Source organism: Balaenoptera borealis, assembly GCF_965194805.1.
Source record: "Balaenoptera borealis genome assembly, chromosome: 10".
Lineage (NCBI taxonomy): Eukaryota > Metazoa > Chordata > Mammalia > Artiodactyla > Balaenopteridae > Balaenoptera > Balaenoptera borealis.
Genome location: NC_138874.1, coordinates 102,099,399 through 102,171,487, shown reverse-complemented (window position 1 = coordinate 102,171,487; position 72,089 = coordinate 102,099,399). Strand labels below are relative to the sequence as shown.

The following is a 72,089-nucleotide window of genomic DNA, read 5'->3' as shown; positions in this document are numbered from 1 at the left end:
TTGTGCCGCCTTCGGAGCCCCTTTCCCCGCCAGCGCCGCTCCGCAGGGCCCTTCCTGTGCAACGGGTCCTGTCCTGTGGCTGCTTCTGACAGCTAGGGCTGGCAGGCTCCTACCTGCGCACGTGGCAGTCCAGTCCTTACAGGTGGGACTGTGAACTCGTGTGACTGTTATTTTAAGTCAGCGACACCGCCAAGTGAGTGCTGTGCTCTTGGAAGCGCCCGGGTCTCTTGGCAGTCCCAGGGCATCGCTCCTGTTTGGGTCAAGTGGCATCAATCCTGTTGGGACTCACCTTCAGATCCTTCATCCCATTAGCCTCTCTGATGGCAATCTTCAGCCTTCAGGCAGGACTTGGATTTCTTTGCAGCTGAAAGCTGCCTCCCTAGAAAAGGCCAGGGTCTTGGAGTCAGAAACCAGGCTCATTGCCAGAAGGGGGTAGCTTCCTTGTGCCAACTTAAGGTCCTCTGCGAGTGCCCTCCTGCAGAGCTAGCCCACCCTTCCCCTCGGTCTCGGCAGAACCCAGTGCTTGTGCCTTGTATGGTGTGCGAACAGGCAGGTCGGTGGCCCCCGAGTTGAGAAGGAAAGACATCTTGGTGGCTCGACAGAACATTCGAGCATCATGCGTGTGGCCGCTGGTCCTTCTCCTCTTCCCGCCCGCACTGCCCCCGACTGTCCTCAGGAAGCCCCCATCCTCTATTCGTCCTCCGCGGGCTTGTCCTTCTGGCCTCTGGCTGCAGGGGAAGGACGCAGTCTGCATTTCCACAAACAGCTCAATGCTGGGGCTTTGTCGGGGGCCTTTCTCTTATCTCGGCTCTCCTTTCTCAGAACGATGTGCAGGGCCAGTTTCAATTTAGGGATTAATCTCACCAAAGTACAGAATCTCCTTCTCTGCATGGAGAATGCTCTCCACGCTGTTGTTTATCTGTCCTCCTCCCACCCCCCTCCCTGTTTCACCCTAATCTTTGGAGCTTAAAAAGGCTTAAAATGCTTCTCAGGCCTGGAATCGTTCTTAGGAGGCAACTATTGATGAGCTAAACAGAAATGACTTCAAAACTTAGGGTGTGAACTTTCCTTCGTGACTGCATGGCCGGACGTGGAGCGAAAGGGGAAGGAGAGGGCCATCCTGTTGTCTTGTGTTGTCGGATATTTTCTTCCTGGGGAAAGCCTGAACGTCAGGATGTCCAAATATGGAAGCCTGAACCTGCCGTGGAGGCGGCGATGCAGAGGGGCCCCTCCCTTCTCCCTTCACCCACTCAGCTGATGAGATGGGGACAATCGGTGTGGTGGCCTCACCCTGTCACAGACCAAGCCCCGGGGAAAAGGAGCTGTTTCCCTTCACATCATCCTACTGCTTCTTGTTTCATCAGTTCACAGCAGAATGACATATCAGAGTAGAAACCTAACATCCACGTTGCCCCTTGCAGTGTGAAAACTGCTTTCACATGCATCGTTTTATTTGCCGCTCACCACAATGCAAAGACATAAGTACAATGATTCCCATTTGCCAGATGAGAAGACTGAGGCTTGGAGAAAGGAAATGACTTGCCCAAAGCATCTCAGTTACTAAGGTGTAATGTTAGGTTCAAACCCAAGATTCTGACTCTGCAGCCCTCCTGCTGCCCATTCCTGGTCCAGCTATTTCCCATAGTGATGGGCAAAGCTGCAAACTGGATGATGATCGGTAACTTGGGCAAGGTGTGAGCCCCTTATGATATTAGAAAAAGAAAGGTCCGTGGATCATTCCCAACTCAAATCAATTGGAGGCTCCATGCAATAGGATGGGAAAGAAAGGACCCAGAAGAAGGTATCTCTGTGCTGAAATGAACACACGACGAGCAATTTACCTTCACGAGTTGAGGAATTAGAATCCAGTGACCTTAAAACCTACCACCTAGGGGCTTCCCTGGTGGTGCAGTACTTAAGAATCCATCTGCCAATGCAGGGGACACGGGTTCGAGCCCTGGTCCGGGAAGATTCCCACATGACGCTGAGCAACTAAGCCCGTGTGCCACAACTACTGAGCCCGAGTGCCACAACTACTGAAGCCCACACAGCTAGAGCCCGTGCTCCACAACAAGAGAAGCCACCGCAATGAGAAGCCCGCCCACCACAACGAAGAGTAGCCCCCGCTCGCCACAACTAAAGTCCGCACGCAGCAACAAAGACCCAACACAGCCAAAATTAAAAAACAAAACAAAACAAAACAAAAAACCTACTGCCTAGAGCATGTTAGAGCTGACCCCGCACATGGGAAGGGGGTGCAGAGAATTAAGGGCACGGTCAGGTGATTGAGAGAGTGCTGCCTGTTTCTCAGGGGAGCAGGGGCTCGAAGTCTCTTGATAATTCCACGCCTTTCCCCTCACTCTGCTTGTGTAGACCGGCTGAGTTGAGGGGCAAAGAGAATGTCTGAAATGCTACTTGCCTAAGCAGCTCCATCAACGCTGATTTCAGAGGCAGACTGCAAGCACCAGTTTTGAGGTAGAAACCTTTGCTGCTGACACTAGCTTTTGAATCTTCTATTCACATTGTTGAGAAAGCAGTAAATGTTTGCTGCTTCCTTTAAAATCTTTGTCTATCCTCCAGCTGCGGAAGGACAAAATTGGCAAGAGGTGAAAAGAAGGAATTTAGTCATAAGAAGAGATGCATGTATGGAAATCTGTGGGTATTTGTCCTGAGTTCTGGAGGCCCCCGGCTGTCTTGTCTAAATCACCCGAGGAGCATATGATATCTACTCAGGGACTCCTGGAAGACCCAGTGGTGTCCTAATGAAATAATAATGGGGCACATCCTCCTCTCCAGCATTTCTACAGGGAAGACTTATCGTTACTCCAGACGGGGATTAGGTCTAATAAATTACACTTCAGAATGCAGGATGCGCACAAAATATCAGGGCTGCGTACACACACGGAGCCCCGGCACAGAAAATTCATCATCCTCAGAGTAGACACACGGCAGGCGCCAAGCAGCAGGAAGTGGCCTGGAGTGTGTCCCCTGAAGTGGTTCTTGGAGCTGAGAAGGAAATGCCAACAGCAATAACTGTTACTATGTGTGTGTTGCAGGCGGGGGGGAGGACTCAGGGCCCGAGGGACACGGGTGCTGCCTTTGCAGCTCCCTGCCATCTTCCTAAGAGAATATTGCCCATTCCTGGGCCTACACCCGGCTTTCTCAGCCTTGGCACCAACCGTTGACTTCCTAGGTCAGATCATTCTTTGCTGGCGGCAGAGGGGGCTGCTCTGTGCATCTTAGGATGTTTAGCGTTCTCCCTTGTGCCTGCCCACTAGATGCCCGGAGCACAACACCAAAAATGTCTCTAGACAAAATGTCCCCAGGGTGGGGCAAATCGCCCCCAGTTGAGGACCATTGGTCTATACCGGGAGAGACAGAGTGACTGTGTTTTTCTGTTGGGCCACCAGAACCTCCAATGGCTTCTGGTCTCACTCAAAGTCCACCGGGGGCCCCAGGCTCCTTCCTCATCCACCAATCCGGCCTCACCTGACATTTCTTCCCCCGCTCACCCCACACTTGCTGTTCCTCATGTGCCCCCAGCTGTTCCCTTGTTAGGGATTGTGTGTTTGCCTTTCCTTCTGCCTGGAATGCCCTTCGCACCTCCCCCCTCCCCAGTATCCACCTAGCTCATTTCCTCACTTATTCGGGTATCTGCTCAAATGTCACTTACTTTGAGACATCTTCCCCTTGACTTTTCAACTCGAAGAGTGTCCCACTCCCATCACTCTCCAAGCCCTTATTCCTTATTCTGACTTCCCCTCCCCGTAGCTCCATTTTCTCCAGCCATTCCGTATCTGCTGCCCATCTTCCTCATCCAAACTCATGATCCTTGAGGACAGGACCTTGTCCGCTAGGTCAGTTGCTATAGTCCCAGAACCTCCAATAGGGCCTGGCCACCATAGGTGCTCAGAAACCTGTTGACTGAATTAGGACAGAAGTTGTGCCTGTATTGGTCACCAGTGTGAACTCAGTGCCCACGAAATGTTAAAGAGGGTTGTTGAGTTATGGTTAATGAATTCTTGTATGATGTCCTCTCTTATAGGTGTGAGGTGGGGATAAAGTGGAAATCAGAAATAACCAAGCAAAATGCATATGGGGCTAAGAGCTTAGCTTGAGCTCAGACTGACCTGTGTTCAACTATCTGCTATGCGTCCTGGTGAAAAAGTCACACGCTGGCTGTTGGACCTTTGGCAACTCTTCACTTCTCCAGGCATAGACACTGTAGACAGTGGGGATAAGAGCATCCCCTCCTAGCCAGGCTGTTGGGAGGAGAAAAAGAGCTGCTGCTGATAAATGACTGGCCCATCCTATTGAGGTAGATCTGGCTCCCAATCTGGCCATTAAACCTCTGTGAGATTCTGCCTGCCCCTCAAAGCAGAAGCACAGCAGTTCCCTGTGTCCCCTTGTTCCCTTGACCCAGTGTGGTTTGAATAGGTTGGGTAATGGTGGGAACGGGGGAGAGAAGAAGGAATGGCTCTACACCTTCAATGTGGGCAAGTCCCACCCAGCACATCTACCCACAGCTTCATGAGGATGAGCAGAGAAGGGGGGCTGGCTGAGCTCGGGGCCCAGGGTCATCAGGCAGTTCACTCAGGGGGACCCCGAGTGGTGCCTCTGTCACCTCCCTCCTCTCAAACCCTCAGTGGAGTCACCTGGCCAATGTCATCCTGGTGGGGTCAGCAGGCAGGAGCCCCGTGGATTTCTGAACTTCCAAACAGCAGTCTGGAGCTGTGTGGGCCTCCGTCTGGGGGCCTGAGGTCTGCTCTCTTCCCGACTGTAGGCTCCCTGGGGACTGTGTCCATTTGGGCTTTGTGTGCATAGCTCGTGGCAGGATGACCATGTGTGGAATGAATGAGTGAACCATGAATGATTGGACTCAGTATTTCATTCCTGGTCTGATGGGCTCAGTGTGGACCCAGGGATAGGACAGCACGAGGAGGTCTCTGTGGATTTATTCTGCAAAAGCCAATGTGACCCTAGATACCTTTCCATATTTCTGTCTCTGCCATTTCTACCTGCGGTTTGTCCTCAGACTCTAAGAGTCACCATCGTACCTTTACACCAGTGGCTTCAAAAGAATATCGTGACAGATGCTATTCTTTGGGTGTCCCCTAGCCAGGAAGGAACGCTTTCTCTCCTGCTCCTGAAGCTGGGAGCCTGAGTGCATCATTCCCTTCCCACCACTCCAACCCTGCCTCCCCTCCTCTGTGGCTTCCTGAGAGCAGATGCAAAGGTGGGAACAGAGGTCAAGCCCTTGGGTTACACTTTCAACAAGGAGTCATTTAGCCATGCCCCCTGGGCCGTCTCACCAGGTCCCCATGAGTTGGGAGGAAGATGGTATCACAGGAAACTTCTAACCTTTCCTGTTAAAAACTGTTGGGGGGGGGCAAGAAGATCATATGAGTAAATATAGGAATTGGAGACATTCTGTGTGTCCTATTTATCCCCAGGAAAGGAACAAAGAAAAGAAAGAACAGGGGCCTGAGAAGAGTCCAGCAGCTTCCTGAGGGTGACTCACCAATGGGAACATCTGACAGAAAGGCTCTTTATCCGGCTGCCTGGCACCGGGCAGAACATTCCACCGCGGTGGGCTTAGGCCTGGGCAAACCGCACTTACAGGCGATTTCTTTACCAGCGGAGCCTTTCCTCAGGAGGCCGGGCCTTGACTGCGGCCCTTCCCCTCCCTCAAGTGTGGAGCCCTGCCCTGGACACAGCAACAGCACAGTGGTTAAGAGTACAGGCTCTGAAGTCAGACTTCCTGGGTTCAAATCATTCTTCTGCCACTTAGTAACTGCGAGACCTCAGAGAAGTTTGTTCATGTCTCTGGGCCTCAGTGATCCATCTGTAAAATGGGGATGATAATTCCCTTTTAGGTTATGGTGAGGATGGAGCGAGTTAGTACGTAGTTCAAACAGTTCCTGGCACATAATAATTGCTCAGTAAATGTTAGGTATTGTTACTGTACTGCAAGTTTAACCCTCCTACAACAAATTGCCTTTCTACCCTAAACTCTAACCTATGAACTGGAACCTTCCAGAACCCGAAAGGTTTTTAGTCTGCCACTGGCCATCAGTGGTAGGAATTCTCCAAGGTCTCCACAAGGACAGACCCGGGGCCAAGTATGGACCCTGTCTTTGCTCACTGGCCTAAGTTCAAGGACATTCCTTTGGGTTGGTAGGGCATTCCCACCCATGAGTCAAGGGAGCCATCACACAAGTCCATGTGACCCCTCAGGAGCTCCTGTGTCATGTAGACCGTGGTGGAAATGAAAAAGCACACTGGGGAGCAGACAGCAGAGTCCTCCAGACCCTTGCTGGGGCACAAGCCCACGGAATGTGGTCACTGAGGTGTTAAGCTCCTACAGGATTCCTGAAGCCCCTCCCACTGTGTCACTTAGTGGACGATGCAATGGATGAAGAAATGTACCCTCCTGGTTCCTGTCAGTGGTGTCTCTGTCTCCCTCAGAGGACTTCCCAGGAATCACATCAGCCATGAAAAGAATCGCCTCTTGTTTAAAATCCGTTCCTAAAAAAGGTGATAGGATAAAAAGATAACTCTCTTTTGCATTCAATGCTTATTACATGTCAAGTATTGGACCAGAACTTTATATACATTATTTCATTTGATTACCACAACAGCCCTGTGAACTAGGTCCTCTATTATCTCCGTTTTATGAAGGAGGGAACCAAGGTTCAGTGAGGTTAAGTATCTTGTCCAAGGTCACACAGCTAGGAAGTGGTGGAGCTGAGGTTCAAATCCAGGTCTGTCTGACCTTCGAGCCCAAGTGACTTTATTTCGCATTAGGAAATGGAGTCTCCTAATAAAGAAATCGTTCCTCTGACCTCTCTTCTGATTGATGGAGTATTTCAGTTAAATATACACTTTCTTTCTTAGCAATGGGGACATTTGGGGTCCTGTGCATGAGACCTACTGTTCCCTATTACCAAAGAACACTTTTTTCCTACTCATTTTAGGTGATATTGTGAAAAGGACACTTGACCCAGATACGCAGAATCTTTTGGAATAACCGGATTGCCGCAAAAGCCTCTTAATTAAGCTGTGACCTTCACCCAGTTTATCTTTTTCCTGAATGCATGTTCTCTTTTTCTACCCAAACTGCTTTGAGTAAAAACGAGGCTGGACTTATAAAGCATTAACCTTTTTCTCTCTTCCTTTCTAATATCTGCCACTCCAGCTCTGGTTCCCATCTCCCATTTCCAGCTGCCCACAGGAAATTGCCACTGGTGGTCCCGAAGGCACCTCCAATTCCACTACCCCCCAAACAAAGCACATCCTCTCCTCTGTGCCCACCCCTTCTTCTTGTTGGAGGTGCCATTGTTCTCCCAGCCTGCAGAGTTCAAGGTCAGAGAAGCAGCTTTGATGGCACTATCTCCTTCATTTCTGAAGTGCCAGGAGTCACCAAGCCCACAAAAGCTGCCTTCCCAGCATCCCAGGCATTTGTCTCCATCAGCACCTTGTCCTGAGTTCCAACCCTCCTCACCTCTCCTCAGGACTCAGGCCGTTTTACAATCTGCCTGGCACAAGCTGCCAGAGATGTCTTGCCTCCAAAGGACCATGATCACATACCCCTGCCCAACAACCTTCAGAGATTCCCTTTGCCAGCAGCTGCAATCAGCCCAGAATCCCAGGGCTCCAGAAAGCAGCCTCTCTCTACTCCCTTTTCCTATCAGTTCTGTCTTCTCACTCGTAATTTAGCTTACTTTACTTCCTCTGGCTAAGATGCCCTCCCCCTCCCCCTATACATCTTTAACTACCCATGTGTCAAGACCTGGAAAGGTAAACTAGACTGTTCGCCATTTTCTCACTCTGCTTAATTGTTGTAACTGCCTGGAGCTCTGTAATGAGAACTCTGAGATCATATACTTGGTCTATGAGAGAGAGAGAGAAAGAGAGTGAGAGAGAGAGCTATGATTTATTAGTGATGTCTGCCATGGGTGTGGAAGGAGAAATGATTGATTAGTGATGTCTGCCATGGGAAAGGAGGGAGAAATTGAAACCAGTGGATTCTGGCTAGAGTCAACTGATAGCCTGACTCTTCCACGCAGCCTTGAGACAAGGCAGCCCTGTGGGTCATCTTGCCATTGATGTGCTATCGTATTAATAAACACCTTATTACAATGGGCTCTGAGAATTTAAAAAACTAAGGAGATCTGCCTTTGAGAAGGCCATGATTAGGAGTATATTTATCCCACTCTTTATTACATCCCACCCTGTTCTCTATCTGTACTTGACAATTAAAAATCTTACTTATAATCATAATGGCTAACCCTTATGGGAATGGCTCTGTGCCGAGAACCATGCTGAGGTCTTGACATACTTCATATCACTTAATCATCATGACTCTGAGAAGGAGGAACTCTTACTAGGCTCATTTTGCAGACGAGGAAACTTCCCAAGTGGTGAAGCAACTTGTTCAAGGTCACCTAGGCAGTAAGTGGTGGGACCAGGACATACACCCAGGGCTGTCTGATTCCGAAACTTGGCTGTTAGGTTGACAGGTATTTTTACGATTCTTTTTTAGTGTACAGTGTCCTATAGTGTCACCCTGAACTACTTACTTTTGGTGAATGTGTTACAAATAGACTGCCAGGTCTTTGAGGGCAGAAATATGCCACACACTTTGTCATTTCCTTCCCTTCCACAGCCAAGTACCCAACACAGCGCTAGGCCAGAGCTGATGGACCCTTGGAGTCTCTGATGCTCATTTTAAGGCTCATTAGTTATCTATCTAGCATCATTTTAACATATTTTCAAGGCACTGGAGGATCACAGATACATACAGGGTATGTGGGACTGGATCAAAATGACTCAGGGATCTGAAAAGCAGTGTTCCATGAAACAGAACTATCTCCCTCTCTGTGGCCACAATGAAATCTGCTTTTTCACGTGACAGCAACATTTTTGGCCACAAGAGGGCAGTAAAGACAAGGCTACCAGGACCGAATTACACCAGACTCCCTCCAGGCCTCAGAAGCAAGTGGAGACCTCGGTGGCAATCACTGTTTCTTTTATTACGGCCACTGTCATAAATCTTCAGATGAAATGTACCACAACAGGCTGATGCGAAGGTCTAACTTATGACGTCCCCGCAATTTCCATCATAAACTAAGCTAAATGGGCTTGTATCCATGAATGTATTTGTTCCACTTGCATTTATTGAGCACCTACTGTGCTGCTATTGGGGATGACAGAGAAGTAAACTGACAGCTCTCCTACAGGTTTCTAAAAGGCATCCGCAGCCTCGGAGGAGGCACTCGCCATGTTCCTGGAAAGGTCTGGTATGGCATCTCAGAGGAGGTGACATTTGAGTTGGGTCCTGGAGGAGGTCTAGGAATTCCCCAGATAGAGAAGGCTGGGGAGAGGGCATCTCAGGCAAAGGGGACAGGAGAATGGGAGCTGCACAAGTCACTGACCTGGAAGTGGATTTTTTGCTGCTTGCCAGGGGCTGGAATTTGATGGCTATCTTTCAGATTCTTGAAATTCTCCTGTCATTTTTGGTCGGGTTTGTAAACACCCACAGGAGCAGAGCTATAAGCTCTGGCTAAAGGGTACCAGTGGGAACCATCTTTTCTAGAAAGTTCCTGTGGTTATATTCCTCCTGAGCAGATTTGTGGGAGTTCCCAGCAAAGGCATCACTATCTTCCTCGGGAACAAGCCCGAAGGGACAAGGTGGGAACCCCTTGGGGCACTCCCACCCTCACTCCTGCACCTGGCTCGAGACGGCTGAGGGCCTAATTCTCAACTCTGGAAAACAGGCCGCAGTCCCAGTCCCCCAGCAGCTGGATTTCCAGCCCTGCTCTTTCTCCCTGAGCTCTTTTTCCAAAACGGTCCTTCCCCCCTTTTCTCCTGCTTTAGGCCAGATTCTGTGGCAAACAACAGCTGCCCTGGCAGTTGATCTGAGCCTCTGGGTATAAGGCGGGGTAGGAGGTCATGATGCCTTTGAGGTCAGCCCTGAGCTCAAATCTAGGTCATGTCCACACCTTGGCTGTGTGAGCTTGGACTTGACACTTAGCCTCTCTGGGCCTCCATTTCTTCATCTGGGAAATGGGCATCATAGCCCTTTCCTCCCACAGTCCTTTCCTCACTTGTGGTGAGCAGTTGCAGAGGTAAATGTGAACTGGGGTCCCAAATAAGGGCCTGGGCTGTGGACCCCAAGATGCGTGAGCATCTTGGGGGCAGTGGCTGGGCATGGCAGGGTGTCAGGAGTACCTGAGCAAGGGCCATAGCTTAATCTGCCCAGGGAACCCCCTAGGGCAAGTTGGATGCCCTCCCTCCCCCAGCAGAGGGAACTCCAGTGAGGAAACGACACCCAGAAACTGTTGGGAGAGGCCATTACTGTTGTCTCCCCCAGTGCTGACCCTTAGCCCGAGGAAGCTGGGAGCTGAAAGGGGCTGAAATGGAGGCAGGAGGGAGTGCAATGGGGGAGCTGACGCCAGGGGTGCTGGGGGGAGAGTCATGGCCCCCTCATCCCAGAGCTGCTCCTTCTCAGGGGAGCCCAAGAGAGGGCAGGGCTGGGTGGGAGCAGGGATCATGTCAGAGCTGCACGGTGTCAGAGCTGTACCCGTGGCCAGAAAGGGGGACCTCAATCCTGCAACTAGGGAGCCAAGAGGACAGGGGTGGCAGGGCCTGGGGAGAATGTAGAAGATGTGAGGCACTGGAGAGAAAGGTCCTGTGTGTCATTCAGCATCATCATCTTCATCGCCATTATCACCGTGATCACCATCACCATCATCATTATCATCATCATCACCATAACAATATTACTACTACTACTAATAATAAGAGTAACTTTAGTTTACTGAGCTCCGACCACACTTCAGGCATTTTCCATACATGAAATCCTCACAACAGTATTTCCAGGTATTTGTCATTATTACTCGTGCAGATGAAGACCCTGAGGCTCAGAGAGTAAGGAACTTACCAGCTTTGCTAAAAAGCAGCAAAAGCCAGGATTCAAATCCTGATGCACCTGACTTCAAATTTTGGCCTCTCTCCACTTCCCCACTGCCGCTCTGAAAGAATGAGTCACTCTTGATCCAAAGGACAAAGACCCCATGAAAATTTTCTTCAACAGTTTGGTTACTCTGAGTTCAAATGCATCAAATTCAGAGGAGATTTGGAAAATCAGCTGACGTTTAAGGGATGAGCAGTGACAAAAACAGAACGCTGGGTGCAAAAAATGGCCTGTGGGGAGGTACCCCACAGAACTGAAGGCCAGCCAGCACTGTGCCCTCCTGTTCTCCCACCCTATCCCATCCTAGAGCCCGGCAGACTGGGCCAGATCTTGCAATGCCCCCTCTCTGTCCTCAGGACAGGGAGAGAACATCCCAATCCCTGCAGGGATGGCGCTTCCAGCTCCTGCCCCAATGGAAGCCAGCGACTGAGAGTCAGGCGGACGTTGTATCAAGTCCAAAGAGTGGCTGTGTGGCCTCAGGCAGGTCTCCTAACCTCTCTGGGCCTCAATTGTCTCATCTGTGAGATGGGCTAATACCTGACTTATGCACATCCAAGATGCCCTCAGTTATAAGATGTAGCATTACCTTATGTACTACTGCAAAACGGTTTCTAAAAATGCTGCCAATTAAACTCTGACTCACTGCTGAGATGCCATGAATACTCAGATACATCCAAATTTTGGTGATACTAAAATATGCAATGGATGTTTGTTTTAAAATTGATGACAGAGGCTGATGGTCCCCACATACAGCCTTCAGCACAGTGCCTGGCGCGAAGCCATCACCCAGCGAATGGGAGCCAGATGGAGCTGCATTTTCTGCATTATCTCTTGTTTATAACGTTCCCACCAGAACTCCCTCCACCCTCGGGGACATCTTCCCAGGGCTGCCCCTCCCCCGCAGTGAGCACCCCGGGCTCCTCCCCACCCCCTCCCTCCTTCTCCCTCCCTCTCAGGAGCAGTTTCTCTCCAGGCAAGAACGTAGTGCCCAAGTCCCTACAGAAATGGAGAGAATAAAAGATGATTTTAAAAGTTCTCGGGGAAGATTTATTTTTCTCTCTCTATTTTCGGTGAGCCTGTCAGACTCCTAACTGTTCTTTGAAAGTTAGAACATTAGCTGGGTCAGCAGGGGTGCCAAATACACTGCAGAGCTTCTGTGCTTGGGCAAAGCTTTTCTTCCTGCTGCGGTGAGACTGAGTCCTCTATTCCTGCCCCAGCTCTCTTCCGCTGGCTCTCTGGATAGTGGGGCTTTTTCACTATCTTGAAAGATATTCACAATCTGCCTGAAGGGATGGAAGTCAGATTTGGTGGTTCTCCAACTCCCTGTAGCCCGCAGAGCAGTCATCAAGGACCCACCAACCCTGTCCCGTGTCCCTGGGATTTACACAGGAGCCGGCGGTCCGTCCATCAGCTGGCAGGACAGGCACAGGGAGGCCCCAGCCCATCACACACCCAACTCCTCATAGCTTTGGTCTGTCGGCTCTGGACCCCTTGCTTCCCCTTGGCCAGACATTAGGCAGGTGGGAGCAGGCAGAGACCATCAAGGATGTTCCTGCTTTTGCAGAGGAACTGACTTGGACCCCTGCTCAGAGCGATACCCACTCTCCCTCACACAGACGGGTAGACTCAGCTCAGTCTCATCACCTAAGCTTTGCCAGTAGCCTTCACCTGGGCCTCGCCGGCAAATGCATCTCTCCTGTGGGTACCATGCATACCTCAGAGCTGGGGAGATGCCTGCCCACTTCTGCTAGCGCCTTTGATTTCTCTCTCCCCAGACCACTGTGGGCCAGGGGTTATTACATGTTGGGCTATAGTCCCTGTGTGTGGATGGACAGAGATCCTTCCCTTCTGCCTTGGAAACACTGTTCAAGGGACATGGAATGTTCTAGAGCCACAAATAACAGCTCCCAAACCATGGAAGTCCCAGGCAGGGGAGTCATAGGTATCTCATTTTTTAAAAAATGAGCCATATTTTTGCTTTTTGTTTGCCCAATGATCTTCCTTCTTCATGAGACAAGGAGGAGGAAGCGGGTTTATATAAAGAGAGGGCAGTGCTGAGTCCCCAAGAACCCAGGGGGGCGCTCAAGACAGCCAGAGCAGCTAGCCTGCGGCCCTGGAAGGAGGCCCGGCCTCAGGGCTTAGAAAGGCCAGAACTGGCCGACCCTCAAATTCTGAAGACTGAGAAGGAGTTAATGGAGAAACGATTGTTTAAAATTGGAAGAGACTGAGATACAGAGAATGAACAAGTTTCCTTACCTGTCATGTGGGCCTTACAGTATAGGTCTAAATGGCCTTCTTATCATTCTGAAATCCCCAAAGCTCTGAAAACAGAAAGCCTCATCTTTTTCCCTAAATTTTTGGCACAAAAATTCGTTTAGTGGTGAAGTCTGACCTGCATTAATATGAAGTAATGTATAACTCTACTTTGTCCCACCAAAGGTGAAAATACTCACGTGTTTGATCAAAGCCCTCTGATCCTATGGTGGTGGTGGGGGGTGGGAATCATGTACTGTACGCCCATATTATTCTTTTACTAAAATCTGCGGGGAAAAGGCTTAATTTTGAAACATATCAGACCCCAAATATTTTTGGATAAGGGCCTGAGGACCTGTAATACCTTCCTCAAAAGATTATTCTAGAAATCAAATGAGATAACACAGGTAACACACTTAGCACAGGGTTTTGCACCTAGTAAGAAATTCTCTACCTGGCCCCTGCCCCCAAATGGCATCCCTACCAGGTTTGGGCCTCGGATAGAAAAGACAGCTAGACGTTCTTTTGAAAAGGGACCTTTTCCCTAAGGGAGCAATAGGGACTTCCCTGAACACCAGGAGAAACAACAGGATCCCTCCTCGCTCCCCCAAATCATATTTCTCCCAGTGAATCAACGTATCCATGCCACTGCCTCCCATTTTGCCCACAGTTTCCAGAAAGAACATTTTATTATATGCGGTTTTCTTCCCCCAGCTGCTTTAAGTTGCAATACTCCCTGTTGGTTATGAAGTTGAAAAATACATTCACATCTGTCCTTGATCTGATAAGTCAAGAACGTAAAAACTCAGAAAACACAAAGACATTCTTCCGCACTCCTTCCTAAGGGGCAGTTTCCATCAACTGTGCAGGCGAGTAAGAGCTGCTTTACATATGTTTTTGATGCTGAAACTATAACATTTGACTTCTTTCTCCTGCCCCAAAGTGTTAACCAAATAAATAAGAATTAGACGATGTTTGCGTAAACTCCAATACATGACCTAAGATTCTTGTTTCTCTTCTGACTTCAGCATAAGGCTTAGCTACTTAATCCCTACACTTTAAAGCACGTGTCCTACTTATTTATTTATTTTATCAAATCCATTTATGTGGCGACTAACCTCTCCCTTGGCAAATATACAAGCAAGGAGGTTGTTTTGTATTCTCACCAAGGTGGAATGAACACTGGAGCTTTGTGGCTGTCTAGGGGTTGGGCCACTTTACTTCCTTATCTGGATCAATGTAGGTTCTTTTCTGTCCCTGTAACCTTGGTCCCCTGACTTCTGGCCACAAAGGGGAATGGGTGTAGGGTGACGAATTGACTCTGCTTGTCTGAGACTGAAAGGTTTCCCAGGCATGGAACTTTCAGTTGTAAAACTGAAAAAGTTCTGGGCAAACAGGGAACAAGTGGTTCCCTGGGCATGGGTGGGAGAATGGGCGCATCAAAGTAAGCTATCCCATCTACTGCATTAGAATACATGTGCCATCTTTAATTCTAAAGAGGAACACGGAACATATGGTCACACAAGAGGAGGATGGGAGAGGATGGAAGCTTCTGAGGGTGAGGACCTTGGCAGGAAGCTGCTGTGGGTCATGCAGGAGCCAGGGGGCACAGTCTCACCCCAGCAGGTACCAGCCACCAGGGACCTTGGGATGGGACACATCTCTGGAGCGCTTGGTGAAGATCCAGGGGTGGCACAAGGAGGAGAAGCCCACGGGACACACCTCTCCTACAATGCCAGGATGGAACAGAAGCTGCCCCACCACTAACAAAATAACAAACAGCAACAAGGAACGGTGAGGCTGCTTATGGAGGAGGGCTGAGGAAGGGGGTAAGAAAAGTCCAGAACAAACTGAGATCACATTCTGAAAAGACCAAAATTCATCCCGAAGAGCTCACCTCAGATTGTTTTAAGTTGGAGATATTAAGAATGTCAAATATGAGGTTTTTATTTCTCTGCGGTGAGGAAGATCTCTGTGCCAGATGAGACTGACATTACTTAGAGGGAAGACATTACGTTCTTGAGTCCTAGAGAATAAGTGTGGACACCCCCTCCCCCACTGGCTTTATAATTATGACAACTTCCATTACTTTTAGGGTAAGGTCCAGATCTCTACCACAAGACGCTGGATGACATGGCCCCAGCTTTGCCCCTTTTACAATCACATCTGGTACCATTGCCTCTCCTCCCTCTGCATGCTCAGCACACTGGCCTGCTTCCCATTCCCCACTGTTAGATTTCCTCCTGCCTCAGGGCCTTTGCACGCCTCCTGGTCCTTCTTCCTGAATACCTCCCTTACTTCTTGTCCTGGATCACTCTTATTTTCCCCACCTCATCCCACATTAAATGGCTTTTCCTTGGGAATGCAACTCATAACCCCTGAAATTAAGCATCTCTGCATCCCCAGTACCTAGCCCAATGTGGAGCACATGGTTGGTACTTAAAAAATAATTGCCAAAGAATATACAGATCAATTTCCACTGCAAAGTAAAGGAGCTGTTACAGTGGAGGATTACTGGACTGAATGTCAATATTATGACATAGTATGAGTGTGTTTCGTGTTTGGTAATTGCAATCATTGTTGCTTTTGCTGTGGTCATCCATTTACAATGCTTGGTGTCAGTCTATTTATCTCTTGTAAAAATAAAATACAGTGTGTGTGTGTGAAAAAAAAAAAAAATTGCCCGACTGACATAAGTGAAAATGGCAGAGTAGAACTCCAGTAGTTCATTCCTCCACAGAATGATGAATAAACTGGCAAAAACTTCCTCAGAATAACTTTTTTGGAATTCTGGAAACTAATCAGAAGCATACAGTAACAAAGAAAATTGTGGTTGGTTGTTTTAATCTGTCTGGTGGTTGCCTGGAGGAGTAGTTCAAAGGGCTTGCCATTATATTGCCTAACTCAGAACCATCCCAGTGCTGAGATGGTTATCCAAGGGGCATTTGTCAAAGACATTTAAGGAAACGCACTATTTTCTGCTAACTGGACAATGTATAACAGTTGGGGCAAACAATAAACTAACCAAAAAATTGGAGAGGAAAAGCTGGGGGATAAGATACTTTGGGAAATAAGGGTTTTGAAAAGCTCTGGTATTTTCTTGAGGGTCTTGAAGGCCACATGCATGCCAACTGGATCCATGCTAAGGAAAGAACTGAGAAGTCTCTAGGGTCTTATCGCTGACTGACCTTCAGGTGTTGCACAAACAAGAAGAAAAAGCTAAGGCAGAGTTGTCAGCTGCTTGCCTGATTGTTGAAGGCATGCCCCAATAGGTACCAGAGCTCATCTACAAAGACTGAGAGTTTTTGTTGTTGTTCTAGACATTTAAAGAAATCCCTTTCTACACTCTGGCTGATTACTAGGCCAATGGAACAAAGACTTCAGTGATCACAAATGACAAAGAATACAGGCTTTACAAAATTAGTCCAGAAAAGTCATTAAACAAACAATTACAAAACAACAACAAACTGTGTGAAGGAAGAGAATCTAATTTCCAGAATTGCCACATTATAATGTTCAAACTGTCCAGTTTTCAACAACAACAAAAAATTATGAGAAACAAAATGTATGGCCCATGCACAGAAAGAAAAGTAATCAATAGAAACTATTCCTGAGAAAACCTAGATGTTGGACTTACTAGACCAAGATTTCATATCAAATATTTTAAATATGTTCTAAAATCTAAAGAAAATCATGAGAATGATGTATCACCAAATAGAAAATATAGATTAAGAGATAGAAATTATAATAAGGAATCAAATGGAAATTCTGGAGTTGAAAATTACAAAACAGAAATTAAAATTTCACTAGGTAGGCTCAATAGCACATTTAAGCAGACAGAAGAAAGAATCAGCAAATGTGCAAATGGATTAATTGAGATTATCCAGTCTGAGGTGCAGAAAGAAAAAAAGAAGGAAGAAAAATTAACAGCCTAAGTGACCTGTAGGATACCATCAAGAATACCAACATATGCATAATGGGAGTTCCAGGAATGAAGAGAGAGAAAGGGAAGTAGAAGGAAGGTTTGAAGAAATAATGGCTCACATTTTCTCAGTTTTGATGAAAACATGGATCTATATATCCAAGAAGCTCACCAAACTCCAAGAAGGATAAATTCAAAAAGATTCACACAGAGATAAAGTATAATCAAACCGTGTGTATAATCTAAGGCAAAGAGGGTATCTTGAAAGTAGCAAGAGAGATGTGACTTGTCATGTTCAAGTGATCCTCAATAAGATTAATTTCTCTTCAGAAACCATGGAGGCCAGAAAGCAGTGGGATGACATATTCAAAATGCTGAAAGGAAAAAAACCACCAACCAAGAATTCTACATCTTTCAAAATTATTCTTCAAATATAAAGGAGAAATTAAGACATTCCCAGATGAACAACAATGGAGAGAATTAGTAGCTAGTAGATCTTCCTTACAAGAAATGCTAAAGGGAGTCTTTCAGGCTGAAATGTCTTTTAGAAATAACTCAGATTCACCCAAAGAAATAAAGAACATTGTTCAAGGTAACTACATAGATAAATATAAAACACAGTATTAGTCTCTTTTTGGTTGGTAACTCTTTTTTCCTATATGATTTAAAAGACAGCTTCCTAAAACAATAATTATAAATCTATGTTGATGGGCACACAAAGCATAACGATGTAATGAATTTGTGACAATGACCACATGAAGAGGGAGCAGTGTTAACAAGAGCAGTTTTTGAACACTATTGAAACTAAGTTGGTATTAATCTGAACTAGACTGTTATAAATTAAGATGTTAATTGTAATATCCAGGGCAACCACTAAGAAAATATAAATATATGGCAAAAGAAACAAGGAAATTAAAATAGTATCATATAAAATATCTATTTAACACAAAAGAAGGTAGTAATGGTGAAATTGAAGACAAAAAAAAAAAGGTATGACATATAGAAGAAACAGCAAAATAAAAAGAGTATGCCCTTCCTTACCAGTAACTACATTAAAAGAAAATGAATTAAACTCTCTAACCAAATGGCAGGAATAGGCAGAATGGATTAAAAAGAACATGATCTAACAATATACCATCTACAAGAGACTCACTTTAGGTGCCACTATGATTCAAATTTCAAGGGAAAGACAGGGACTGAGGCACCTATTCTAGTCTATTTCTGTCAAACAACATCCTTTCTTCTCTGACAGCTTGGGTAAGTGGAATCCAGGGAAATTATTGATATTCTGCCAAAAATCTGGAAACCACTTTCTGCTAGGCTAGATCAAAAGTGAAAATAACACATATATGGAAACTTTGAAGGTTATTCTCAGCCAGCTGACAGTGGGCAATGACTGTGTCGTCTGCATCTTCTACTTTTAATATGTAATCATGTCCTTCAGTACCATCCATGGGCCATGTATGTGGTTTTCTTAGTAGCAAAGAAGGGGCTGGTACTCTTATACATCCCCCAAGGGCACCTGTCTGCCTGTCTTCAAGGGCTACCTTACAATGTGGCTTGAGAGGAGATTTGGACTTGTCTATGTACAGGTTTGAATTCAAATTCAATTCAATATTTTTTTTTTGCACCAAGCATTATGCTAAGTTCTGAGGCTGCAGCATGAATGAAGCCAAGTCCCCTGTCTCGTGGATCTTCTTCATTGGTGGTGGTGGGGGGGGGAGGGCAGGCAGACAGACAATAAACAAGGAGACAAGTGAATACAATGAGTCACCTGGCAGTAAATGCTTTGTAGAAAAATCTCTCAAGGGAAGGGAGAGAGGCTAGGGGAGGGGAGCTTGTTGCTACTTTATACAGGGTATTCAGGGACAGCTTGACCAAGAAGGTATCTTTGAGCAGAGACCTGACACAAGTGAGTGGGAGCCATGGAGATATCCAGGGGAGAGTGTTCTAGGCAGAGGGATGAGGGAATGGGCAGGTCTTGGGGCAAGAGCTACACCTGTTGGAGGAATGGCACGGAGGCCGTGTATCTGGATGAGAGTGAGCAAGTAGTAGAATGATAGGACATGAAACCAATAAGGGCCAGACCACACAGAGTCTTGTGGACAAGTCTAAGATCATTGAACTTGGGCTCAGGACTCAATGGCTCAGCGATCAAACCAAATGAACTTATCTGCCACAGAACCATTTGCCTCCTGGACATGAAACGCCTTGGGTGTGTGGAGGGTCTATCCTAGACTAAGGCTGGGCATGTCCTGGTGCACATGGCCAGATGCTCCAGCGGGAAAGAGCAGGGCAGCACCTGGCCTACCCCAGACCCACCTGGTTCCCCAGTCACTCCAAAATCATTGGGAAGCAAGCCAGTCTTTAGAAAGCAAACAAATGAAAAGTCCGGTTCTTCGTGCCTGACACCAGAGCAAGCTGTCCTCTGGAAACAAGCAATTCTCCCTCACCCGCGTGTCTTCCTTCTGTTCCCATCACCCTCCTTCCAGGAAGTTCCTGCTGGGGCTTGTGTTGCCTCTGTGTGCCCAAGCTGCATCTTACTCACATTATTATACAGCTGTCCTGACTTTGTTGAATATTCCTGGCTGACTAGTCCCAGAGAGAAGAGCCACAGGTTGAAGATGAGTTCCAGTCTTGGGGCATAGCTGCTGAGTCATTTGGAAAAAAAAAAAAAAGACCCTTTTAATGAGCCTTTGTAACAGGGTGTAGGTTGGAGCTGTTTCTTGAGGTCTAGAAGATATTTGGGGTCTAGAAAGAAGACCTCATTTGACTTCCACACTTGAAAATTTCCTTCATTGCGAATCAATCACTGAAATCCTAGTGTTTCTAGCATCTATCCAGGATGAGTTAGTGACTGCCATCTACTGACTACACCGTGGTCCACACAGGGTTAATTCAAATTTGCCTGTGCTCCCCTAACTGGTAAAAAGCTGGAAGCATTTCTGTTTTATTTCTGTTCCCCTGTTTAACTGTTTTCCTAAGTCGCTCATTTTTCAAGAAGTAATTCCTTTGTCCTTTTGGAATGATGAAGTGTTTTTATCTCATTGTGTTTACCCCTAACTTTTATCACCAGGGGCTTTGTAAGTTACACCTGCTCTTCCTTAGTTTCCGGGTATATTAGTGCCCACTGTAATCATACAACTGACCAATCATGGGAGCCTCCAAGGGGGCCAAAGCTGGGAGAGAGACTATTCATAAAATCATACTTAATATAGTCTTATCTGGCCAGGGGAAAAAAGCCATCTGTCTGGCATCCCACAACCCAACGCTATGCAGGTACTCTAGCACTCTTTGCGGTGGCAATTCTCACCAAATTGTGCAGAAAACAGGCTTCAAAAGAAAAGAGCCACACACAGGAAGTGACCCGATTGCTTATGGACTTTGTCAAAGGGCAGTTGCCAGGGTGCTGTTAGTGGACAAATGCACCTTGCAACCCAGAAAACAGAAAAGGATGAAAAAAGAGAAGAAGAGGCAGGCTCTTCCGCATCTCTCTCCCACACCAGCTTTGCAGAAAACAGCTGGTTTGTCCCACTCCTAAAAATTTTCCTTGAAACTGCAGCAAAAAAAAGCACTGCCAGGAAGTCGCACCCCATCCCTTTCTTCTACCCCCTCCCAAAGAAGCAAAACGGGCTTATTTACATAGGTCAGCATCTGAAGGTAATTAAAAATGTAATCTTATATTTGCAGCAAGCTCTCTCATCTCTAGTAAATTCCCACCACCAAATCATACTACTGCTCAACATCTGGAGTGCACTTTAAGCTTCTTTTTTCCATCCTCTCACTGAGGTAATCGATTTAGATCCTCATTGCAATCTGCCCCAGCTGGGTGGGTACAAAAGGAGTAAATATCCCCCTTTTACAGATAGGAAAACTGAAGTGCAGAGGGATTTCATGACTCATCCAAGTTCAGCAAAGTCAGGTTTCCTTGTTCCAAGTGAAGAGTTATTTCTACCGAATCATGAAGATGATAAGGAATGGTTTATTCTGGTGCATTGATTGCTTTGGTCCATTCAGTTTCCACATGTGCTAACTTAACGCTGCAAAATGTTCAAAAAATGAAAGGAAACTGCTACTGAAGAGGATTTTACATAGAATTTTACGTAGAATTTTGGAGCTAGAAGTTGACTTGAAGCACGTGTAGACCACTTCTCACATCATGGACAGAAATCTGTGCCCCAGAGGGTGCCGTGTCAACCAGGAGTGACACACAAAGGAAGCAGCAGCCCCGAGCTGGAAGAGAGGGCTCCCAACTCCTGGAAGATTGATCCAGCATCTTCTGATGGATTCAGAATTTCCTTCCAAATCCTTCTCTTATATAACCTTTCTACTCATTGTCAGGGGTTAGCATTGTGAAAACACATGTGATTAAGTGAGTTTTTTAGTTGTTTGGGTTCTAAATGGAGTTTACTGTCTTAAAACCAAACGAACAAGGATTGGAATGTTACACCAGAAGGCGGTATAATGTAGTGGATTGAGCACTTGACTGGGAAGAGACACCTCTTTTCTTTTTTTTTTTTCTTACCTTTTTTTTTTTTTAACATCTTTATTGGAGTATAATTGCTTTACAATGGTGTGTTAGTTTCTGCTTTATAACAAAGTGAATCAGCTATACATATACATATATCCCCATATCTCCTCCCTCTTGTGTCTCCCTCCCACCCTCCCTATCCCACCCCTCTAGGTGGTCACAAAGCACCCAGCTGATCTCCCTGTGCTATGCGACTGCTTCCCACTAGCTATCTATTTTACATTTGGTAGTATATATAAGTCCATGACACTCTCTCACTTCGTCCCAGCTTACCCTTCCCCGACACCTCTTTTCTGACTTAAGTTCTGTTAATGGTTCACTTACGGAAGGGGTTGGAGGCCTGGTGTCTGGTCCCCCATCTGACACAAACTGGCTGTCTGATTCCAATTTCTCTGCCTCTGTTTATTCATCTGTGAAATAGGAAAGGGAGGGGTTGTATGAGTTGATCCAGAAGGGCCATTCTGCCTTGAGAAAACTTTGGTTCTAGGGCACATACGTAGCACTGTCTCTCTCCATCCTGCCACTGGGAGATCATCTTGGAATTAGCGAAAAAATTAGGAGTACATGTCCAATCTCAACTGGACCTCCACGGAAGCTTGCATTTTACTTACATTGTACTTGTGTTCCAGGGGGTATAAAGCGGGGGTGGGTGGGCATGAGAAGTCTTCAGTTCTACAGCTGTTTTTGTTCAAATATAATGGCATTTGTTCTAATAGAATTTGATCTGTATGAGTGAACATTTAAGTTCCCTTAATAAAACATCTTCCATTCCTACAGTCCAGGGGCTCTTTCTTCCAGCAAATCCAGGAGCCACTTTCTCCTTATTGTGGAGGTGACAGCCAGGTGACAATGCAGGGAGACCTTCCAGTCCAACCCTTCGCTGTTCAGACGAGGGGGCTGGTGGCAACTCTATGCACCGTCAAGGCTCACAGCTCGCCACGGCCTCCCGGGCCCGTGACAACAGAAAAGAAAGACGCGCACAGAAAGGAGTGCTCTTCCTTCTCCAAGCCCATTAGAGAAGTTCAATCTCAAGTCCATAGGGAGGGCGCCTCCATTGCTAATTCCCTGCCACTCGGGGAGCAGGGTAGAGAGGGAGTGAGGAGGGCGCCCCCTCTTCTCCTACCATCGGAGCCCGAAGCCAGCCTCCTTCACGCCTTCTTCTTCAGTCTGCATCTGCACGTCACCTCCACCCCCGGCCCCCGGCACACAATACTGAATAAATATGCCTGGCCCCGGTCCATGTGGGAATTCTGGAGAGTTACGACTGTTATTTCCAGGAATGCACAGACACCAGCAAAAATTCATTTCCCAGACGCATGGCTATTTTGAGAATCAAATCTCCTGCTCTGTAGCAATCAAACTGGGGGCTTTTCCAGTCTTGCTTTCCAATAGAAACCTGTTCTGCCTTCAGCTGCCTTTTACCTGCAAGAACTCAATAAGAGAGAGAGAGGCCATTAGTTTCCTCTCGCCATCTCTGCTTTGGCACGACATACATTCCTGGCCAACTTTCCTGACTCTACATCTTAGTAAATTCTTCCTGACAATAGTTAGTGACAAGCATGTCAGAAGCAACAAACTCCGTCATCTGTACGGCCTATCAATAATTTAGTCTCTTCCCCCTCGTGAGAGCCTATGTGTTTTGCAATAATGAAATATATGATTTTAAAAATAAATAATAGGCTGTTGTCAGCCCGATTGTAGCTGCAAGTTATGAATGTGATTGATTGATTGAACATTTGACTTCATCCTCTCGAGCAGGATCAAAGAGAGACTCTTCCACCCGCCTAAGGCCACTAGCAATTTATTTAGAGGCTGTGTTCGTATCCCAGCAGGTAGCAATATTGGACTGAGGTACACAGAAAATCAGCTCTTTGAAATTTTTTCCAAGTCCAAGGGAAGCAACAAATGAGATTTTTTTTTTCCTAGTTCATTAAATCATTAACCACTTGATCACTAAAACGAGACATGATAAGCATCCCCTTTAGCTGGGATACCCAGGAAAAAAGGAATGAGGCTTTGCCGAGATCTGGTGTTGGAAGGTGGGCCCTTTTTACACGACGTGACAGTCTCTAATTTTTTATTTATATGACACTGTAGTTTTCTTCTTCATCTTAACTAATCAGTGTGGTAACAGCCACAATGACATCCAAAAGTGACAGGTGTCTGAATTGTAATGAGGTGTCTATACAGCTGCCAACATGGGGAAGGAAAAGACAAAGGTATGGAGGAGATGTTTGTAAAACAAATATTGTGCCTGCTAGGCTGGTTGGATGGAAAAGGAAAAAAAAAAAAAAAAGAGAAAAGAAAATGGGGCATAGCAAATTGCTGCTGGTGTGGAATACAGGCCCCCAGTTCAGTCAGGGCAGAGATCCTCCTGAGTTTGGATGCCCCGCTGGCACAGGAAAGACTGTCCCTTCTTTCTCAAGAAGACCCTCAGGGTCAAGTGTGACTCTTGCTGCCTCACACAACAGCTTCCCTGAGCTTTTAAAAACACTGCAACCCAGAGCTCTCCCCATGAGCAGGGGGTGCTGTTTGGCATTCTGATGAGCGGGGCTGGTGAGGAGCCCAAGTCTGGTCCTAACCAGGGTGCCGGGGATAAAGGAGACAGGATGTGAAGGCCTGAAGACATCCACCCACAGAGGGACAGGCTTATCTTAACAAGAACGGGTTGTGGTCTTCGTTGTTCTAGCAGGGGGCTGGAAGAAAGGGAACAGACTTCCCTTTCTGGGTCCCCTAGTCCTGGGCTGTCTGACCTCAGGCAAAGCAATTTAATAATCATCCGAACGCTTTTGACTTCATAGGGCCTTTCAGCCACGGATCTCAAAGCACTTCACAAATACCAATTCATTAACCTTCACAACCAGCCCTGGGGGACAAAGTGTGGGCACGTTTCCCCTGTGGTGGAAATGCTCAGCTGGAGGCATGGGGAAAAGCAGTTTTCCCTTCAAGGTCACTTGAAAGTTGACCAGGAAACTCTGGAGTGAGATCCAGAGCAGCTGGCATCAACACACATGGTTGCTGATTGCTGGGGTCTCAGTTTACCACCATTTGTGCCTTTGGGCTGGACCCACACCTCTGATTCTCCTCACGGAGATCAAAGGGGCTGCAAGTTCAGGGAGGACAGGACAAACCACATTGCATACTGCCGGCTGTGTGTTAGCTGCTTTCACATGCCACATCTCATTCACTCCCCATGAGAATCCTGTGAAGGTCTACAAACCCCATTTTACAGGTGAGAAAATTGAGGCTGAGAGATGTAAAGAATTTACCTAAGGTCATCTAACTCATAAGTAGTGGAGTTGACAATCTGTTTATAGTAGTAATAATAATAATAGTAATTATAATATTATTATTATTGTATTCACAATCCCTTTCCCTAGGCTACCTCTAAGAATTCTGTTTTTGTTTATGGGCCTTTTTGGGTCTATGATCAACTTATCAATTGAGTCTATGAGCTGTAACAGGAAATGTTCAGGCCAGGAATGGCAGAAAGCCTGGCTCAGTTTAGAGAGCTAGAGAGTGGGGTGACAAAAGAGTAGCTCTAAAAAGGAAGGGGGAGATGGGGGAGGTGAGAGGGACCACACTTGGGATGGGTTTAGGAAGAGGTTTTAGGGGGATGAGTTTGGCATAGAGGAGGACAGAGGCTTGGGAAGCAGCTGCCATGCATGTGTGAACCATATCACAGAGAGATGGGGGAAAAAAGAATTTTAAGAAGTTTTGCTTTGTGTTGTGATGTGGTTTCTTAAGGGACTGCAATGTGGATGTGAACTGCTTCTGAGCTGCTTTTGGGTGCCAGACTGATGCTTCCTAAGTGCAATGCTAGGCAGAAGCCGGCTGATACTTCATTTGGTTCTGTGAGTTACACATCTGTCAGCTGCACATCTCTGCTCTTTTCATGTCTCATTGCCTGGCATCCCTCCCACCTTGGCTGAGCTTTTGTGCTCTCATGGTATATAGTACGGGTGTTGATCACATGCTATTCACCTCCTCTTATAACTGTTTTGTGATAAATGCTGCTTCCTGTGAGTAACCAGGGTGAGACTTGGCAGGACAAGCGGCATAACTATCTCTGCCATCCAGGTGAAATAACACATGCCAGGAGGCAACCCAGCATTTGCAGGATGTATTAGTCAGGGTAGATTAACTGCCGTAACAAACAGGTCCATTGGGTTGACATAATGAAAGATGATTTCCCACTCGTGTGATGTCCCCTGTTGTTGTCCCTGATCAGCAGTTCTCTGGGGCAGGTCACCCCCTAGCTGTGACTCAGGGGCTGGGCTTCTACAGTCTTGTTATTCCCCCCATCCTCTGGAGTCTTGGAGTCCTGCACATCCAGCTGTAAGAATGGCAGAAAGACGGAGTGTGGAGAATGCCACAAGAGCCAGGAGCCAGGCCTGGAAGTGTTGTATATGTCACTTTGCCCTACACAGGGTCCCACCTAACTGCCAGGGAGGCCGAGATGTGTTGTTTAGTTCTGTGTCCAGAAGGAAAAGGAAATCTATTTTAATAAGCATAGGAGAGTTTCAGCTACCTGGGGTCCTCCCCCTCAACACCAGGTATTCCCTCATCAGCCAAACTTGGAACTCTGCTAAAGTTGTTCCTGCAGGCATCTGGGCATCAAGTTTGTGGGTACTGTGTGATTCTCTTTCCCCCCACATGGATTTATGAGTAAGCTAGAGGTCTCCAGAGGGGAGAATTGTTTGAGGAGTTTTGAAAAATGCTGTATGGACCTAGGACAATTGGGAGGCATCTGACATTTTCTGGTTGGAGGGAGGACATATTCAATTTAATAAATGCCTTTAAACTGACATTGACCAAGGCAGCCTTCCCTTTATTCTGTAAAAAACAAAAAGAACAACAAAAACTCCACTAAAGTTCATGTGTAAAAACTGGGCAGAAAGGGGCTCCTCACCTGGACACCAACGGTGAGTGCTAACACTCCTCAAATTTCTATCTCCAATGTCCATCCAACTAAGGTTGACCATGTTTTCTTGGAATATCCAGTCAGTCTTGGGAAAAAGAGAGTGATTTGCCCTTCATTTTCAGGGAACAGCCTCCGTTCTCTTTGCATGCGCAGTCATGGCCTCAGCAGTAAAGCTGGTAGGAAACTTCATTCCTCTGTTTCCCTGGAAAAGCTGTGCTTTCTGGGTCACTATGACAATCCCCAAACATGTAGTTTTATTTTTGAACACAACTGTGCATACTTCTCATACATTGCAGGGGTTTAATAATGGCAAAAACCTCTTAAAGCACAGTCTGTTTCTATTCATTTCCCCTGAAAATACCAAACTCTGGTTGTTTCAGAGAACCAAGGCTAAAATATTCCAAAGGAAGGTCTCACTCATCCTTTCTCCCAGGTTCTTTTCTCTGCTGCCTTCAATTCCCCCTCCCTTCCTATTTGTAGAGACAAAAGAGAAAACTCTGTAACCACTGGCCTCTGTCCAGGAATACAGAAGAAAATGAAGCAAGGCAAACAACAGAGAAAAGTGAACAGCAGAAGAACAAACTCAAATGAAGCTGCTTGACAATTGTACAGCGCCAGCCCTGCAGGGGCATGCTTTGACTGCTTTTCCTCTTTTTCCTTAATGTCCAGTTTGTTGTCAAAATTCTTAGACTAAAATTGAGCATTGGTAAAAGCTCTGAAAACCCCTACCTGGAAATGACTTGCCCATCAATATGTATCCTGGATCTTTAAAGAAGTCATCTGGTTTGACTCAGTAATTCTGCTGCTGAGATTCTATCCAAAGTTAATGACTTAGCTTGGAGTCTCCCAGAAGCAGAGCCTGAGATAAGGATTTGGTGCAAGTGGGTGGTTTCCTGGGATGTTATCCCGGGAAGCATGGTGAAGGAGTGGGGACTGTGGAAAACAGGGATGCGAATGTTGACCTTAAAAATAAAACAGTTATTTTACCAGTAAAAACGGGCTTATTCAGGAATAGCAGAGGAATTGCAATTTGGGACAAGCAAGCTATCACAAAGGCCATAGACAAGTCCAACAAACAAAGGAGAAGAATGCTTTTTTATAGAGAAAAAGGAGGAAGTTGGGAGGGGTTGTTTTGAAAAAAAAAAAAAGTCTGTTGGAGAAAAGTGAGTTTAGGGTTGATGATGGTTTCTCATTGGCTGAGTTGCTGAAGTAGGAGTTGCTGTCTTGTAGGAGGTGCAATGTACATCTTTTCCTGTTGGGGTCTGTAATTGACAATTCTTCTTGTAATTGACATTGAGTGGTACCACATGAGTACTTCCCCTTCTGGCTTCCTGACTCCATTTTCACAAGAGGAGAGCCAATGTGATGGATATGCTAATAAGCTAGCCACTGTGGGTAGCTAGAGCTCAACCCTGTGGGGACTATCTGACAGACTGTGCAGAACACACATTTCACTGGTCACCCTGAGGAGCAAGGAAGCTGAAATTCCCATCCCGATTTGTTGAGGGTTGCTTAGGGACATCAAGGCTGACACATCCAGGCTAGTCTACCTGCATGTAGGACAAGCACGCCCCCATGGCCAGAGAATAGGTTCAGGCAGGTGACGTAGGAATCCAGCAGACAGTCCAGGGAGAGAGAGTCTTCAGGTACCCCTGGGAAAGACCTAGGGATGGGATGCTGACAATATCTGTTACAGATAATAATCCTAATATAGAAAATCAAATAAGCACATCAGAATGGCATCATGACCTATAACAGTGAAAAATTAGAGGCAACTTTAATGTCTACATCAGAGGGAGGGTTAAACAAGTTCTGGTATACCCACTCTATGAAATACTCCCCGTTGTTATTTTGTTCAGTAATATTACTGTCTACCGGGTCACTATGATGAGAAAGACAGACCCTGTTCTTACCCTCCAGGAGTGTATGGTCTCATTTGTTTAAGCAGGATTTGAAAAAAACATGAGATCATGCCTGGGTTGTACTGGAATCAGGATTGTACATACAGCTTGACCCTAATTCCATTTTCTAAAATGCATAGAAAAAAGACTGGAGGGAAGTATACCAAATTGTTAATAGTGATTTTCTTTGGGTGATGAGGGTTTCTTTGCTTCTTGCATTTCTCTTTTCACCAAATTTTCTATAATAAGAATGTATTCTTCTCATAAAGGAGAAAATAATAAACTTTATCTGAAAATAAGAGCAAAAAGAAGTCACCTGCCAAGCAGAAGGGAACTCAAAGCTGGCCCTTCTCACCTTCTCCCTATGCCCAACTTTTATATGTGTCTAACATTTCTGGTTCCCTGCTGAATCTGGAACCAGCATCTAATGCAAAGTAATTTGGGGCACTTCTCAGGCATGACCGGGGCCTGAAGGTAGCAAGCAAGCATCCCCTGATGAAATGTGAAGTTCTAGGGCACTGCAAAGCGAACAAGGAATATCTATTCCTTTTATTTTTCTTAAATTAACTCATGGGAATATGAAGGCTTCAGTCATGTTGTCCAGGCTGGTTCCTCTGTGCACTGATTAGCTCTGATGCCATCTTCAACAGTTTGCCGGTAACTACAGAGTCACCAAATTTCCTGCTACTGGTAGAAACTCACGATTCCACTATAGGGAGGCGACCACCATGTTGGGGAATTTCTTGCCAATCATCTCTCTAGTAGATTCTTGAGACTTGAAGCCGAAAGATGTGACCTAAATACAAAGTGTTCTCATCAAATGCTTTGAAAATGCACAATGAGCTAGGTTTAAAGGAGCAGAAATATGACTATATTCAATGAAATTTCATGTATTGGAATAGTTACAATTGGCAAAGTTCATCCTGAAATATTTTCCATGCAGTTTAAAAGAGTTAAATATCTTTGAAACCCTCTCTCTAGACTCCCCCAAACCCCTTAATTCTAAGTTATTTCTGGACAATGGAAATATTTTAGTTCTTAAGCCCCTCATTAATTCCAGATTTGGCTGTAAGTCCAGGCTGCAGTGATGCACAACTCCAGGGGGCTCCACTCCCACAGGGCTGTCCCTTGGGGCTTTGTTTACTCAAATGAAAAGGTATTTCTTTTAAAAATAAATAAATAAAATAAAATTTAAAATAAGTTTAGGAAAGGCCAGTTCAGTGATGTGCAACAGGGCTTCTGACTCCGGGACTCTTCCTGGTCTTGAATAGGCTGGCATTATGCATCTTCATGAATTTCCAAGAGGAGAAGAGAATATACAATGTTTCCAAATTTTGAACACAGAAGTGCCCCTGCCCACTACCCTTTTTCGGTTTTTTGTTAATACACCTCATAGAGCTACAGTCTGTGAAAAGTGTACATTGTTAGTATTGAAGCATGTCTGAGCATCAAGTCCAGGCCAGTGGTTCTCAAACTTCAGTGTGAATCAACGTTACGTGGAGAACTTGTTAAAACGCAATTCCTGAGCCTAGATTCTGATTCCGTAGGACAAGGTGGGGCCCCAGAATCTGCATTTCTGAGTTCCTAAGGGCTGCTGGTGCTGCTGGGGCAGGGGCCGTATTTTGGGAACTACTGGTTTAGAGTGACTTCGTGCTTCCCCAGAGAGACAGGTGACCGGGAAGGAAAAGAGTGGTTTTCTAGTCACACAGCTGGCGCTTTTGGATATGAGTGTCCCATTTCCCCATAAAAGGCATGATGGTGGAAGGATGCTTGATTTTTAAAGACTGGGGTTGAGGCCCTAAAGGAGCAGATGAGATCTTGCTCTGGGAGCACAATTAGATGTAGTTGCAGAAGCTACAGTACAAGCTAGGCGTTCATTTAGGACAAGGTTAAGGAGCCCTAGCTTCCATGTCAGACAACCTGGCTTCAAAACCCAGACAACAGGGCTTCCCTGGTGACGTAGTGGTTAAGAATCCACCTGCCGAGGCAGGGGACACGGGTTCGAGCCCTGGTCCGGGAAGATCCCACATGCCGCGGAGCAACTAAGCCCGTGCGCCACAACTACTGAGCCTGAGCTCTAGAGCCCGCCAGCCACAACTACTGAGCCCGTGCGCCACAACTACTGAAGCCCGCACTCCTAGAGCCCGTGCTCTGCAACAAGAGAAGCCACCGCAGTGAGAAGCCTGCGCACCACAACGAAGAGTAGCCCCCGCTCACTGCAACCAGAGAAAGCCCACACCCAGCAACAAAGACCCAACACAGCCAAAAATTAAAAAAATAAATAAATTAAACAACAACAACAACAAAAAAAACCCCAGGCAACACATCTCTCTTGAGCCTCAGTTTCCTCATCCATTATATAAGCAACATGGGTCTTACCTGCTATGGTTGTGGGAAGAGTAAATCAGATAACAGGTGTAAAGCACTTAGCACCATGTAACAGGGCAGGCACTCAATGAATGAGAGGGTAAAAGACTTGCTCACTAGGAATGAGGCATGAATTGGGTGCAGGAAGTAAAGTATCAAGGCCAGACAACAAACCTGCTTTATTGAGCACTTAGCCCAAGTTCCCTTAAAATACTTTTGTCTGTGATTGGTTTCTTAGTGTAAAAGTGAGATTAGGACTGAGAGGCCCCTCAGTGGACCGGTGAACTGTGGTCTCCAGGAGAGAGACGTCTCAGGAGCTACCAGGTCTCATGCTTCTCTCAAAGCCCTCCAGTGCCCACCCTGCCACACAGCAGGTGCTCATTTATACCTGTTGAAGAATCAATGTATTTGATAGAAGGATGTGACCAACTTGACCCCAGGAGCCACCAAACAATAAAACACCACGACTTAGCTTTTGTCAGTGCAGCTTTTTCTTCTCAGAACAAACGAACAAAAAAAAAAACAAAACAAAAATAAAATCAGGCAAGGCTTGGGTTCTGAAAGACACTGAACAGATACACTTGAGTTCTCATCACAAGAAAAATCAATACCTTTCCCGGCGTCTGAGGCTTCGGCATTGACTTGGAAACGCTGAAATCCTCCTGGCCGGAGGCCCTCCTGAATCCAGAGGCTGAGCGCTCAGGCTCCAGCACCCCCAGCGGCCGAGCCAGTGTGAAGTCATTTCCTCCTTGGAACGTGGGGCAGGTATTAGTGTGCCTTCCAAGCCCTCTGCCTCCTGGCTAATGTAGCGAGTGGACAAGGAAAAAAGGAGGCAAATCGGGCAGCTGCGGGGCTTGGGGTTTTCTCCCGCTGTGGGAGAGCGGGTTTTGGAATATCGCAGGGGAGTTAAGCGCAGCCGGGAGGCTGGCCGAAAGCTAAGCAGATGCTTGACCAAGAAGCAGCATCACCTGGGGACCTTTCATTTAAATTATTAGTAGTATTTACATTATTATTTAATGACCGATTCCTAGGTCCTACCCTGGAGTAGAGTCACGGTCTCCATCTTGACATGCTCTTCTGGAGATTCCATGATGAAAACATGTGCAGGAGTCAATTTCTGTCTCAGTCCTGGAGTCCCCATCGTTCTAAGCTACCTCCAACCTTTTCAGCTCAGCCAGGGGTCCCAGGCTCGAGAGAATTCTCCCCGAGCGCTCTTCTTGAAGGAACAAGCTGACAACACTGGGAAGGAGACGTTCTTTTCAGACCATAGAGTGTGGAAAAGAAGAGCTGGAGAATTCTCAAAGACTCTTCTCATGGTTGCAGCCACGTGTCTGTCAGTACGTCTTGGAAAGCGTTCACCTTCAAAAATCATTACAAAGAGTGTAGAGAAGTGTGCCCTTCTGTCTGTTTAGAAGCATGTCAAGATTCCTCCTTTCAGCACTTCGGCTCCTACGAAGAAAAAGTGGACCCTTTGGGTATCTTGTTAACAAATGAGGGACAGTCCTCATAGCTCAAGGAGCTGTTCACAGCCCTCCAGCCCGCTCCTCCCTGGCTGTCCCCACTCTGCATGAGAGTAACTCCCGTTATGGGGAGGCCTGTAGTAAGTGTTTTACACACATTTGTCTCGTTTACGTCTCCTGACAATCTTAGGAGTTAGGTCAGGGGTGGGCAAGCAATGGTCAGACACCTATTTTTGTAAATACAAATGTATTGGACTATAGCCAGTGCCATTCATTTACATCTGTGGCTGCTTTTGCTCTACAAGGACAGAGAGAGTAGTTGTGACAAAAACCCTATGTCCTGCAAAGTCTAAAATATTTGCTATGTGGCCCTCTACAGAAAAAGGGTGTCGAACCCTGAAATGGGTCATTGGTACCACTTTACAGATGGGGAAACAGAAGCACATAAAGGCTGTGTCGCCTAAAATCATTTATGTTATAAATGAGTGTCAGAGATGTCACCGGCCCCAGAGAAACTCTTCCTGTGCCTCTTCCCACCCTACACTGTAGAACCTCTTACTCTTATCATGCTGGTCTGTTCCTGCTAAATGTGTCAGCCAAGAAAGACAGGCTTATTTGCTCTGAACAAAATGTCGCAGACTGACCACCACACAGAGAGGCCTGCAGGAGATGCTGGAGTCCCAGAGAGGTGGTCATCCAGCCCACCCCCCTCCTCTCCCAGCCCCTAACATCAGGGCTCCCAGCCTGCCCAGGGTTTTTAAGAGACACCGTCATCCAAAATGGACAGAGATAGCTCTTTAAAGTCCAAGAGATCAGCTCAGGGATTTGCTGACTGAAGAACTAGAGAAGAACCAGACAGCCCCAAGCCAAGGACAACAGCTGCCCTTGCTTGAGCGACACCCCAGGGGAGCTTATCCCTCGTCCTAGCCCTGGGGACAGGCCCACATCTGTCTTGCCTGCCATTCTGCCCTTGCCGATGTCTTTTCACCCAGCCTCGGCTTGGTTTGCCTGTTGGTATTATTCACAGTCATGCTGCCCTCCTGTCCAGAGTTCCCATCTGGTCCTGGTTTCTGCCTGTCTGACCTTGGCTCACCCTTGAACCCTGTGGGTAAGAGGCTATGCCTCAGTAGTGGTCTGCAGTTCCTAATGGATGTCAAAGCTAAGGCTCTATATCTTGGGGAGAATGCCCCAAATTTCCATACAGATTCTGAGACCAAACCAATTCCAAGAATAGAATGAAAAGTGAAACCGGTGGAAAAGATTGCTGAGTCAAAAGCCACCAAAATTTCCAAACATATAGAAATCGTTGTATCAGTTATGATGAATCCATACAATGGAATACTATGCAGCCATTTTAAATGATATTAACAAAGATTTAAAAATAACGTGATACAGCAGAGACAGAGACAGTTTCACGGGTGTGGGACCTATGCAGCGAAACAGGGCCTGTGTTTGGAAGGGCTCCACACTTGGTTTAATTCTCCATGGCCACCATCTTGAAATTCTTAATAAGTTTTGAACAAGGGGGCCCATATTTTCATTTTGCGCTGAGCCCAGAAATTATGAAGCTGATCCTAAGCAGATATATCTCCCCAAATTCATCCTCTCCTGACTTCTAGTAGTAGAACTTCCCCAACCCAACACACATACACATTCATCCTGACTAAACTCTCCACATGAGAATTCCTTTTCAGTATTTCTTGGGAAATTTTTATGTTTTTCCAAATTCTGAAAAAAAAATAATCAGTAAAGAAATTGGAGTAATGGGAAGAAGTATAATAATCCTCCTGCAAGAATTGAAGCTTAACAATCAACATAGAGACATTATTGGTTTGAAGCCACCAATGTCAAGTCAAAAGCTAGAGCAGAATCACAAACAGGTTAAGGTTGGCATTTCTGGGAACCAGAACAGGAACACATAGGAGAGAACTGGTCATGATCTAATCAGTCATACTTGTAGCTCTTGTCCTGCTATAAGTGTGTGTTTGTGGCTGTGACTGCTGCTAATAGCAAGTCATTCTTGCAAATAAAATAAATATTATTGTTTATGTACATGTATACTTTATATATATATGTATCTTGTTAATGATGTTCTCAGAAATAACAAGTTTGGGGAGCAAAACAAGTCCTTAAATGGGCAATTTTGCCATGTGATTCTATATAGTGCTTTACCTGCTTGAGATTTGAATGTTAAATTATTTAAATATTACCCAGTAATGTTCACTGGTATTTTCCAATGTTTGATTATTTACTACAGGCTATAGTTGTTTGTAAATTCACGAAACTTAATATTTCTTATTTATTAAGCTATTATTGTTAGATATCCATAGCAATGAGTAAAGACTGTGAAGAATGTTGGAAGTCCTTTAAGAATAACACGATTTCAGGAATTTCTAAGAATTCCCAGGAATTCCAACTTCTCATTTGTAAACCCTGAAGATTCATATCCACTGGGTATTTGGAAACACTGATTCTACATATAATTGTTCAACTAGAGACTACAATTTCCAGCCTCCCTTGCAGCTAGTTATAGTTATGTTCTAAGTTTTGGCCAATGAGATGTAAGCCCAAGTGAAGGGTACACCTACTGAATCATGTTTTATGAAGAAGCTGCTTGCCCTCCATGCTCTCTTTCCCTCTTCTCCCTGACCTGGAAATGATGAAAACTGGAGGAGCCACCTGGGACCAAGATATGGAGACCATGTGTTAAAGAAGAGAGAGTTGCTCGTCCAGTGTGTTCCCTGGATGACCTTGTGGAACAGAACTGTCTACCTGCCCTAGCCTATCTTTAGACTATAAAATAAGAGATGAATGAATCTTGTGATTTATGAATCCTATGCATAAATAAATCTGAAGATAAGCCTCTGTATCGTCGAGTCTCTTTATTATAGCAGTTTAGCTTATACAAACACATACAGGAACATGCTTATACTATAATGCTACTTGACAAAGCATCACACGTAATTGCGTATCACATTATATTTCACTATTCTGTGTATTATATTACACGCAATTGCGTATACAGTTCCAGGATGCCCCACGGATACAAAAATCTGCAGATACTCGAGTTCCTTATATAAAATGGCCCAGTATTTGTATATAACCTACCCACAACCTCCTGTATACTTTAAATCATCTCTAGATTACTTGTAACATCTAATACAATGTAAATACCATGAAAATAGTTGTAAACAACAATGTAAATGCTATGTAAATTGTTGCCAGCACGCAACAAATTCAAGTTTTGCTTTTTGGAACTTTCTGGATTTTTAAAAAAATATTTCAACCTGCAGTTGGTTGAATCCATAGCTGCAGAACCTACGGATACAGAGGGCTGACTGTATGTACAATATAACTTCAATCACTAAAAAACTACACAAAGAAAATGCCCAGAACAAAATATGTCAAAAGCCTGGCAAAAAAAAAAAAAAAAAAAAAAAAAGGAGATGAAAGAAGCCAAGTCAGACATTGTTCCAGAAAGAATTAGGTAGCATTATCTCTACGGTCTTTAAACTAATACTTATTGAGCATTACTTATGCTCTGAGCAGGGAGCTAGAACAGAGAACAAGAAAGACATATTCTCTGTTTGTATAAAGTTTACAGTGAAACTAGAAAGGAAGATGTTTGTACATAATTACCAGCATGAATGATATGAAGAATTTATTCTCTCCTTTCTATGAGTCTTTCTCTATGGCAATGGGAATATTGGCGAGATGCGGGGTTTTGGATAATCTCAGCCTCTTTCAAGGACTGGTCATTTCCTAATGCCTAGGAGAAGCTGAGGTTTCACCAGGAGGCCGTCCGCCCCTTCAGCAGTCCTTCGAGGCGAACGACGGGCAGGAGAACTCCAAGGGTTTCCCTTCACATTCCTGCTGCTCCTCTTGAGAAATCTCCATCCAGTTTCCCCAGCCCTGGGCTAAAGAAAACTGGAAAGTATCCCAGCCTCATTATGCTCTCTGTGTCAAGGGACCCCTCCTTATCTAAGAACACAGGGCTGGCTGTTGGGTTGCCATCTAGGGAAAACCAAGAACATCTCTTTGGTTTGGGTTTGGGGGAAAAGCAAAGAAAGCTGAACAAACACATGAGTGGAAATTTGGCACTTGTCTTATACAGTAGCTATAATTTTTGTAGCCTTAAAAAAAGTGAGAAAGTCTAGTATTCTGTTCAGCAGAAGTCGGCAAATATGCTGTTAAGAGGCTGTTTGAGTCACTGAGAGGAGATCAGTTTGCTGTTGGGTAAAACTCGGTGTTTACTGAAGCTTATCTGCCTATCTGTCCATCTATCTGCCTGGTGAACACGTCCAGCTCTGCCAGCCACTGCAGGGCCTTTCTGTCCACATACCTGTCAGATTCCATTTTTCACCCGAAGCTTCATCAGGAAATAGAGGCTGAGCACTCTTAGAGGCACTTTCAACAGCTGCAAATAATGAAGGAGAAGTCAATGCAATTAGCCAAGCCCTTGGCAGTAGGATTTAAATAGCTAAGGAACTAATTATGTGTCCCAGGCACCCATGCATTGTATTTGTCACATCATCAGGCCACAATAAAGAATGTCTCACAGCTGTGTGTCTCACAGGACAGGTGTGAGACAGGAGTTACCTTGGTGAATTCCTTTCCTTCTCCTTCTCCGTAAAGAGGCTGAATCTTGCAAGACAGAGTCTGCTCTTGTGTACCCACTATCCGTTCTTCCCTTCTTCCTTCCTATCAGAAACAAGACTTTACCCAGATTGACAATGTGCCCAGATTGAAAAAAAAAAAAAAAAATTTCCTGGTCTCCTTGGCAATTACAAATGGCCAATGAAATATTAGTGGAAGTCAACTGACTCTTCTGGGAAAGCTGTCCTTCTCTCCTTTCTCCTTCTACCTGGAACATGGATGTGATAAATGGAGTTCCAGCAGCCATCTTGTTACCACGAGGCAATCTTGGGAGTGGAATTCATGAGCTTAAGATGGAAGAGCAAAAAGATTGAAGGAGGCTGGCTCCCTGATGATCATGAAGCTGCCATGCTGCCATGGGATTGTCAGCCTCTAGACTTCATGTTACATGACAGAAAAAGAAATCATTATTTATTACAACTATTAATTCAGTTATCTGTTTCTAGCAGCAAGTCTAATTTTAACACATACATTCAATTTCTACCTCTCTCCCAAGTTTTTCTAAGAGTCCCTAGAAAAATTCAATCATTGACTGAGGCAGTCATTCTTCAACAGACATTTACTTAATGCCCATGAAGGCCCAACCCTGTGGTCCACATGGGGGGATGGAAAGGTGAGTATGCATGGTCCCTGACCCTGGGAGCACAGTTCCCCACTTTACCATTAGAATGATCTGCTTTCTCCCACTGAACTTTGAGTCTCTGTTAGAGTTGCCTTGCAACAGAGGAATTGTGTAGGCTGCTGGAAGGCAGAGAACCTGCCTTGTTCATTTTGGTATCTCCCTCCCACAGTCCTTGGCCCAATGCCTCTCCTTAGGTGCTCAATGCCCATGGCAGGGGTATACAAAAGTTGAGCCTTCAGTCTTTCCCAGCTTGTTTCAGCAACTGCCCACACTTGACAGTCACCATATAAAGAGTTGCCCTGTTCTGACTCAGGGTTTATTGATGATGTTCATCTCTCTCCAGCCATGTGCCTTGGGGTTCAAACCCCCATTTCATCCTCACCATTCTCCTCAGATATGATGCAGTAGAAGATGGGGATTCCTCTCACTTCTGACTCTGCCTCTCAATCCTGGCCTTGCTTCTGGTATGGCCTTGTCAGCTCAGCCAGGTAATGAGTACCCTTTGCGTCCCCCCACCCAGCCACATATATTCAGGGTGAGGAAACCATCAAATCTGCCAAGCAGTGCCTTATTCTATCAATTGGTCTAGAGTGGGATAATCTCTGTAGATCAAGGGTTTCATAGAAGGGGAGCCAGTGGGCTTCCCATGGTACATCCCTGGGGGTCATTTTTAGCAATGGAATTGGGGGTCAAATACACCATTTGTGGGCTTCCCTGGTGGCGCAGTGGTTGAGAGTCTGCCTGCCAATGCAGGGGACATGGGTTCGAGCCCTGGTCTGGGAAGATCCCGCATGCCGCGGAGCAACTGGGCCCGTGAGCCACAACTACTGAGCCTGCCCGTCTGGAGCTTGTGCTTCGCAACAAGAGAGGCCGTGACAGTGAGAGGCCCGCGCACTGCGATGAAGAGTGGCCCCCGCTCGCCGCAACTAGAGAAAGCCCATGCACAGAAACGAAGACCCAACACAGCCAAAAATAAATAAATAAATAAATAAATAAATAAATAAAATTTTTTAAAAAAATACACTATTTGTTTCCCTCTAGCCTTCTCAGACTCTCCAGTGTGCCAGTTCCCAGGCCCGTCATGACCGAGGCAGGCTGTCTGCCAGATCCTTACTTTGGCCAGCTGGTGAAGGGGGTGGGCATCTGTCTTGGGGTCCAGGCCCAGATTATGCTGCAGGGTGGTGTGGTCTGCGTACCAGCTCCATCCCTTTCCACCTCTGGGACTGTGGACATATTACTTAACAATGCTGTCAGTTTCCTCGCCTGTCGAATGGGGACAACACATCGACCTTACAGAGTTGTTCTAAAGATTAAAGGAGTCAAAGTGCGATAGCCCTTAGCCCTGTTCCTAGGACACAGTGAACTTTCAGTCAACGGTAACTGTCATCATCAATATTAGTAAAACCTGGCATCACCTGTTGTTAGAACTGTCTCATAACTTGGTGAATATTAAACATATTTAAGGTTCTGATGTTGGTAAAGAATCCTAATTCGATTTTTTTTTAGCAAGGGGAGGGGTAATTTTTAAAAGTGACCTTTTCACTTATTTTTCTCTACTCTCTACTTTATTTCCCATTCTTCACTCTAGTGATATCATTTGTCCTTTAGGTCATAAGGAAACAACCAAATTGCAATCTAAGTTCTCATTCTAACACCCTTGCTCTGAAGCATCTTCCGTACTCACTATCCGTTGGGTCAACTTGCTGTTTTTTTTCTTTTATGAAGTTTACAGTAAAGGGTCAAATTACCTGCTCGTTTTCTTCCCAGGATGCTCCCATCCATGGACGTGTCTGAGGTGTGGTGAGACAGGCAGAAACATAAAGATGCATGTGGGAATAAATGTGTAAATGTATTTAGACTTTATTTGGGGAAACTGGGCTTTCGCTGTCATCCAAGTTCAACAGAGGTGGCTGTGCAGACCAAACAGTGGTTAGTCGTTGACACCAAAAACCATTTGCAGCCCAAATTAGACACAACAAATCTGGGAAGGAATTTTTAAAAATCCAAACCTTGCAACCCTCCCCTCACCCCAGACTACTTTAGGCGACAGAAGTGAGGGGAAATATGCATGCCAAGAGGAGGCGAGAGCCCAGAGCGGATTCCTCGGGCTGCAGCAGGTGAAAAACACATTTGCTAAAGCAGAGCACATTTGGGGGACTGGAACAGAAAAGCTGGGAGTGCTTGTGAGACAAGGCCCTTGGTCCTGCCTCCCCTTTATTCCCACCGTGAAAAGCTATCCAAGCTGAGGGCTGGGTCATCCCTATGCCAATGTTATTGGTAACAAAGCAGAAAAACTCAGGGATTCTGGCTGAGGCTGAGCGTGCAAAAGCCTACAAATCCAGACAGGAACATAGGTAAGTCGAGTGGGTGGCTTGAGGGCCTGTGGTGGACCAGAGACAGCAGGCCCTGCAGGAGAAGAGAGCCTCCCCCAGGGGGCGCTGTCTATGCAACCCTGCCTGGCCATTACTATGAAGAAATGTAGGCTGAGAGCGACCAGATCTTCAGATGTTTTAAGAGATGCTATAAAAGCTCCTGATTTTCAAATGTTGGCAACTGATTCAACACATTTTACAACACTGTGTACAGACTGAAGAAAACAAATCTGTCGGCTGGATCTGGCTTGCAGGGGAACCCGCTTCTGAATTCTGGATGGGGGCTGACTTTTATCTTACCTCTGAAGCTTGGGGTTTCAGGAGCTGGGTTGAGAGCCCTCATGTATCTGCGTTCACTCTTCTGCCCAGATCATCCTACTGCTAAATTAATCTAGCCTAAGAACTCCTCTGCAGCACTGAGAAAAGCAAAGCTCCAAAATCAAAGTACAAACCCAGACAAAAACCTTCCAGGTAGAACCCTCAAAGATTGAGGTTTACTTTTCTTTTTTATGTATTTTGTCACGTCCCGGAATGCTTGGCCATTTTAAAATCACAAGTGGAATAAGAGTCACGATCCTCTGTAGCTCCTGGGACAGTCTGGGGAAGGAAGGGAGAAATGGAGGGCGCTAAGTGACACGCCCAAGGCCACCCAGGAGGCTGGGGGCAGGGGCTAGTTAGGGGCCAAATTTATTTCCTCCTTCTCCAACTCTTAGTTTGAGGCCTGTATTCCCAAGCCACCCCTGGAATTTGGAATATCCAGATAATGGCTCTGGTAGATGGCGTGCGGAGCAGGGTTTGGAGGGAAAAGCATCGTGTCTGGGTGGGAAGAATGAGGTCAGAGGGTGCCCTGTTGGGCTGAGGGGAAACCCCTGCCCCCAGTGGGTCATGGTGGCACCACTGTCTTCTGCATCAACCAAGCAAGGACTGTCCACAGGAGCCCAAACGCCAAAAAGGCCAGTGCATCTTGGGGCGAGGATTCGAGTCAGAAAACACATTGCACAAAAATCTCCAATTCCAGGCAAGTGCTGTAGCAACTCAGCCAGCCAGGACTTCTAAAGTTTGACGTCCTCCTCCTTCCTGCACAGCGTGACTTCACCACCGCAGCGTGTCTGGGGAAAGGGAAGAAGAAGGCAAAAAGCAAAAAACAACAAAAAAAAACCCCAAAACACAAAAGGCAAGGTACGGCTCCCCAGCCTGTGATTAAGCCCCAAAGGGCTGGCTGCTAATCACCAGAGCCCCGCACCTGCCTTGCGTTTCCCCCCGCATATACCAAAGTATCTCCCTCACGCACCAGCACATGCGAAGCTTTCACTTCGTTCTCTAGAGCTCAGACACTGGGCCTGCTCAGAAAGGTCTGGGAGCTTGCAGAGCATTGTGGATACTGACATGCAAATGAGGAGCACAACCAAGCGTGTCCCACATTGCTTCAGAGGACCTGAATTTTTTATGGCTTGCATGTGCTTTTTGATGTTTTCATTGTCTCCCAGCATAACTGATATGCATTCCGATTCTGACAACTAGAAGTTGTCTTTTTTTGTTGTTGTTTTCTTTTCCTGGAGCTGGTCTTCTCTACCTTAAAACAAAACAAAACAAAACAAAACAAAACCAAAACAAGGGCGGGGGGGATGCAAAAAACAGATCCACCACCGTAACAATCCGAGGTTACTTTAAGAAGTGAAATATTTTAAGCAACTGAACCACAGATGCAACCAGGAAAGGAAACATGTTGATTCTCTTAAATTCCTTGGAGAAAAACAACTCCAGCTTGTCTACCTCATTTAAAGGGACAACTTCCAAAAGGAGTAAAGCAGGGAGAGAGTGATTTTTTTTTAATTTGCTGGTGGTCAGTCATGAAGAGCCCATTTCTATTATGAAATACACCCTCCCCATCTGTTTGCACTTGCTCTTAAACATTAGGGGGAAGTTCATTTGGAAAAAGTGAGACCCCCTTCCCTACACACACACACACACACACACACACACACACACACTCCAAGGACTAAGTGAACTTTTAAGGGAACGATTTTCATTTTATAGTTATTTGCCCTTAAAGGATCCAGAACATCGTAACCTATGCCAGATACCTCAGGCTCAGCGGTTTTTCTGGTTTGGCTGAGGGAAGGAATTGCTGAACAAATCAAGAAAGTCACTTCTGAGGGAATCCTGTCAATGTCCGCTCCCACTTCCCAGCTCTGGGGACTAAGACCATGTGGGTGATGGGCAGGATGGCAGAAGGCCTGGCTGAACCTGGACGTGGGACCTTCGAAGCACTCCAGTTTCCTTCCAACCCTAACCGCACGAAGAGAAAACAGAGCAACTCTTGTAAATGTGAGCACAATGGTGACGTCTATAGAAATCCTAACACACCTTGTGTTTTGCTCGCCATTCTCCTCATCCGAGGTCTTGAAACTCATCCTTCCAGCCTCCGCATACCTCCTTTAACCAAACTCAGCATCATTCTTTCCCTTCGGCGCCATTCCTGTGCATCCACTGGCCTTGGACAACCAGTCAACCAGTAAAGGTCAACCTCCCCGCCCACCCGTGTGCCCACGCCCCACCCTACATAGCTCGGACAATTTAGACACAGTTATTCTTTCCCATCCTTCCTTGGCACTTCCTCCCATAGCCATGAAATCCCCCCCACAGCCTTGGCAGGGGGCCTCTAGGTTCCGAGGCCAGGGCTGCTGAGGTCAAAGGTCAGCAGCTCTGACCTTTAACCTCAAGGTCAAAACTGCCCCTCAGACAACTTCTGTCTCCATCCTCAGCTCCCAGCAGCCCATCTTAGGAACAGTGTTGGGAAGTATTTATGAATGAAAGAATGCAGCACTTCATTGTTTACTCAACAGCTTCACACACATTGTGTCTAATTTCCACTAAAGGCCTAAGAGGTAGGTGTTAGCATCTCCATTTCACAGGTGATAAAATCGAGGCTCTGAGAGGGCACGTGACTTTCCCAACTGTTAGGTATCCAAAGTCCAGTGATCTCCCAGCTACGTGCTGCCTCTCCACAAGAGATACCACTCAGCCCTTCGCCATTTTCAAATCACTTCCACAAACAATATTTCTGGGACTTCCACAATGACTCTGTCAGATGGGTATGAATAATAACCCTGTTTTACAGATGCAGGATCGAGTAGCATAAACCCCTGCATTCCCATTGCAGTTCTGTTCTCTTCTTCCAGAACCTTCTTTGGAAGACCACGACAACTGCAGTGATTAAAAAGGTGTCTGATTCTCACACGGCATAAGCTCCTGGGAGTGGGAGGGAGGTCAGTTAGGAATTTGAAGGGGCCATGTTAACCTTTTCAATTACAAAAGCCTTTAGGGACTTAATGCACCGAACCACCCTCAAGACCACAAGAATTTATGATCCTTCTACACATACCCAAATGAGTCTCGGGGAAGTATCTTAGGTAGCCAGAATCCAGCTCCATAAAGCATATAAATACATTTAAAACAGCAGTAAATGTTTCCACCCTTCTATTTTTTTTTTATGACTGAATGTACCCCAAATAGAAATGTTGGCAGTCACCCCTTTAATAACGCTATTTATATTTAACTCATCAGGGTATAAATAGAAGCACAGTAGGCATATATACCAGACTTTGGTTTATGTGCTTTCAACTTCAGAGCCAAACAGTCCTGATTTTGTACTGACAATAAAAATAAAGAGAGACACAAGTGTTCTCACCTCATCCTCGGCTTCCAGCTCTGGTGCCCTTCAGTATATCCAGTTTTCTCTGGAGCATCTCAGAGGTCTCCCCTGGGGGAAGGAGAGAGTCTTCAAATGGACTCAGCTTTTCAAATAATGAACAGGAGGAGGATTTCTCGAGAAAGGTTTTGTACTGGTGGCTATAGGAGTGCTCTAGAAAAAAAATCAACAGGCACAAATTAGGGTGGACACAAAAAGAAACAATATTCCTCACTGCACATAAAAGCTGTCCAAACATCCCCAGCCCAGCCCCCCTCCCCCAGCACCCTCACGTTGTTTAGATTTCAGGCTCTTGAAGAAAATGTATTTCTTTTGACATTTAATAATGTCTGTTGACATGCAACATCCCTGCTAGGGCTTTTCATTTTTTTATTAAATGATGTAAGTTCTGTAACTGATATCAGTTGTCATCAAACATCATAAAGCCAATCATGCCTCAAGTCATCAATATTTATTGTCCCTGGTGAGGGAGAGGCTGTTTTCAGTTTGGGGCAGATGGGTTTAATTTTTAAGTAGAATAGTTAAAGCAGATGCACCTAGTATAAAATATCAGACCGGCAAGGATCTGCCGACATGGTGCAATTGAGATGTTCATGCAGTTGAAAGGAAGAGGATGGGGGAAGAGAAGGATAGAGAGGGAGGAGAGAGAAGGAGAGAGGGGGAGGTAGACACAGACAAGAGAGGGGAAAATAGAGAAAATGGGGAAAGGGAAAAAGAAAGGAAAGAGAAAAACAAAAAAGGGAGTGTGGATACTCAGCAGACGTATGGCATGTACATGAACAAAAACCTCTTTCCTAGTGAAGGCTATCAAAACAGATTTAGGGCATAGGAAGGACACACCATGCTCTCGAAGGGCAGCCCGAGTACTACAGCGAAAAGGGAGTTAGAGAAAGTGAAAGTGAAATAGAAGAGGATGAAAGTAAAAGAGAGAATGTGAAAGACAAGTCAAAAGGGAAATGAATAAGATAAAACGGGAAGGTGAAAGACACATGAGAAAGAGAAAGAAAAATGAGAGAGTGAAAAAAATGAAAAGAGAAAATGAAAAAAGGGATGGAGAGATCTGTAGAGAGAGAAGGTGAAAGAGGAGTGAGTGGAGAGGTAGGGTCAGGAGACGCTAGTGGGTCTGACAGCTGGTACCAGCCCGGGAAGAGAGGGAACCGGGACTAGCATCCTGGGGGCAGGGTGGGAGGGAGTTGGGTAGCCTTTGGGCAAGCCAGTCCCAACCAGAGCCAGCGGGAGGGCATCAGTTTTTCTCCAGCACCCTCACCTGTCCTACCTGTGCCCTCTTCCCCCTTAAAAGTCTCCATCTTACATGGCAGGCTTCTGGAATCTTCTCACACTCTATCTCAGGCTCTGAGTATCTCATTCACACTGAGGCATAAATGACTGATAAAGCTTAATGGGCTACTCCTGGCTGGGTTCAAGTTTTCCTTATTTGATTTTAGTGCTAACGGCAAATTCTTAGACCACAGTCAGCCAGGTAGGGAAAATTTTAGGGGATGTGAAGCTGGTGGCTAGAGTCTCATCCCATAGACAAGTCTATCCTGCCTCCTGAATGTTCTGTTGGGGGCACACTTTGTAGACCCGAAGTTCTTTTTTTTTTTTTTTGGAGTGATGGATTGGGGAAGTATGATAAGCCTTGGGCTTAGCTGGCCTTGGACAAGCCTTGGGTCCTGAGGCTTCTGCTTGGGACCCCAGTCCTGGGCTGCTGAATAGAGAGACCAGAAAGTGGGACCTCCAGGGAACAGAGGATGAAGAACCTTGTCCTTCATTTTGGGACTTCAGAGGGACTCTTGCAGAGACCAGGGCCTGGGAGGGAGGAGGGGTCGGGAATGGACTCCTTGCTCTGCAGTGTCCTTAAACGCCCAAATTCTGCCCACGCTGGCTTTTGTGCTGATGTCAAAATCAGAGGGAAGAAAGGAAGAAGGAAGGAAAAGCCTTAACAAAGAGAGTTTCCAAAAAAGCTCCTGGTAGAAAAGAAATAGGTCAAACCTCAAAGCGGCCCAGCATACTCTTCCTAGTGGTTCAGCCCACCACTTGCATTTTGAAATTGCAGGCCTTCATATTTATGTCACCTGGCCTGTGAGGCAGGCAGGGGCAGGGAGCCCTCCCACAGTGTGGATGAGGATTCTGAGGCAGGGAGAGTCCCCACACAGGGTCCCAGAGGATGTTCAAAGCACCAGAGGAGCCAGACCCAAGGACCTCACTCACATCTGCTATCTTCCTTTCCTCCTTGGAAGAATGAGAGGCAGGGGGCAGGTATTAATGTTCCAACACCCCATAACTGACTTCTATTTCTCCCACACTCCCTTGTACATTTCTGAGTAGAAAGATACTGTATTCTTTAACCCTCTCCTGACTTTTCCCATCCGATCTGGACAAGTGCCAGGACCTGAATGCCACCCTGGTCTCTCCTGTTGGCGTGAATCCAGGCCGCCCTTGGCGGTTACCTGGTAGCTCCTTGACAGCTCACCTTGCATCACTTGAAGTGGCTCCATGCCATTCCTGCCCAAGCACCCAGCTGGCAACCCAGAGCTCACTGGGGACACTGGGGGCCTTGTATTTCTGGAGAATTGAGTGATTGGAAATTTCCTGTTTCCCCATAGCCTCACTAACATTTTGTCTTTTCTTCTGACTTTTCTAATTGTTGCCAATCGGCATCTCATTGCTATTTTAATTTGCATCTTTCTAATTACTGATGAGGTTGAACAGTTCTCCATTAACTTATTGGCCATTTAGCTTCCCCTTCTAGGAGGTGCCCACATCTCCCCATTAGATTTTCTGTCTTTCTCTTCTTAGTTTGCAGTATCTTATATTCTAGACTCTACTTCTTTGTTAGTTTTAGACAGTGTTTATTATCTCCTCCCAATATGCCACCCATCAGTTAATTATGGCTTTAGTGGCCATGTTTGAGCAGATATTTTAAATTTTGATGTAGTCAAGTTCACCAATTTTTGCCATGTGGTTTATGCTTTTTGTGTCTTATTGAAGAAAGCTTTACCACCCTAAGGTCAAAAAGATATTCTTTTACATATTCTTCTATTGAATACATAGCATTTTTCTTTCACATTTAGGCCTTTTCTGAGTTTATTTTTGAATGTGGTTTGAATTAGAGTCAAACTTTATTTATGTTCATCCAGTGAGCCAGTTACCCTAACAGAATCTATTAAATAATTCACTTTCTTTTCTCCACTGAATCCTTGTGCCTCTTTATCATACATTATTGGTCTCTTTCTGAGTTTTCTTCTTTATTCCATTTGTCTATTTGTCTGTTCTTGCACTAATACCCCATTATCTATATTGCCATGTCTTTGTAGAATATCTTGATATTTAAAAGGGCAAAGTTTTCTTTCTTTGCTCCTTTTTATTTTTCAAAATTATCTTCACTATTTGTGCAGCTTTATTTTGTTTAATTTCAGAAGACTTATAAAGGTCCAAAAAAGGTAAAATTTTATTGGAATTGAATAGAATTTTAAGAACTGATGTGGAGAGGATTGACATTTAAGTTGCTCTATTTATAAATATGTTCTATGTCTCTATTTATTTAGGTTTATTTTACTTAAACTGTTTTCTCTGTAAAGATCTTGTGTATTTTTAGGTTGATCTCTAGATACTCCTGGTAATGGAGGGTGATGGTAGACTATTATGAATTGTGACATGATCTCTATTATATTTTTCTAGTAGGTTATCACTGGTGTAGTGGAACCACAATAATTTTTTTTTAACTTTTTTAAACCTCAACTTTATCGACACAAAAATTTATAAACAGTAAGATGCACCCATTTTGATTATAGGATTTAATGAGTTTTAGCAAGTGTGTACACCTATGTAATCACCACCACAATCAAAATATAGAACATTTACATCACCTGCAAAAGTCCCTTCTTGCCCTTGTTTGTAATCAATCCTTATAACTTCTGTTCACCCAAGGCAACCACTGATTCGCTTTCCATCACAATAAATTAGAATTGCCTTTTTAAGAATTTTATTTTCTAATTTTTGTTTGATAGTATCTGGAAATAAATTGATTTTTGTATATTGACCTCATGTCATGAAATACTGTGAAATTAGTATGTTAGTTCCAGTTTCATGTTTATAGACTCTTGGGAATTTCTACATAGACAATCAAATAAATTCTCCAAATAAAGAGAATTTCACTTCTTTTCCAATCTGTATGCCTTCAATTTAAAAAATTTCTTTCCTATTTATTGCACTGTCTAGGACCTCTAGTACAATACTGAACAGGCATGGTGAGAGCAGACATCTTTGCTTGTTTCCAACCTTAAGGAAGAAATTTTCATTTTTCACTCTAAAGTATGATGTTAGCTGTAGGTATTTCTTACAGATAACCTGTATCTGTCTGAGGAAGTTCTTTCTTATTCCTAATTTACTGAGTGTTATTATCATGAATGGGTATTGAATTTTATCAAATGTCTTTTCTATATCTACTGAGATGATCATGTAAGATTTCTCCTCTATTCTGTTAATAAGGTGAATTGTGTTTATTGATTTTTTAAATTGTTTTTGCATCCCTCGGATAAACCCCACTTAGACACAATGTATTATCCATTGTATACATTATTGGCTTAGATTTACTAAATCCTGTTAATGTTTTTTGTAGGTATTTTATGGAAAGTATTGGTCTATAATTTTCTTTTCTTAGAATTTCTGGGGTTCTTTTGCCTTGTTTTCATATTCAGGTAATACCAGCTTCATAACATGAGTTAGGAAGTGTTCCCTCTTACTCTATTTTCTGAAAAAACTTAAGATTGATATTGCTTCTTCCTTAAGTGTTTGATAGACTTTACCAGTAAAGATATCAGGGGCAGGATTTTTCTCGTGGGCAAGTTTTTAATTACTAATTTATTTTTTAAACTGATTTAAGATATTTGAGAGATTTTTTTCTTGAGTTTTTTGTTGTTGTTGAAAATTTGGGTCTTTTAGGTGATTTTTCCATTTCAGATAGGTTGTTAAATTTATTTGATAACATTGCTCAAATTATTCCCTTATTATTCCATTATTATTTTAATGTCTGTGGGATTCATAATGATGTCTCCTCATTTATAGCTGATATTAGTAACTTCTGTCTTCTCTTTTTTCTCTTGACCACTCTAACTAGAAATTTATCAGTTTTATTGACATTTTCAAGAAACCAGCTTTCTGTTTCATTGATTCTTTCCCCCCCTTTTTTTGTCTTTTTTCCATTTCTTGGATTTCTATTCTTATATTTATTATATTCTTCCTTCTACTAACTTTAAGTTTATTTTGTTCTTATTTTTCTAACTTCTTGTAACAAAAGGTAAGATCACTATAGTGGAGGGTAAGATTACTGATTTTTAACCTTTATTCTTTCCTAATATGGTCATTTAAGGCTATAAATATCTCTCTAAATCCTGCATTAGCTGTATCTCACATTTTTTTTTGTTTTCATTTTCATGAAATTAAAATATTTTCTCATTTCCCTCGAAATAGCATATAATTGGGTCCAGTCTGACAAACTTGTCTTTTAGTTGGAGTGTTTAGATCATTTACATTTAATGTAATTAACAATATGGTTGGATTTAAATATACTGCTTTGTTATTTCCTTTCTTTTTCTCCCATCTGTTATTTATTTTTCTCTCATATCCCATGTTGTTGTGGATCAGTTGGGTATTATTTCACATTAACTTAATTCTCCATTAATAGCTCACTAACTATACCTCTTTGATTCTTTTTTGGTTGCTCTAGAGTTTACCATATATACATGTAACTTCCTACAGTTTGTCTGTTTAGCAATAATATACTATTTCACATATAAGAACATTGTTTGCAAATTCCATCATCTGTCATTTTCATGTTTGTTTCTTTTGATTATTTTTTTTCTTGGCTCTGGGTCATATTTTCCTATTTCTTGACATTTTGAGTAATACCTTTTGGGTGCTAGACATTGTAAATTTTATGTTGTGTAGTGCTAGATTTTCTTGTTTTTTTTCTGGAGTGTTGGGTTTGTCTGGCAGGCAGTTTAGTAATGTGCAGATCAGCTTGTCCTTTTGAGGCTTGTTTTTAACTATTTTTAAGGGTAGATTTAAAGTAACCTTTACTCTGGGCTATTTTAACCTATTACTAAGGTATGACTTTTCTAGTGACTCTACTGAAAATTTCAGATGTTCAAGAAGAACTCTCTCCTTCAGTTGGTCAGAACTCAAGTGTCTCCTTGCCTTCTGTAAACTCTTGAAATTATTTACTTTACAGTTCCCCAACCTTCTTTTCCTGGTTGCACAGAGTTTCATTCTACATGGGCACATTTTAGTAGTCAGCAGAAACTCATGGAGTTCTTTTTTTATTATTATTTATTTTTATTAGAGTATAGTTGACTTACAATGTTGTGTTAGTTTCTGCTGTACAGCAAAGTGAATCAGTTATACATATACATATATCCACTCTTTTTTAGATTTCCTTCCCATTTAGGTCACCGCAGAGCACTGAGTAGAGTTCCCTGTGCTATACAGTAGGTTCTCATTAGTTATCTATTTTATATATAGTAGTGTATACATGTCAATCCTAATCTCCCAATTCATCCCACCTCCCCCCTTCCCTCCTTGGTGACCATATGTTTGTTTTCTACATCTGTGACTCTATTTCTGCTTTGCAAATAAGTTCATCTGTACCATTTTTCTAGATTCCACATATAAGCGATATTATATGATATTTGTCTTTCTCTTTCTGACTTACTTCACTCTGTATGACAGTCTCTAGGTCCATCCATGTCACTGCAAATGGCATTATTTTGTCCTTTATATGGCATGGAGTTCTTCCTCTATCTAACCTCTTCCTCTCTGGTTCTCTACCCACAAGTTCCAGTCTCCTCAGCCTCATCAAACTCTGATCTCTTTCTTCCCGGCTCAGTGAGGCAGCCATGAACTGCTTGAGAAGCCCACTCTTCCTACTGTATTCCAGAATATTCTTCCAGGCAGGTCAGGGATTGTAGGGTTTGCCTCATTTTTTTGCCTTTTTTGAAAGATCGTAGTCCTGTGCTACCTGCTGTTCAATACCTGAAAACAGCTGTTTCATATATTTTATCCTGTTTTCTAGTTGTTTATGGTAGGATGGTAAGTCCTGTCCCAGGACTTCAACATAACCATAAGTAGAAGTCAGAGATAACTTTTTTTCATTGAGGTATATAAATTACTCTTGCATCTAGCAATCTTGCCAGACACTTATGAGTCTTAAGAGTTTTTTCTATTGATTCTGTTGGATTCACTGTGGGAATGATCATTATCATCTACAAATAAGTACAATTTTAAAAAATTCTTTCAATTTTCCATGTTTTGTCTCATTTTCTTATTGTAGTATTGGACAGAATATCCTATACTATGTTGTTTAAAAGGATAAAGTGTATATTTGTCTCATTAGCAATCTTAATGAAATATATCTGAATTTTTTTCATTAAGTTTAGCTTTTGCTCATGTATATGTATTGGGTATTTAACAATTTAAGGAAAGCTTTTTCAAAGTACCTTTTCTCTGAGTTAAAAAATCATAATTAGATGTTGAACTTTATGAAAATCATACTCTGGATATATTGAGATAACCATGTAATTTTTCTTCTTAAGTACATAATATAGTGAATTTCATTACTAGATTTTCTGAGGTTAAGCTATACTTTGACATTATTTAGTTTAGCTATATTATTGAATTTGGTTAGCTAATATCTTTCTGGCATATTCCTCTCATAAAATATGTTAGGTAACTCTTCCTCTTTCTGATTTCTGAAACAACTTGTGTAAGGTAGGGATTACCGTTAATTTGACAATTTAATAGAACTTACTTCTAAAACTGATACTGGAGCTTAGAGTGGAAACCTATTTGATCACCACATCTACAGCTGATATTTGAGCAACGTCAGGGTTAGGGGTGCCGACCCTCCGTGGAGTCAAAAATTTACAAATAACTTTACAGTTGGCCCTCCATATTCGTGGTTCCATCCATGCATATAACTGTGGACTGATTGTGCAGTACTGTAGTACACATTCAGTGAAAACCTCCACCAATTAGGGGACTCATGCAGTTCGAACCCATGTTGTTCAAGAATCAACTGTATTACTCTATTAGCTATTTCTATTCAATATTTCTATTTGTCTTATCCCAGTTTTGGCTTTTTATTTTTTTCTAACAATTTATCCATTTTGCCTAAGTTTTCCAATCTTTTGCTATACAGCTGTTCATAATATTCTATTATTATTCTCTAAATTTTTACGGCATCTATAGGTATTTATCTGCTTTAATGATGTATCTATTTATTTGTATCTTCTCTCCCTTTTTTCCAAAATCAATTTTTCATGAGCAATCCTTATGACAAAGGAACTATTCAGTATCTTGGATGGGGTGGCAGATACACGTATCTAAACATGTGACAAAATTGCATAGACCTATATATGTATGTATAACTGAATCACTTTGCTGCATACTTGAAACATTGTAAATCAACTGTACTTCAATAAAAAAAACCAAATAAATTGGGTGCAATAAGTTGAAAAAAATTTCATAGAACTAAGTGCATACACATGCACACACACAAATACATACAAATAAAATGGGAAAATTCTAAATAAAATCAGTGTATTGTATTATTGTCAATATCCTGGCTGTGCTCTGTACTATGGTTTTCCAAAATGTTACCTTTGGGGAAAAGAGTACATAAAATCTCTATATACTATTTATTATGATTGCATGTAAATCTACAATTTTCTCAACCAAAATTTCATTTAAAAAATAAACTTTACCAGGCATTTGTCTCTTTTTATTAATCTTTTCAGAATGCTAGCTTTTGATCTTGTTAGTCTTGTTAATTTTTTTCTTTTCTCAGTTCCATTATTTCTTACTATTTACCCTATTTTTATTATTTCTTTCCATCATGCCTTTTTGAGATTTCTTTTTGCTGCTGAAAAAATGTGAAAGTTTAGATCTCAAAGCCTAGTCGATTTGTTTCGGTTTTGTTTTTTTTTTTCCTGGACAAATGTATTTAAAGCCATATGTTCCTTCTTTCATGTGGTGCACAAGTTATGGTATACAGCGTTTTCATTTGCATTTAGCTTTAAGTATTTTAGAACTTCCCTTATGATTTTCTCTTCAACCCAAGAGTAATTAAATAGCACAATTTTTAGTTACCTAACGGATGTAATTTTTTAAGCTAATAGTTGGTTTAAGCTAATATCAGTTTCTTCTTTTCCCAACATGATCTGAAAACATTGTCTGATATTAACTCTTTAGAATTTATTGAGGTTTCTTTTATGCCTAAGTTTATGGGTAAGTTTTTGTGTATATTCTATGTGCACTCAAAAAATGATGTATATTCTGTGTTAGATACGTTGTTCTATAAACACCTACTAATGTGAGTTTACTAATTGTGTGTATTTCTGGACTTTGGTTCTTATTCATTCTTTTGGTTTTTACTTTTGATCCAGTCAGGAATCTCTATTTTTTTAAATCAGTGAATTTAACCTATTTACAATTGCTATTATGCTAGGACTAATTTCTGCCACTTTAGCCATTTCCATTTACTCTACTGTCTTAAGTCAAGTTCCTAGAAGCAGACCCTGAAGCAGGGATTTTTGTTCAAGTGATGTCTTAGTGGAGAGCTCTCAGGAGGAGAATGAGGGACACAGAACAGGGCAGAGGGAAAGTAGAGTAAGATTGCATTTTCAGCTGGAGCTGAGCTTCCCCTGGGGAGGGTGGTTCACCACCCTGGCTAGGCTGGAGCTCAACTTGATGCTGACCTCCATCCTCCAAGGACTGCTGGATGGGCACTGCTGTGCCTCGCAGAGGAGATGAAGATCAGTGGTCTGCCCAGGACAGTGTGAGAAAGAGAAAAGAGCAAACCTTCAAAGCTCTCCCACACCCTTGGAACTGACCCTCTCTTACTCTGGGGGTTCCCACTCTTCAACCTGGAGACCCATCATCTTCTTTCTTCTTAGGGGTTGGTTCCACACATCCTCACTTTCCTTTTGTAGTTCCATCCACCTTCCTCTGGCCTCCATGGCATCTGCAGGGCTGGGGTCAGGGAAGCGAGCGGCAGCCTCTGTCAGTTTACCCACTTGTCCTGCCCTTCCACCTTCCATTCACTTCCTTCCGTCACAGGCCCCTTCGGAGAACTCGAGGTCCAGCTTTGATGGGTGAAATGGAGATTAACATGAGTGACAGCCTGCACTTGGATTACCAACCCCCATCTTCTCCAACACCGTCCATCCTTCCTTCCTCTAGGATGGGTCCTTTCTCAGGAGGTTCCCCAACTCTCAGGTAAGTAGAGTCTTGCTAGGGGGACTCCACATCCCTGGGGCTGGTCCCCACGTGCCTGCATCCTTGGGGGAAAGCAGTTCAGACTCCAGCTAAGACTCCCCACCCATTGTATTATACATAACTTAAATTGGACCAAACTCTGTGAAGTGGCTGATAATAAAAGAAGAACATATAAAGTTAGAAACAAAACACTTACAAATAAAGTTAACAAGATCATGAGTCATACTGCATGGAGAGGTAAAAGAATTCTTTCAGGAAAGATATTTGGATTTGAGCCCTAACTTTACGTGGCAGCTAAGGTAAACCAGACAGGCGCTGGGCCACATTCAACTGGGGATTAACCCTGCATGGTTCATTTGGAAAATCAACAACAAACATTTCTAATTTATAAATTCCTCTTTTTCAAAAGCCTACATATCTTTAAACAAGTCGTTCAAATTCCTCCTTGCTTCTTTTATCCGGCCAATTTTTTCTTCAAACTCACTTGACAAGTGAAAGAATAATCATGTTCCAGACCAAGTCCACAGCTTTTTTTGCTTTGCCTTTCTGCTTCCATTTTATTATTGGGTTTAGAAAAAAATTTTAAAGGCGTGTCCTGAGAGGGAGGTGCAGTATTGCGCTAAAATGGAGTGTGTGTGTGTGTGTGTGTGTGTGTGTGTGTGTGTGTGTGTGTGTGTTTGTGTGTGTGTGTGTTTCCTGGCCCCTCCCCGAACAATTCATTTCATACCTTGAAGCCTTGTGCTGGGGGTTTTGTTATAAACTATCTCCTTTTCACAAGTAGCCTCAAGCAACAATTAGTCCTGCAAGTAATTTCTGAGTCAAATGGTGGGTTTGGGTGAGAACCGAGCAAGCAGTTTGGACGCAGATGTAGCCCGAGGTGAAGTCACTCCCTGTGTTTAATGGGAGGCGGGAAGGGGGTGGAGGGAAAAGGGGGGAAGCACAGGCTGGTGTCTGGCCCAGAGCTCTGAATGAGGAGCCAGTGAGTGGAGACCACCATCGATGGGCAGAATAATGACCCCTAAAGATGTCCACGCCCTAATCCCCGAGAACCTGTGAATATGCTACCTGACCTGGCAAAAGGGACTTTGGGATTAAGGTTGAGGACCCTGAGATGAGGAGCTTAGCCTGGATTATCCGGGTGGGTGCAACTCGTCTTTAAAAGCGAAGAATGTTTCCTGGCAGTGGACAGAGAGGTATGCCCGACGGAAGGGTCAGCGAGATGCAATGCTGCTGGCTTTGAAGGTGGAGGCAGACGCCATGAGCCAAGGCAGGCAGTGGCCTCCAGAAGCTGGAAGAGGCAAAGAAACGGATTCTTTCCTAGAGCTTCCAGAAGGAACGCAGTCCTGCTGACACCTTTATTGTAGCCCAGTGAGACCCGTGTCCAACTCTCGTAAAATACTAAATTTGCGTTGTTTCAAGCCACTAAGTTAGTGGTACTTAGTTACAGCAGCACAGAAGATGAATATAGCCTGCCTCTAATGCTGCCTCTTACTGGTCCTAACATTTGGCCACGCCACTGAACACTCCATGAGCCTTGGTGCTTTCATCAGTAAAATGGGGACAGAGTCACTTTTTATAACCCCAAACAGTCCAGGCCTGGCCAACCCACGGTTAAAGGTGAAGTCAGCTAAACAATAACATACAAATGTGTGTCTCTGCCCTATCCCTGCAGAGTCAGCAGGCACCCAGCAAGCCTCGTCCCTGCCCACCTTCCTGCAGGACAAAGGCTATATCTCCTTGAACTCAGGAAGTAGCCTGTAGCTTTTTTGCCAGGCCCTACGTGACAGCTTCCGCTTAGCCCAGCGGAAAGGACTGCTGTCAGCCAATTTCACAGCCCCTTGCTGCTCTTTGATTCTAACCGCCCAACTCAGCACTGAGCACCCTGCATTACCATCCCCCCCTTTTGGGGAGCATCCTAGACCTCGTACCCAGATTCCTTTCCCGTCAAAACTCACCTGCCCTGTGTCCCACCCGCTTCCTTCAGGGGCTTGCCCTCTACGGATCTGATAACTTCCAGGAGAGCTGGGAGGTGCCAAAGATCATTATTTTCCCCTTGACAGTTTTGCCCAAGGCTGGCCCTGAAGCAGATAATCCACCCAGAACAGGTTGGGGGCACAAGCTGCTCCGTGCTTTGTGTGATGCAAACATGCACAGTCTGTGCGACCCTCATCTGGAGCAACATCTTTTAGGAAACAGCCTCAAAGCACCCAGTCAAGGCTTTGCTTCTTCCTTTCAAGATGCCAGAGGACTGTAGGAAGGATGATCTGCCGTCTCAACGGCATCCCCTTGGAATTGGCAGGAGGTCAATTTTCTACCTTGGGTCCTCAGGGGTTTGCTGGGGTCGCTGATCAACAAGACCTTTCAGATTCAGGCTGCATCTTTCAATGGGAATGCCATCCAGCTTTCAGAAGCTGAGCGTAAGTACCCACGTCCACCACGGGGTTCCTGGACGGAGCCATGAGGAGAAGCAGCTCTGGTGGACCAAGATGTTGCAGACACGGCCGCCCTCCATGGCCTGTGCTCTGAGCTGAGCCCAGGGGGAACACTGGACGCACGGGGGAGTCTCCTCACCAACTCTCAGTGAAGGGTTCTCTTTTGAGAAAGAATTTGAAAAAACTCCTAAGAACTCTAAAGTGCATTCTGATTGAGCTCTTTTCAGAAAGAAAAATTCCAAATCCCCAAATGATAGGCAAGCATGGATTGGTCACCACTCTGGATCAGGAGGATGGAGGTGAAGATGGGACAAAATGAGAACAAAGGAAGACGTGAACTCAGAGGAGCCTTCCAGGAGCTGGTTGTTGAAGCTGGCCAGAGAGTATCTTGCTCCGGCCTGAAGGCCACAAGATGGCAGCATTTCTGAAAGTTCCAGATCCACCCAGGGGCCGCCTCTCAGGGTGCTGGGGTGCCTTGGCGCCTGGTCAGGAGCACATCCTCTCTCGTGTTCAGGAAGATTAAGAGTCCCAGCTTGGGATACTCTGTCCTCAGCCAGAGATGGGAGAGAAGAGAGCCAGCGCAGAAGGGCTGGAGCTCCACGGTGAGCATTCATTCAGCTGTTGCAACAAAATCAGCATTGAACCCAAGTGCCTGTTGGCCAGTGGCCACTTTGGATGTTGGCTGGATTGTCTGTCTGAAGAACGGCATGTTTATTTGGCCAGAGGTAGCATGGCGGTCAAGGAGCTTGGCGGCACTTGAGGAAGTACATCCCCCCCAAACGTCAGTTCGTGAGCTCTGGGGGATTTTATTCTGCACGGCCTGGCATCAGGGCCAGCATTCAGGTCCCCACTCCAGCCCCACCAGCCTGGATGCCTGCACCAATCATTTGGGGTGCAAGACTGGACAGTTTTTGCTATTAAAATCCTTCCTGGTATCTGTCTTATATCCTCCATTCATTCACTCATTCATTCATTCAGTAATTCACTTTTCAATAAGTGCATATTCAGTGCCTCCTACGAGCCAAGTGTTCTGTTGTGTCCTGGCGATACGAGAATGACCGTTCTGCCATCAAAGAACTTGCATCTAGCTGCAGGGGTGGGAGGCTGGGGAGAGTTAATTAATCACAATTATAAAAACTGCTTTGCAGGCAAAGTGCAAAGTGTTCTGGCGGGGACTCTGGAAGGCTTTGCTCTTTATTAGCAGTTGACCTTGGACAAGTTAGCAAGGGCCTCTGTATGGTCCCTGAGATTTTGCATAAGACGATGGTGAGGGTTAAAGAATTAGCACACGTGGCTATGTGTGGCATATTGTAAATGCCAAATGAGAGCTGCCTGCTGCTTTTATTTCTGTGGTGCAGCCCTCACCTGCAGGGGGACCTATTCACATGTGCTCTTCACACACGCAGCTGACGGTGGCAGCTTTGACATAACCTCTCAGAGTTTCAGTTTCCTCATCTGTCAAAAGAAGTAATAATGCTGACATCATCATGTGACTGTTGTGAGGATTAAATGAGGTGTGGAAAGAGAGTAAGTAGTTAGCTTGGTACCTGGGGTCTATTATTATTAGATCTAGAAGTCATGATATCAAAGCCTTAAATCTGCATTTTGGAGTCATATATAAAGCCCCAGGGTGCCCATTAAGGTATGTGTTTGGCTAATTAATGGCCCATTTTCATTCAGTAACTGCCTCCTCTTAGTACCACCTGAAGGGGTTGTGGAGAAAGCTGATACAGATGGCCAGGCAGCGTGCCCGTGCCCAGCTTTCAAGATATGGTTCGTGCCCATCTCTACGCAGCAGAAAAAGATCTGTCCAACCTTCTGCCAGTCAGGTCAACAAAGCTGGCCGAGGTGGGGAGGAGGGAAGGCCACTCCTTTTGTGGAGTGACCCACAGCGGCAGCTTCTGGCCCTGATATATGTCACCTCGTGTCATCCTCATGGCAGCCCCAGGACATAGGCCCCTGTTTCAGCATCCCTATTTTACAGATTAGGAAATGGAGGCCAAAGTCACGCAGCAAGTATGTGCCAGAGCTGGGCTTACACCCAGATCCTGAAGGCTGACTGAGAGGTTTGATGGAATTACTAGAATGTTACTGCTTAGCCTGTCCCCACTCTGACAAAAGGCACTTAAGTGCTTGTTGAATTGGACCAAGGGGCAGATTCAGTCCAAATGGGCCATCCATTGGCTCCGCATGTGGACAAATATGGGCTGCTAGAAGATGATTATATGGCCACTCCACCAACTTGCGTGATGCTGGTAGCTTCCTTCCAGGCCACCCTCAGCTGCCCCTGGGTGAACCGCCTGGGATGGGCGGATTGCTATCTGTGGACGGGGTGTCCCTGAGAGCACAGACCATTCTGGCAGTGTGGCCTCCTCATCTGACCTTCAGAAAGAACATCTCATTGTCCCAAGACAACCAGGGGTGAAGTCAACCCTGTTCAGATCCCCGAGGGAAAGGCTATTTTTAGGTTCCCAATGGAGAAAGGAAACAGCCATGTCTCCAAAGATCGCCCTCCACCTCACTGGGACAGCGGTGACATCAAGTGACCCACGGAGCTCGGGACGGTGAACGCAGGCCAGAGGACAGATGGCAGCTCGGCCCACACACAGATGCTTCTGCTGGCTTTCCTTGCTACCTTGGTTTTCAGGACATCCTGGAAGAGCATCATTAAAGCCTTTCTCAGATAAAGGAAATGTCAAGCGTTGTTCCCAGATTGTTTGAGGATCGAGGGTTTGGGTCCACTGAGGTGTCAGGTGTGACACAACAGCTTTTTTTTTTTTTTTTTTTCTCAACACTCATTTGTCAAGGTGTAGAGAACAGCTGATGTTTCTGCCGGCCCAGCATCCATTCCCTTTCTCATAATAGCATCCTGGATTTTCCCGTGGGGGCCACCCCTTCCCCACACCCAGTCTTCTGGTTTGAATGGCACTGACTCCATTCAGGGGCTCTGGGGATGTGCATGTGACCAAAGCTGACCAATCCCTGGGCTTTATGCCCTGGAGGAGTGAGTGTTTCCGAGGTGGGCGTGTATCCTCAGCCAGACCAAAAGAGAGTCAATCCTCAGGTTTTGCTGGAATTTGGGGAGAGCACACTCTCTTTCTCAGGGGTTTGTTAAGCTGGTAGCCCATCAGCCTGGTACTGTTGGTGGCTATGTCACTACCACCTGGGGAGAGCTACCTGAGAAGAAGCCAGACTGCAGGAAAACAGAGAGAAGAGATGGTGAGACAAAGATTCCTGGTGACATCTGAGTGGCTGGATTCAACCGTGGTCTTTTCCAGTTATGTAAGTTAATATATTTCTTTTGGTGCTTTTGCAAGTTTGGGTTGAGTTACTGTCTCTTAGACCTGAAAGCATCCTGTCTGATGTAGAAACATTCCCAAAATATGCCAGTGAGTTGGGTACCGAGAATACAAGGGAAATTTCACTTGAAATGTTTTTGATACTTAACATCAATCATGATTGTTTTGTGTTGTAGATATTAAAGACGTAAAAGATGTTGTGCTATGCCTACATTATATCAAGGAGAAAACAAACAAAACTGAACAAATACACAGTACAGCATTATCTAATAAATCCCCGAGACCTGCTTCTCTGGAGTCAGAAAAACCTGAGTTTGAATTCTAGCTCTGCCAGTTATCTTGGGTGACTGTCATAACTGTCTTGGGCCTCACTCCCCTCACCTGCAATATGGTGATAATAAGAGTAGCTGCATCATTGGGTCATTATGGAGGATTATCTGAAATAATAAGAATATCTGGCCTTATAACAGTCCTATGAGATAGGAACTCAGGGGCAGAACTTGTTCGAGAACAATAACTTGTTCAAGATCAGTGAACTAGTAAGTGGCAGACCTGGGATTTGAACATGGGCAGCGTGACTCAGAGTTTCCACTCCTGACCACCATGTTTATTATCTTTTGAGCTAAGAGAGGTTGAGTCACTTGCCCAAGGTCACACATCAAAATATTGTACACAAAGTGCTTGTCAAGTGAGCTGATACATAGTAAATCTCAACAAATGTTAAGGAGAACACAGAAAGGGGAGTGTTAACCAGAGGGTTACATTTCAGGGCAGGACCATGTCTGCAGTAATGGGGGGATGCAGAGTGGGATTTAGGAAACCGGTTTTAGACTCTACCCTGTTGCAAGCCTGACGTGTGACCTTAGCAAGTCACTTGCTTCTCTGGTCTTTGGTTTCTCAGATGTAGATCGAGAGGATCAGTATTATTGTTCTCCAAAGGCCCATCCACTGTAACCATCTACTGGTCCAGGGTTTGGAGCCATTTGTCACAACCAAGGTGACTGAGGCTATAAGAACGGGACATGGAGAGGTAGCTGGATTAGAAGGTCCCATCTCCCTGCCTGTCAGTCTGAAGGTTGGGGTCCAGGGTTTCACCGTCCATGCTCTATACTGCTTCCAGCTTGGGTCTTTTCTCCCAAGTTTTCCATCCTTCTCTAATCTAGTGTATTTCCAAGATCAAGGAAGAAAAATGTGACCAACATTGTCCATCTCTGAACCAGAGCAAAGAAAGCCCATACTAAGCCCTCAGCCTCCTCACATGTCAGATTCATGACCAACTCCCAGCCTTTTCACTGGGATCATTTTAAAGGCTTTTATCACATCTGAAAATGCTTCCCAAATGGCAACAAACTCTCCCAGGGGGAAAAAAAAAACTGTTCCGATGAGTTAAGTGTAAATGAATCAAAACCACATGGATTAAATTTCCCCTGAAATACACTCAGGATTGACCATTAAGGACAAATGCTTTGGGACGATACGGGCTTTGGGTGGGAGGGGTGGAGAGCCTAGGGTCCAACTTGGAGCTTCCACTCTGCTCCTAGCAACACGCCCCCAAAGTCCCAGACTCCCTAACTCATGCTCAGTGTTTAACAAATGAACAGATCATCTTAGGCTGGGACTTAATGAGACCTTGGTTACCTGAGTAACCAAGGGCATCTCATTTTGGCTGCTCTTTCTGTGAGTCTCTCTTTGAAAAGTGGTAAACTTGTTCAAGGTGGTAAATAGCCTTGAACAAACAAGTCAGCTTGTTCGCTCACTCAAAGAACATTTATTGAGTCCCCAATTCAAAACTGCAAAGTAATGAGAGGCAAAGAGGAATGAAACTGTCCCAGCTGCTCTGTCCCCTCTACCTGTGTCATGATGCCATTTGCCCAGCTGCTGCTTCTCATTGGGTCTCCCTTGCTCTCAATGCCACCATGCTCTCTGCGGAAAGGCTTTCAGACCAGTTTGGGAGTATTTTCTCAAGGCTTTGGTTGAGGCTGGGAATGTACCGGCTGGCCTCCACCCCCCCACCCCCACTAATGCACGGCTTGATCATCAGACGCCGTCTTCTCCTACGGGAACACCAAGGCATACCCCTAATGGGTCATCCTGTTTGTCACCTTCCAACCCAACCACCAGAACAATCTGCCTAGACCTCAAATCTGACCACATCATCCTACCATTCAGAGAGTCAGAGCTCCCGTGTGTGTCCACTCAGTTAAATACAAGCTCCCCAGCCTGGCAGACAAGGCCCTCTACAGGACTGGGCCCTTATTTGCTCTCATGCCTCTTTGGTCTACTCTCTCCACTTTGTACTTTATACTCTGACAACACCAAAGTGCCTGTAGCTGCCACTAACATGCATCCCGTGATTTCCTGCCTCTGTCCCTTTGTTCATCCAGAATCCTCTCCCTTTTTTCTTTGCCGCACTAATTCAAGCTCCTGAGCCACCTTCCTGAACTCTGCTCTGAGGAACACTGGCTCAGAGAGATGTTGAATCTTTTGCTCTGTGAAATAAAAGGTATAGTGGTCAAAAAAGTTTGGAAAGCGCTGAGTTAGAAAAAGTTAAATGGGCTTTTTCTTGCAGAACTTCTCAGAGCCTTTAATATGCTTTGCTCAGAGCCTTACTCTGTTAATGTGCACTGTGGATCTTCAAGATCAAACCTCATTTGATCACAGATTCCTGTTCATCTCAAATACTTATTACCATCTGTTGTTTCTAGGAACATAGTTGAGGAAAACTGTCCTAGGCAATAAGTCATTCTATAACCTTGAACAAACAATTTAATTTGTTCATTCAAAGAACATTTATTATGTGTGTCAAACTGATACAAATGGAGGTTACGAGCAAGCTTAAAGCCTTTTAAAACCGTTTAGGAAAAATATGTCCAAAACATGTATCTGACAAAAGACTGGTTTCTAGAATATGTTCTAAAAACTCTCAAATCCCAACAGCAAAAAACCATATAATCCAATTAGAAAATGGGCAAAAAACATGAACAGACCTTTCATCAAAGAGGTTATCCAGACAGCAAATAAACATATGAACAAATGTTTAACACCATCAACCATTAGGGAAGTACAAATTAAAACCACAATGAGACATCACTATAAACCTACCAGAATGGCTAAATTAAAAAAAAACAAGGACAATACCCAAGCTGGAGAGGACGTAGAGAAACTAGATCATTCATTCATTGCTGCTGGGAATGTAAAAGGGCACCTCCACTCTGGAAAAAACTGGCAGTTTCTTATACAACTAAACATGCAATCACCATACGACCCAGCAGTTGCACTCTTGGGCATTTATCCCAGAAGAATGAAAACTTATGTTCACACAAAAACCTGTGCATGAATGTTCCTAGCAGCTTTATTTATAATACCCCAAACCTGGAAACAGCCCAGATGCCCTTGAGTGGGTGAACGGTTTGTTTAAAGTGTGGTACATCCATACCATGGAATACTACTCAGCAAGAAAGAGGGACTAACTATTGATACATGCAACAGCGTGGATTGAATCTCCAGAGAATTACGCTGAGTTAAGAAAGTCAACTGTAAGTGGAACTATACAGTTCCATTTACATAACATTCTTGAAATGACAAAATTATAGAAATAGAGAATATATGGTTGCTAGGGATTTAAGATGAGGGGTTGAGGGCAAGAGAGAGGTGAATGGGTGTGGTTATAAAAGGGCAACAGGAGAGATCCTTGTGGTGATGGAAACGTTCTGTATCTTGACCATGGTGGTGGCTATAGGAGCCCACATGTGATAAACTTGTATAGAACATTGGGCAGAGTTCCAGTTTTGCAAGATGAAGAGTTCTGGAGATTGGTTGCACGACAATATCAGCATATTTAACACTACTGAACTTTGCCCTTAAAAATAGTTAAGTTGGTAAAGTTTATATTGTGTGTATTTTACTACACAAAAATTTAATTAAAAATGCATGGGACTAAACACACACATACACACACTCAAGCACAAGTAAAACTGGAGAAATCTGAATAAGAGCTGTAGATGTAGCCATCTTAATATCTTAGATGTGATTTTGTACTATAATTTTGCAAGATGTTACAGTGGGGGAAAACTAGGTAAAGGTTACGTGAAATCTCTCTGTATTATTTTTTTTACAACTGCATGTATGTCTACAATTATATTAAAATAAAAAGTTTATTTGAAAAAATCTGCTGTCACAAACTAAACAACCTCTACCAATTTTTATATCATCTTCTAAGGACATTGCTATTTTTGCCCCTGTATAAGTCTCTGTGCACTTTTTTAAAATTAATTTTTTTTTTAATTGAAGGATAGTTGATTTACAATGTTGTGTTAGTTTCTGGTGTACAGCAAAGTGACTCAGTTATCCATATATATATGTGTATATATATATATATATATATATTCTTTTTCAGATTCTTTTCCATTATAGGTTATTACAAGATATTGAATATAGTTCCTTGTGCTATACAGTAGGTGCTTGTCATTTATCTATTTTATGTATAGTCGTGTGTATCTATTAACCCCCAATTCCTAATTTATCCCTCCCCCCCCGACCTTTCCCCTTTGGTAACCATAAATTGTTTCTGAAGTCTGTGACTCTGTTTCTGTTTTGTAAATAAGTTCATTTGTAGCATTTTTTTTTTTAGATTCCACATATAAGTGATATCATATGATATTTGTCTTTCTCTGTCTGACTTACTTCATTTAGTGTGATAATCTCTAGGCCCATCCATGTTGCTGAAAATGGCATTATTTCATTCTTTTTTATGTCTGAGTAATACTCCATTTTATTTACATATATATATATATATATATATATATACACACCACATCTTCTTTATCCATTCATCTGTCAACGGACATTTAGGTTGCTTCCACGTCTTGGCTATTGTAAATAGTGCTGTTATGAACACTGGGGTACATGTATCTTTTCGAAGTAGAGTTTCCTCCAGACATATGCTCAGGAGTGGGCATTCTGGATCATATGGTAACTCTATTTTTAATTTTTTAAGATGGTAACTCTACTTTTAATTTTTTAAGGAACTCCGTACTGTTTTCCATAGTGGATGCACAAGTTTACATTCCTACCAGCAGTGTAGGAGGGTTTCCTTTTCTCCACCTCCTCTTCTGGTGCACTTTTTATCACATACTCTTTGTTCTTACTCTCAGAGTCCACAGGGTACATTTCATACAAGTTAATATATGTTATATGAATTCACAGTGATTTTTTAAAAATACACACACACATTACCACATAGTGGGCAATATTAGCACATAGCATTAGATCCAAGACCATAAGTAGGGCAGCACATAGCCAAAAGCAAAATGGCATGCTCCGTGGACCTGACTGTGACTCTGCTGGATGGGGTGGGAAGCCGGGGGATGGGGGTGCGGGGGGGGGGAGAAGGAGGCGATGTGAGGCTCCCAGAGTATCTTGTCTTGTAAGGTGGCTGAGGAAGCAAAATGGCTTTTCCTACAGGAAGCAGCCAGTTCCAACTTGAAGTTTCAGAGGCACTCAAACTGAAATCCACAAGGAGTGGTTTGTGGTTAGAAAGAAGGCACATCGAAGTGAATCGGTATAGTTCCTTTTATTTTTCCCAAGGAGAAGAAAGGTGGGGGAGAAAGGATTGAACCAAGCTAGAGGCAACCTGAAAGTTTAGGAAATCCAGCCTCAGCTTGGGGCCTTAGACACCTGGGAGACTGAATACACAGACAGAAAATGGCTGAACCAGACATAAAAATGGAACTTTGACCCACAACCTGCAGCACCCCTCATCTATGCTAAACAGCCTGGGAAGCCAGCCTGCAATGAGTCAGACTTATGGGAAGCCAGATTGCTATCTCTAGTGATAATCCAGGAAGCTAAACAATAACTTCTGTAACAATGGGCCCGACTCAATTAGTAACTGACAGCTTCCCTAATTTTTGCCCCTGTTTCCAACTTAGGACCAACCAGAGAAAGCCAAATGTGCACCCCTCACCCATCACACAGGATAGCATGCCCCCCTTCTATTTAGCTGCCTCCAGCCTCCCCAGGCCAACAGCCTCCGACCAGGCACACGTGAAGCTTCCTCTTTTCCACTCTAAAGCTTGCCCACCCCTCTGCCTGCCTTTGAGTCTCTGCCAAAGGCAAGTGACGGTGGCTGACTCCCTTGCTATAGCTCTGAAAAAATAGCCTTTGCTTTTCTCATTTGGTTACTCTTTTCTTATCTCCATACACCTTTCTAGATATTTGCGGAATAAATGATTCCAAGCAACCAATGGTATCACCCACTTTCCCGCTTCTGTTTCCGGGGTCACCAGCTGGTGAATGGGTGACTGTCGGCGGCTCCAACCTCTTCGTTTTACAGCTGGAGGTTCCTTCACAGACTCCATCCCTGCTGTGTGCCGTGATGGCTTCCTGAGGTCTAGAGCTGGCCTGACAGGCAGCTCTGTGATGCACTGGTAAGGCATGAGTGTTTGTTGATGGCTGGTGTCTATTGTGACTGCTCGAGGCCCTTGCCTCAATTCAGCACTGTGTTTCTTACTCAAAACTACCACGGATGAGGAGGAGTGGTGGATTGGTTTCCAATCCCAGCACTAACCAACCTGGAAAGCCACACCCCCTCCCTGGTCCTGCCTTTGCTGCTGTAATATGAGGACTGGAGTAAATAACATCTTAGGTCCCTTCTGTATCTAACCCTGCTGAACCTCCTCTCCACTGTCAGCCCGCCCTCACATGGTGGACATCATAGCAATCTCAAAAGGACCACTGATGGGCTTACGCTTGCAGGAGGAGGGTGAATCGACCTAGTGGCATTTCCACTGCTTGGCCAAAGAGAGGCAAATCCAGGACGGAATCAAGCCCCTGTTTTCCTACACTAGACCCGCTGTTACAAATGGTACCACTTAAGCCCCACCAACTCTTGAGCCGCCACACCCTTCCTTATAATTCACGCCCTCAGACTTGATTCCCCTGGGAACGTGTTTTTTACGTTGAATGAATCCAGAGTTCACATCTGTTGCCTGAACGCAACATGGCGAAAACCTTTTTTTATTTTTCCTGACTATCGGTACCATCACCCACCTTTAGAAACTCACTCTCGTTGAGTGGCATAGAAACAAAACAAAACAATATCCTCACTCCCACTTAGAGACCTAAGTCCTGGGGAGCTGGAGCAGAGCAGAGATTGTCACCTCCCAAGTTCAGCAATAAAGATGACTTTCTCCTTTCAGCTGCTGTTCCCTGAGGTGACTCTGTGATCGTATCAAATGCTCGGTAGCAAGGATTTCTGTGTAGCCTTCTCAGCTAAAATAGATTTAACCTGCCCGCTGCTCTTTGTGTGGGAACAATGCATGTAACAATAAGGAGCTGCTGTATTGTTCATGCATGAATAGTCCCGATTCTAGATATTTGCTGTAGGACCCTGTAGATTACCTGCAAAGAATGTCCGGCTCCCTCTGTTGAGAAAGGTTATGCTACAGGCGAGCAGTCCAGGCTGTTCCATGGTAATGAATCAATAGGGGCCTGCAATTAATGAAGTCTCATTTCAAGATGGTAGGGAGTCACCTTTTGAAATAGGGTCTGTTTTCTCCTCCAGCCTAATTGCAGAGCCTGGGGTGTCTCCAGTTTGCATGGGTCAACTTTGTGTGTGAGCCGGGGTTGGGGACTGGCCAGAAAGGGCAGAGGGTGAAAAGCAAAGTGGCTTTGCGGGCTTACTTGGGCGAGCTCTGGGAGAAATAAAACCCATATGTGTGGTTATTAGCATGTGGCTTGGAACCAGGCAAACGACAGAGGCTGGCTGGAAGGGCAAGAGCATCTTCTGAGTTTCCCATCCCCAATTTTTTAGCTGGATGAAATCTTAATCATCAGGGATTCCTGCTATGTGGCTGCAGATTGAGTCTTTGAGGACCCACGGCTAGTGCATGGTGGTGCTGGTAGAAAAAGAAACCCCACAGGCTTTGGATCCAGCACATCTGAATCTCAGTCATTGCACTGCCATTTACCAGCAGTGTGACCTTAAGCAACTTAACCTCTCTGAGCATCCTTTGTCTCCTCTGTCAAACAGGAGTATATCATCACCTCCCTGTAGGGCTCTTGCAAAGAAAATACGTTCCCCTAGTGGGCATTCAATAAATGGGTGAGGCAGACATTACTAGTTTCCCAATGTCTATCCTCCCTTTCTTCCTTGCTAACAGAATCACAATTTTGTTCAGGGCAGCAACATATTCAGCCAAGAAAATCCCAATTTCTCAGTGTCCCTTGAGGTTGGAGTGGCCATAGGACATAATTCTGGTCAATCAAAAGTGGATGTCTCCTGGATAGGGCTTTCTGGAAAGCTTTATGGTTTTTTTCTTGATTAAAAAAACAGACTTCAAAAGCTTTTGCCTTTTTCCCTATCCTCTCCTTCCTTCCTGGAATGTAGTCGCAATGCCTGGAAGTGTGGGAGCCATATTGTACCCATGAGGACAAGTTGGGAGTGGGACAGAAAAAGGTGAAGGGGAGGGATTGAGGAAGTTGTGGAGCAGCTGTACTGTCCGTAAGTGCCTCCCTCAGGACCTCTGGTCAGGTGAGAGCAATAAATACCTGTGTGGTTAAGTCCCGTTTCTTGAGCTGTCTCTTACATGCAGCCAAGCACAATCTCTAAACAATACCTGGTGATTGTTATTTCTTCAGGCTAGCAAAACAATCCCTTGGAAACTTCCTTGGAGACTGACTAAGGGAAGAAGGAGGAACACACTGGGAGGCAAACCACCCAGTCTCTGACATATCAGGACCTCACTACCTTCCCCTGTATCTGTCATCTGTGTACTTGAGCTTTGTATTTACATAGGCTTCCTTGCTTACTATTAAATCAGGGCTTCGGGAAAATGGAGTTAAATTAAAGGATATCAGAGGCAAAGATAGTCATGGTACTATATAAATACCTGTCTGCATCATGTAAGATACTGGAGTTAACTCCAAGAACAAAGGCAGAGTCTGAATGAAAAAAACTGCCTGCCAAGCTGGCTACAGCCACCCTGATGAGTGTAGGAAGTAAATATGGGAAACAATAGGCCCCAAATAATAACAGTAATAAGATTTTAAAAGCTTCATCCCTAATAAAGAAGCCTTTGCTGAATTCTCATCCCCTGAAGAAATAGCCAAGAGTATTGGGCTCATCCAAAGAGACAGCGAAAAGTTGGGGGAAGTGTAGACATGTCTTAGTAAGGTTGGGATGGGGCCCCTTGACCCAGTGGGAGAGCTAAGAGGGAGCCTTCTAGTGACCTCTGAAGGTCAAGCCACTGGTCCACAGCTCTGGGCAGCATGGCTTAGAGGCCGCCTCTCCAGGAGGAGAGTGGAGTAAAATGAGTCGCAAATGAGCTAATCACCATTAATGTTCCGGCTGAAACTGCCAGTTTGACATCCCTCCTAATGGCTGACAAATGTCAGGGTGACTTGTGTGCTTTTTTTGTTAATTGAATTGGTTAATTAGGTCCCAGAGGCCTAGCTGCTAATTATGAGCTACAGCTGAATATGAACTTAAAAAAAAAAAGATGCAAGGAAGTTAAAACAAAAGAAAACACACACACACACACACACACACACACACGCGCGCACACACACACCCGATTCCTTTGTATTCTTTATAATCCGTACTGTTACCTTCTCTTAATTTTTGACCTGCCACATGTTACTACTTTCTTGATGTGTTCAAAAAAATTTTTTAAAAGAGAGCAAGAAAAACTCCGATTCTGCCTCTTTCCATGAGGAGCATCTGCTCAATCAGTGCCTCGTTCATTAATTTTCTGCCAATTAGCAAGAAAAAAAAGGTAGACAGGAGAGGGGGAGAAAAGAGGCCAGATTTCCAGCCTAATGTATTACCTTGTGAAGATGGTGTTTTCAGAAGTTGCCTCTTGTTTGGGTAAAGAGGCAACAACAATCTACCAGACCCAGCAGGGACTTGTTGATGTTGAAGAAAACGTTTCCAGAATTTCATAGAACAAGCCCCAAACGCAGAGCTATCTACACTGTCCCGTTGAGGAATATCCTTAGAGGTAAATAAAGGGCCTTCTAGCTCACAGAGGACTCGAGAAATTCAGCCCTGTCGGTGAGTGTCTCTGAGAAGCAGCTCTCGATTCGCACCCACAAGTTTCTGGAGTTGTCTTCGGTTTTCTCGTCCAGTTAGGAGAGAACAGTGAAGGAAGTTGAAAGTTCCGGCTTCCTAACTCCAGTTCACACTGCTCCTGGCAAACCCCAAATATCTGATAAGCTGGTCGGCATCCTTTGGCTGGTGGGGGAGGAGCGGGGGGGAGGAGGGGCAGAAGGCACACGGAGCTGGAGGGGAGGGAAAGGTGAGGAACTCAAAGAACCTTTGTGGCAGAATCAGATTTTTCCAGCCGCTGAGGTTCTGGCAGAGATACTTGGACAGAGCTAAGCTGCCCAGGACAGCACTCATTACCTTCAGTCTTGGGCTGGCAGAGCCTGGGATTTTGAAAACATGTGGCCAGGAGCTTGGGGACTTGAAGAATGTGTGTGACCCAGACACCACCTGGAGCATCTTCCCCGGGCAGACGCAGGTGCATTTGACTCACATTCCCGGTTCCACAGTCTGTCCTCCTGGCTCAGCCACCAAGTCCAGAGTCCTCCTCCCAGTTTCTTCCAGTTCCTAGCCTTCACCCCATAAAGTCCCCAGTGTGGGGGGATGCCTCAGGATGGCCCGAAGCCACCTTTTGGCCCTTTGCTGTTCCCAAGTCCTCCGATCAGAAAGGTTCTAACTTTCTTGAAGCTTTGAGAGGGAGGGGCCACACCCCACACAGAGCCTCTGCCTTCTGCATGGCTCTCCCTCCACTGGCCCAGCGCCTTTGGTCACCCCTCTCCCACCCCCATCTAAGGTCCCTAGGATTGTAGACTGCCTCATCCGCTTCAGGCGGACAGTCACTGAGACACGTGCATGAAAAGCTCAAAGTTAAAAGAAAAGCTGCACGTTTTACAGTGATTCCACTTGAGTCTCTGTATTTTTACTAGTAGGCGTGTGTGTGTGTGTGTGTGTGTGTGTGTGTGTGTGTGTGTGTCCTGGCATTACAATAGCATTGACTGTTTGGATTCATCCTGAGCAAAGCATCTCTGAAGGGTTTTCAGGAAATCACAGTAACAGTCTACGGGGGAGCTTTGATGAGGCTGATTTTGCTGGGAGGACATGACAGCGGCAGGCGGTGTAGCACCTTGGTCAGGGCCATGCAGGGCTCTGGGCCCTGATGATCAAGGTCCAAATCCTGGCCTTGACACTTGCTAGTTGGGCAACCTTAGACCAGCTACTTCAACATCTTTGAGACGCATGCTTTCGACTCTGAGATGCCAATAAGAAGAGTACCTGTCTCCTAGGGCTGCTGGGGGGAGTAAAGGCGAGAAGGGGTGTGAGCCGTGAGCAACACGCACTCAGGAAACCCCAGCTCCCATGCCTGCTTTCCCCTTTTACTCTATTCTTTCAAAATCTAACATCCACAGAAACATTAGTGACATCAGGAACTTACCTTCAGTATCTTTCATTTGATTTGCTTTGCTTATGCTTTCATTATTCTCCAATTTCTTTTACATATTCGATACAGTGACTTCTGCTGTTTTTTTCTTTAAGAGATAGAGTTTTTATGACTCTTAAACCCACAGAGATATCAAAATTGTCTTCAGGTTTACTTTGGGGACTGCTCTTCCCCCAGGGGTCTCATGTGAGACTCAACGGAGCTGGAGGAGAGGGTTGTTCTGTTTCATAAGAAGTCAAATGGTATGCCCCATCACATCAGTCATACCGTCTAGAACTTTCTACAGAATCCCTCCTAGGAAGGACCTGTCTCATATGCTCTCTGAAGAAGAGGAGCTATTTAAACCCCAGTTCTCAGAGCAGGGAGCCACGGTCTCTTTGGGTATCTCCATTCCTTTCTACCAGAGAAAGCTCACAATGAACCCCAAGTTTCTTTTGTTTTATCATCAGCTGGAAGGGAAGATCATTTGACCGCCTTGAAAGGTAGGGTGACCAAATGTAGGCGGTGGTGCCCATGACGGCGGAGGTTCCGGGACACGGGTCTTTCAGGACTCAAAGGAGGAACAGCCCAGGCAAACCAGGATGAGTCAGTCATCCCCCTGGAAGGCAGAGTTTTAACTGTTTAGGAGAGTCGTTGCAGTTGGGGGAGGTGCTTATCCCAAACCACCCAGCAAGTTAACAAACTCAGTAAAAATCTGGGGCCTCTCAGTGCATCAGCAGACGCTAAATGTATACATGTGGCTTGGGGTGGTGCCGATGGCGGAAGTCGTACAAGAACAGCATTGCTCAGTCGCACAGGACCTGGGCCGTGGGACTCATGCCCTTGGAAGTTGAAGTCCCATGTGGGAACTTGTTAAAAAGGAAGTCCTGAGTTAACCAAGCCACTCCCCACAGATTACATTA

The 72,089-nt window shown here is 44.7% G+C and overlaps 1 long non-coding RNA gene across 5 annotated transcripts; it reads right to left on the bottom strand.

Moving 5' to 3' along the window:
• Nucleotides 1-30,780: 30,780 nt before the first annotated feature.
• On the bottom strand, nucleotides 30,781-70,319 carry LOC309635999. Of its 5 annotated transcripts, none has more exons than XR_014249156.1 (4): nucleotides 69,533-70,319; nucleotides 36,936-53,840; nucleotides 35,976-36,753; nucleotides 30,781-32,325 (listed from the first exon to the last, which is right to left on the bottom strand). It is a non-coding gene; the product is annotated as an uncharacterized lncRNA (long non-coding RNA). The 5 variants fall into 5 exon arrangements; XR_014249159.1 differs by lacking the exon at nucleotides 69,533-70,319 and having other exon boundaries at nucleotides 36,936-37,037; nucleotides 37,201-55,139; XR_014249160.1 differs by lacking the exon at nucleotides 69,533-70,319 and having other exon boundaries at nucleotides 36,936-43,851; nucleotides 53,589-55,139.
• Between the last annotated feature and the right edge of the window lie 1,770 nt (nucleotides 70,320-72,089).